The sequence below is a fragment of the Dendrobates tinctorius genome, unplaced genomic scaffold (genome assembly GCF_039654945.1).
Source record: "Dendrobates tinctorius isolate UK_male_01 unplaced genomic scaffold, ASM3965494v1 ptg000138l, whole genome shotgun sequence".
Taxonomy (NCBI): domain Eukaryota; kingdom Metazoa; phylum Chordata; class Amphibia; order Anura; family Dendrobatidae; genus Dendrobates; species Dendrobates tinctorius.
The window spans coordinates 4570493-4642581 of record NW_027361806.1 but is presented as its reverse complement, the minus strand read 5'-3'; the positions used below and the strand labels follow the sequence as shown (position 1 = coordinate 4642581).

Here is a 72089-nt window from a genome sequence, read left to right as displayed (position 1 = left end):
AAGGAAAAGATGTTGCTTCCTGGTGGTAGGTGATCGCTGGGCGCCTCTGGGGCGCTGGACGGCTGTCAGTTGGCTCCTGCAGTATCCTGCAGTACCCGAATAGCCCTGTCCTTGAAATCAGCAAAGTCCAGATCAGGGTTTTGCAGTGTTATGATGCGCAACTGTCCTCTGTGGGTACTGGACAGGAGTCCTTCAATGAACTGCTCCTTTAACAGTTTGTCTTCCTCTTTCACACTGTCAGGATCAATTTGTTTAACTGCTCGCAGCGCCTCCTGCAGGTTAAGAGCATAGTCCCTTATAGTGTCCTGCGCTCTCTGCTTGCATCCAAAGAATTGCATCTTGATTTCAGCTGCAGTACCGGTGTCAAAGGTGCTCCTTAGCTTAGCCAGGATCTTTTTAACAGTCTCTTTATCAGTGTCCTGCCAGGCTTTCACCTCTCTCTGTGCTGCACCCGTTAGCTGTCCAATCAGGATGTTCACTTTCTGGCTTTCAGACAGGGGATACTCCTCAAACAAACTGCACAGTCTCTCTTTAAATTCACTCAGGGTATGGGACTCACCCGAGTACTGCGGTAGCCAGGCCGCTCCCGGTATGTAGGGCATAGACAGCGGCATTATGGGAACCGCTGCGGTGGGTGCTACCGGAGCCGCAGCCATGTTGGGCACCGCCGCTTGCGGCGCTGGGGGGTTGGCGGGGGAGTCCGCCGCTGCATTGGCGCTTGCCTGAGACATTCTTTCCCCCCCTAGTTAACGTTAGCCAGGGCCGGGGGTTGAGTGAGCTTACCGGCGGCTGCTTCGCAGGCCTGATGCTCCGGGCTGTAGGCCTCAGCTCCTCCCACTTCTCGCGCGCTTTTTCCTCTTCCCGCGCGGGACTTCACTTCTTCACGCTCTGCGGCAGGCTCCGCCCACGAAGGCCCGGCTCTTTTTGTTCCCGCGCGCTAAGCAGCGCGGCAAAGGCGGCAATTGGCGCCAACACAGTCTTTTACACAAACACAGTCTATAGCACACAACAATCTCTGGCACACAGGACCCGGGGATACCGGGCTCTGTAATCCTGTTCGTGATGCCAAAATGGGTTGCCCTCCCAGGGCTGTGGGGTACTCGGTACCGGGCCGGTGTCAGTGTAGATGTGGTTGGCACGGGGATGTAGCAGTGTTGGGAGCGTAGGAAATAGACAAAGACACAGCGGGGTGCAATTTCTGTACCTTTACTTGATAAATGCAGTCCAGGGTCCTGATTAGATGGTACCAGAGCAGGCTAGCCTGGAAGCAGCTCAGGGATTCTCTCTCAGCAGATGGGCTGTGCAGTCTCCTTCCTAGCACTTATTTGAGTGAAGTACTCCTAGTACTGAGTTACACTGAAGTTCCTCCTAATTCTCTTCTACTAGCACTCCTCGTATGGTAGACAGCTGTAGCCGCTATTCCTCTCTTTGCTTACTCCGTGCTGTTGTGCCTCCGAGTCCTAGATGGGGGTAGGGCATTTACAGCCTCCTACTCCTCTGGTGTCTGCTGCAGGACCATTAGTATCCATACAACCGTGGAGACCAGGCTCCAGTTCATGCACTCTCCCTGGAGATGAGCCTTTCCTCTCTGCTCGATCTCCGCGCTTCTCCTTCACGTCTGCACACTTCACCCTCCTCACACTAACTGACCACTCCTCTCTCTTGTCCCCCAGAGAGCACTCCTCCCCTCAAATCTGGTTCAGAGTCCCCCCTGCTGGCCTGGAATGGAACTGTGTTGCATGTATAGGTTAAGGCAAAGCAACTGTGGCGGCCATACTCCTGGGGGCGCCACACTTGCATTGTCATAGCTGTGCCAGAGGTGGCAGCAGCAAGCAAACCCACGGAGTTGGCCTGGGCAGAGCGCCGGGACCGACGAATCTGCTGAGCAGGATCCACTGTGGCCGAAGAAGAATGGGAGACCGCTGGGTGCAAGGCTCTGGATTCCTGCTGTGCAGTGGCAGGAACCCAACGCCTAACACTGGTAGATTCATATAATGGATTCTAGGGAATCTCACTCCATTCCTGGACACATGAAAGAAATCTGGTGATGGAAAATAAATTCTCATCCTCAATAAAGTTTCAGTTCCTGCTCGTTCCCCTGAGTCACCGATCTTCAGAAATGTCCTATTTTGGTCATGTGGATTTTGTTTGCATCCCACAATCACAATAAAATTAAAGTTAAAGAGGCATCAGGGGGTGAGCACAGAATGGTGGGTAAACTCTGCTACATTTTAGGATGCATTCATGCAGGGTGTTGCCATTAAAAAAATAAAACTCACACCCCACCCACAGTTTTTTACGGTGCTGTTCTGATGTCTCTTTCCCGTGTGACTTGTGTTGCTTGTTTTCTATTTGTATTGTATAATCCAGGTGTTTGAATATGGGGCAAAAACAACTTTCACTGCAAGCATTATGCAATTTTGATGTTCAACAATCTGCAAAAAGAAATGTAATAAAACAGTGAAGCAATTAAAAAAATGATTGGGATCTGCTAAACTCCAGTTTTCTAGCATTGATATATTTGGCCACAACCATAATAAACTATTGTAGCAGCAGAAATGCCGCCAGATCCGCTTCTATATGACTCCCTATTATGGCGTCCTGCAGGCTACAGGCTCTGCTGTATAGGATCGGTTGGGCTCCATATACATGGAGACAGAACTTATGGGGTTTTACATATACGCAGGGTTATCCTGGATGTATATTTTGACAATCTATCTATAGGCTAGGTGGGGGTTCAACAGCCAGGACCCCGATGATCAGCCGTCAAATGTTCGATTGGGTGCCAGATTTTAGCCATGTCAGGGCAGAATACAGCAATCCCATACGTTATTTAGTGGCAGCTGACGGATTTTGCATGTCATGTCCTATTCAACGGAAAAGGTGATAAAGATCAGATCTGCAGCAATTTACGGTATGTAGGGATTTAATCTCTCAGGTAGGCATTAGGCAGCGTTCACACAGGCAATGCGGTTGGGTCCAAACAGGTGCAGTTTTATTGCTTTCATAAAGCTTCAAGGGATTCAAAACCAAACAAAGGTAGCACAGCAAATAAACAGTTAATTTAGCAGGGTATGTATGTAAGTGCGGGCCCACCTCAACAGATTGCAGTCCTTTCTCCTGGAGCAAACTTTATACACAGAAGAGGTACGGTCCTTACCATGTTTTGGTATGCCCTTCAGCCTGAGCTTCAGCAGCTTCCAGAGTCAACAGAAGCGTTCAATTCCTTGCACATTTCACACTGAACATGCTGCAGATTCCAAGCGGTTCTGTGCTGCTCCAACACACAGACTGCTCAGCTTTCCTAGCTAACCCATGCAGTCTCCATTTAGAGAGAGACCTAAGCTAGAGATTACATTTTAGCTGGACACTCACCACCAGCACACTTGACTCTGCTCCATACATCAAACTGACTCTTAGTGAACACAGGCCTTGCTTCTAGTAAAAAGCTAGGCAGGTGAATCTAATCAAATCCTACCATATAAGTAGATGGGGTTTTCAAAACCCCATTCACATGTTGCATTAAAAAAATTGACATGAAAATGAGAGCATGCTCCAGATTTTCAAATGGTAAGTAGCGAGTGACACATTCCAAATTTTTTTTTTTGCACATTTGCAGCTTAAATTTTCTGTAATGAGTGAACACAGCCCAATGCCCCTGTGTTAATGGGATTTGTAAGTGCACAAAGGCTTTCCTTCCTATTCCTTTGTTTTGCAAAGACTTCATGTGACCCAAAGAGTCTGGCACACGAGCCGGAGTCTGGAGAAGGCGGGATATTTGGTTCAGCCGGTGCTGATGTCAGCTGAGAGCTACACGGGTGGTTTTGATTTTAGTATTAAATTAAAGGCTGCTTTTTCTCCGAGCTAAACTTAGAACTAAGGTTGGCTTTTCAAACGGCAGGAAATGAGTCCGTAAAACTGCCAAATCATGACGCGAGGCTACTGAAAACAAGCGCTCATTCTCTCCTCCTTAACCCCATAAATCCCAGAGAGGGGGATGGCGGCGGATGCCTCACAGGACAACTGGGTGGAGGGTTCTCAGCATTCGGACTCGCACATGATGGAGCCACCGGACTGATGCCAACTAGATTTTACAGTCCATAAATGTTGATTACGGTATTTACGTAATTTTTTTTATTGAAAAAAAAACGTGCTTTTTTTTCTCCTAAATTGGCCTCTGTGCTTAGTGGAGCTGAGACACAGAGACTCTGCAGCCCAGGAGCATAAATTCAGCCCAACACATAAAAATACTGGGCGCCGCTGATTTATGCAGCCGCTGACTGAGGATCTTTGATCATTCAGGTGTGGGACTTATTCACCTTCCGCTAAAATTACTCAGTGCTATATGGAGGGGAATGTCTGTCCCATTCCCACAACATCCTTCCAGGAGATGTTTTCATAACACTTACTCAGAACGAATATCTAACGACTAATGACTGCAGCCCCGGTGTGCAAAAATCCAACTATTGTAAGGTACGAAGCGGAATAAAGAGAGCAGCAAAACGGATGAGTCTCAAATAAAACTCATCCACCCGCTACAGAAAGAAATTTACACATGGTGCAGACTTTTTCATCCAATGTCAATTCATATTGCGGATTATCAATTTGTTTGTTTAGGATTTTTTTTCCATTGTGTTCAGTGTGAAGGTCAAAATGTGCAACAAAACGAAATTGTTGTGGATCACCCATGGATTTTCCAAAAATTCCCCAAATTCAGAATAAGAAAACTTGGCTCAAAGTTGAAAATAAATATATTTCGACCTTGTGTTATTATTATTATTATGCATTTATGTGTTGCATTTGAATTTGCATGGCAATGCTTCCATGGTCCCCCACCAGCCTCTGTATTCCCTGCCTCCAAGCCTGCCTGCAGCCAATCATAATTGAAGACACGACTTTGCCAAAGGCCATATGTCCAGATACCAAAGACAGAACAGGCTAACATTGCCACAAAGTGCCTGAAGAGGCTAGTGTAGTGTTTTCCAGTATTTTTATTTTCAATACTCTTTAGGTCAAGGGTGGGGAATCTCTGACTGTTCACAGCCTGCAACATAACTAGCCATTTAATTCTTTCTTAGGCTGTCCCCTGGCAAACTGGTGGTAGCCATGGGATCTGTGGGATCTCTTCGGTGTCATCCGTGACATATTGGAACCAGCAGTGGGACCTGTAAGACCCCCTGGCTGTCATCCTTGAAAATGTTTCCATATAAGACAAGCCTAATAAATAAATAATAATTAAACAGACTTATAATATGTGATGTTTGGTTAATTTAGCATATAGCATACTTTTCCCAGTGGTGGGCTTATGATAGGACATAGTACCAATTTTGGGTGTAGAAGTGTTACTAGTAAGTTTTAGGTCAAGAAACAATACAGCTATAGACTCAACCGGAAATGAGAATCTAAGACCCAAACTGTTTGAATTGAAATAAGCCCCAAGGTCCAGCATGGCCGGTACAACGCCCCCCAAATAATTAGCACGTCACTAATGGTCATCGATGTAGTGACTGTACCAGACCACATGAGACAAAATAAAATCAGTTGCATCATGGAAATATTGCTTCTCCCAGCAGCTCATATAAATATTAGCAATTGATGGAGAGAACTTTGCACCCATTGATGTGCCCAAAGTTCTCATTTCATTCATTCACTCTCTATATTTGGTCCATGCAAATTGCCTCTTCAGAGAGGAAGAGGACTAGAACTTTAGTGTTACCTGTTGGGGATACCAATCCAAAGAAGTCAATATTGACCCTTATGTTTTCTCCATCACAGGAGGTTTCACACTATTTAGGGCACTTTATGTTACTTCCGTATGCAAAACAGATGCATTTTTTGAACTGTTGATGTATGAAAATTAATGTAATAATTATGTCATATGGATGTAAGAAATTGCAATTTCCTGGATGAAAAACGCAGACAATTTTTTTTATGTTTGTCTAAACCCGACCTTATTAGAATATGTGTGGTGTGCGCAGGGCTCCTCTGCTGGTAGATGTCAGTATTGCAACACCTCCAAAGTCACAGAACGCACTATAGAAGTCCATCAGTTATGTAAATTCTGAATGGAAATAAGACAATGTAGCAGCAGCCGGACTGTGACACTTGTATAAATATTGTGTAATGTTGTGGACTATACAAGGTCACTGAGTTTCAGGATTTGATCTTTTTCATTATGGAAATCAGCTGGCCGCTGTTTTCACAGAGACCAGAAACTTTTTGCTTTGAAATGGTTTATGGTTCTTCTGCCAGAGACGACATGAAAGAAGCAATCCCACAAAGAGAGAGAATTGTCTGCAACAGTGCAATAATGAAAGAGCAGCAATGAGCTTCTATTCTTAGTGGCTTAGTGGACACAGTAACCTAAATATCGAATGTAAATGCGCAGACAGACGCCCCAGGTGCATTACTACATTCTGCCAAACCCTCCGACATCCAGCCGAGCATCACCTCGTATAACTTCTTTATTGTCTTAATATTGATATAAAAATCTGCTGCACTCACATAAGAAAATACACCAATTACAGTCCAAAAATTCATATAGTGGCAGTATTATAACAGTTATATTCTTGTACATAGGGGCAGTATTATAGTAGTTATATTCTTGTGCATAGGGGGGCAGTATTATATAGTTATATTCTTGTACATAGGAGCAGTATTATAGTAGCTATATTCTTGTACATAGGGGACAGTATTATAGTAGTTATATTCTTGTACATAGGAGCAGTATTATAGTAGCTATATTCTTGTACATAGGGGACAGTATTATAGTAGTTATATTGTTGCGCATAGGGGTCAGTATTATAGTAGTTATATTCTTGTACATAGAGGCAGTATTATAGTAGTTATATTGTTGTGCATAGGGGTCAGTATTATAGTAGTTATATTCTTGTACATAGGGGCAGTATTATAGTAGTTATATTCTTGTACATAGGGGCAGAATCATAGTAGTTATATTCTTGTACATATATACCGACATTATAATACACATATTTCTGTACATATTAGGCAGTATGATATTAGGTATATGTGTGTACCTGGAAAAGAAGATTCTCAAAAGATCAGTATTTTAGTAGTTATTTCCTTGTGCATAGGGGTTGTATTACAATAGTTATATTTTTGCATTTATGGACAGTACTGTAGTAGGTATATTATTATACATAAGGGGCAGTAATATAACAAATGTATAGGTGTAAAACCTTTTATTCTCTGCAGAAATTGCTTTGTCTTAACTTTACGTCTCTATTCTGCCAGTAGTCTTCCCCCTTTCTATATTGATTACCACACCCTTTCCTTGGTTATTGGATCTTAGTGCGATGAATGAGAGGCATTTTTGGTGATATTTTTTGTTTCCTCGGGGTATGCACAGTGACTCATTCCATCCGATGCAGAGAAGCCGTTCCTGTAGGGTGGGTTGGCTCAATGCTTGAATTTTATATGGGATTAACATGACATGTGGCAGCAAGGAGATGGAAAATATGATATGTGGGAAAAGAAGTAGAAAGGTTGCCGGGAAGAAAAGTTTCTGTAGAGTAAAGAATAATAAGTAAAGAAAATGAGAAATGAAAACGTGACCATGTCCTGATTCCTGATGGACCAACTAGTTGTCACGCCTCTGTTGTCGGGTGTCCCAGGACCAGGGGCTCCTTCCCTGTCGCTAATGCTAGGGGCACCCTAGCTTGCCCTGTTCCCTGGATTACTTTTGATGGTGAAGACACCCGGGTCACGTACCTTGCCTTAGCTTCTGAATCCCCCTAAGTCTGTACCCTTCCTTCACCCAGGGAAAGGGAGAGTAGTAGTGTATCATAATAAACCAAACAGACTAACAAAGTAATCCGAACAGGGATAAAGGAAAATACCAGCCATACAAATATACACTCACTGGCCACTTTATTAGGTACACCATGCTAGTAACGGGTTGGACCCCTTTTTGCCTTCAGAACTGCCTCAATTCTTCGTGGCAGAGATTCAACAAGGTGCTGGAAGCATTCCTCAGAGATTTTGGACCATATTGACATGATGGCATCGCACAGTTGGCGCAGATTTGTCGGCTGCACATCCCTGATGCGAATCTCCCGTTCCACCACATCCCAAAGATGCTCTATTGGATTGAGATCTGGTGACTGAGGAGGCCATTTGAGTACAGTGAACTCATTGTCATGTTCAAGAAACCAATCTGAGATGATTCGAGCTTTATGACATGGCGCATTATCCTGCTGAAAGTAGCCATCAGATGTTGGGTACATTGTGGTCATAAAGGGATGGACATGGTCAGCAACAATACTCAGGTAGGCTGTGGCGTTGCAACGATGCTCAATTGGTACCAAGGGGCCCAAAGAGTGCCAAGAAAAAATTCCCCACACCATGACACCACCACCACCAGCCTGAACCGTTGATACAAGGCAGGATGGATCCATGCTTTCATGTTGTTTACGCCAAATTCTGACCCTACCATCCGAATGTCGCAGCAGAAATCGAGACTCATCAGACCAGGCAACGTTTTTCCAATCTTCTACTGTCCAATTTCGATGAGCTTGTGCAAATTGTAGCCTCAGTTTCCTGTTCTTAGCTGAGAGGAGTGGTACCCGGTGTGGTCTTCTGCTGCTGTAGCCCATCTGCCTCAAAGTTCGACGCACTGTGCGTTCAGAGATGCTCTTCTGCCTACCTTGGTTGTAACGGGTGGCAATTTGAGTCACTGTTGCCTTTCTATCAGCTCGAACCAGTCTGCCCATTCTCCTCTGACCTCTGGCATCAACAAGGCATTTCCGGCCACAGAACTGCCGCTCACTGGATTTTTTTTCTTTTTCGGACCATTCTCTGTAAACCCTAGAGATGGTTGTGCGTGAAAATCCCAGTAGATCAGCAGTTTCTGAAATACTCAGACCAGCCCTTCTGGCACCAACAATCATGCCACGTTCAAAGGCACTCAAATCACCTTTCTTCCCCATACTGATGCTCGGTTTGAACTGCAGGAGATTGTCTTGACCATGTCTACATGCCTAAATGCACTGAGTTGCCGCCATGTGATTGGCTGATTAGAAATTAAGTCTTAACACACAGTTGGACAGGTGTACCTAATAAAGTGGCCAGTGAGTGTACACACACACAGAAGCAACAAAGGTAAGCACTGGGGAGTGGAGGATGGGGTTAAACAAAAGTAGGAGAAGAAAGAGAATTATCACGCACTCAAAACCAAGCAACAGTCACAGATAAATCCACTAAACGCCTTCTCCAACAACTACCACCAACACTCTCCAGCCATGCAGCATAAGCTAACTCTGACAGTGACTGCTAGCCAGGGCCCAGATTATTTAGGAGATGGGAGCGACTAACAATGCACAGCTGAGATCCTAAACTCTTCAGGTGCACTCAACTGAGCAGAGTAACCCCTGCAATGCTAAAAAAAATTATACCATTTAATATGAAAATAAAGTGCTTCTAATCAGTGCACGAGCAGGAGAAATGAGATGCTGTGGTCTTCTTGGTCCTCTCTATCGCGGTAAAACTGTGACACTAGTCTCCCTCTAGCACTATTTAGATCTTTGTATGGATGGAAAATTTGAGAAGTGGGGCACTATAGATAACACATCACGTCCTAGTTTGCACTCTTTATTGCCCCATTGCCCACTGTTACACAATAGTAACACATGGTGCTATTATCGCAAAATATTATCCCATCAGTAGAGATGGGAAATCTTCTAATATACCTAAATTACAGCAGATCTGGAAAGTAGAAAGGCCAAAATACCCTCACAGCTGCATGATGGACTGCAATTTTTGCAGCTGAAGATGGAACCAAAATTGTTAATTAAGTGGGGCAATTACTTTTGCAAAATGATTAAATGAGGGATGCTGAATTTGCTAATTAAAGGAGACCTGTCACTTGCCATAAATATGTAATTCTTTTAATTGGTGTGAATTACTTCGTTCTTCTGAATCCGGCGCTGTTTTTCTTTTGTTCCTGCTCCTCTCTGTTCCTTAGATATGTCCACTTCTTCTCTGTATGGAAACCTAGTAATGATAGCCAATGGGGTGTCTCCTCACTATATCAGGCCCTGCCCACGAGGAGCTGCATATTTTTCAGTCTTTATGGAGCTCTAAAATCTAAACACGATGCGCTGCCCTATATGAAGACAACACATAATAAAACTCTATAGCAATGTGACATTGACTTTTATAGGTTTATTACATCATTCCCACTTCCTCACTGCACTGCTTTCCGCTTTTTACTTGGGGTGAAGGAAAATATTAGTTCTCCAGAAGTCAGGAGCCAGTAATCTGTGTAGCTCCTATTACCAAATTACTAGGGTGAGAATTTCTGGGGGTCTCCAGACTTCGCAGTGTCCCCTCAATAAATTCTGCACGATATATAGGAGACATATAAACATTTCAGACCAGGCATTGTACAGACACATGTGACCTGAGTGACAGACGGCGCAGACAGCTGCCTCACATGTACTATTAATGGACAGATGCCGGCAGCGAATCCTTGTGTCAGCCCCTCCCCTCCGTCCCTGGTCACGGCACACCCTGCCAGGACATGACAGCATCCACACCCAAAATAGTCCCAACACCATGGAGACTGAAGCAATATTTGAAACAGGTCTGTTTAGCTCGGATATAAGGAATGTGTGGTGAGACAGGATTTACTGGAGGGCGAGCAGAGGAACGATGGGTGGGAGGGGGTGATGGAAAAGGGAAGATTTCTATGGTTTCTTATAAATATGACAATATAACTTGAGTATGTGGACGCTTAAAGTTTTGCACTGGCCTCCTATTTTGTGGTACATTGTTACTCAGTACCGGCTTATTAATTCATGCAGCCAATGGGGAAAATGGAGAAAAAGGAGCACAAAAAGAAAAGGGGGCGCAAACAAAGGGACGAATAGAGAAAAAGGCACAAATAGAGAAAAGGGGACACATATAGAATAGGGAACAAATAGAGAAAAGGGGCGCAAAGAGAAAAGGGGGCGCAAAACAAGGGGACAAATAGTGAAAACGGGGCACAGAGAAAAGGAGGCACAATGAAAGGGGGGAATATAAAGAAAAGAGAGAAAAGGGGCAAATAGAGAAAAGGGCACAAATAGAGAAAGGGGGACAAATAGAGAAAATGGGGAAATAAAGAAAAGGGGCAAATAGAGAAAAGGGCACAAATAGAGAAAAGGGACAAATAGAGATAAGGACACAAATAGAGAAAAGGGTCAAATAGAGAAAAAGGGCAAATAGAGATAAGGACACAAATAGAGAAAAGGGGCAAATAGAGAAAAGAGCACAAATAGAGAAAAGGGGGCAAATAGAGAAAAGAACACAAATAGAGAAAAGTACACAAATAGAGAAAAGTACACAAATAGGGAAAAGGCACAATAAGAGAAAGGGGAACAAACAGAAAAGGGGCAAATAGAGAAAAGGGCACAAATAGAGAAAGGAAGACAAATAGAGAAAAGGGCACAAATAGAGAAAAAGGGGTATAAAGGGAAAAGAGGATACATAGCAAAAGGGGGCAAATGGAGAAAATGGAGCAAATAGAGAAAAAGGAAAACAGAGAAAATGGGACATAGAGAAAAGGGGGTATCGTAAAGAAAAGACATCACAAATAAAATTGGGCACATAAAGAAAATGGAACACACAGATGAAAGTGGGAACATAGAGAATAGAGGGTCACAAATAGAAAAGAAAGATACAGAGGAAAAGGGGTCACATGGCTAAGATCAAACTGGGCCCCCATTCTTGTATTGGACTTTGCTAGTCAGGTAGCCATATCTGATGTTGGTTTGCCCATCACAACTATTTTATGGTTTAATTTTCCTCCATCTTGTTTAATAACAATGCAGTCCTCTTTATGCAGATGGTATCACACCTGATAGGATTAGATACAGCAGCTGAACAAACAGTATAAAAAATTATGGGATTGGATACAACTGCTCAACAGACAGTATCACATATAATAGAATTAGATACAGCAGTTGTGACACATTGACACATGAGTCTTAGATACAATGGCTGAGAACATAGAAGCACACACACACTGAGCTTAGATTCACCGGGTCACCAGAAATTATCACACATTAAGGACTTATCGAAGTTAGATACAGCAGAAAGTATAACAAGTGATAGGTTTAGATAAAGTGGCTTAGCAGACTGTATTACATCTCATAGTCTTAAGGTACTGTCACACTTAGCGATGTACCAGCGATCCCGACCAGCGATATGACGCGGTCAGGATCGCTGGTGCATCGCTAAGTGGTCGCTAGTGAGCTGCCACACAGGCAGATCTCACCAGCGACATCGCTGGAGACGGGGATCGCTACTTACCAGTCACACCAGGCGATCCTGCGTCCTCCCGCCCGGCTCCACGCGTCGCTCGTCTCCACAGCAGGAAGCGCCGCAGGAAGCTGACGACGAGAAACGGTCCAGGACGTTCTCGAGCGATCAGCGATAACCAGCGTGGGAGCCGGTCGGAGGTAAGTATCAGACATAGCGATATCGCTAGCAATATCGCTATAACGTCACAAGTTATAGCGATATTGCTAGCGATATCGCTTAGTGTGACAGGCCCTTTACATGCTTTGTCTCAGAAGACAGCATTATACATGATAGAATTATATACACGGCTCAGCAGTCAGAATCACACAGGAGAGGATTATATACACAGCTCAGCAGACAGTATCACACAGGAGAGGATTAGATACACGGCTCAGCAGTCAGAATCACACAGGATAGGATTATATACACGGCTCAGCAGACTGTATCACACAGGATAGGATTAGATACACGGCTCAGCAGACAGTATCACACAGGACAGGATTAGATACACGGCTCAGCAGTCAGAATCACACAGGATAGGATTATATACACGGCTCAGCAGACTGTATCACACAGGATAGGATTAGATACACGGCTCAGCAGACAGTATCACACAGGATAGGATTAGATACACGGCTCAGCAGACAGTATCACACAGGATAGGATTAGATACACGGCTCAGCAGACAGTATCACACAGGATCGGATTAGATACACAGCTCAGCAGTTAGTGTCACACAGGATAGGATTAGATACACAGCTCAGCAGTCAGTATCACACAGGCTAGGATTAGATACATGGATGGCAAAAATAGTAGAAAAAGAGCGGCACTCACCGGGTAGTGTAGTCAAGGCTTTATTATAAAAGCATATCAGCGGGAGAACGGGTGCAAAAAGGAGATAGCAACGACGATTGTTTTGCGCTGCAAAGGCGCTTCCACAGGTTACATGGTCAGATATATGGATGGGCAGACAGTATCACACATGATAGGATTAGATACATGGATGGGCAGAGAGTATCACACATGATAGGATTAGATACATAGCTCAGCAGTCAGTATCACACTGTATAGGATAATTAGATACACTGCTCAGCAAACAGTATCACACATGATAGGGTTAGATACATGGATGGGCAGACAGTATCACACTATAGGATTAGGTACATGGATGGGCAGACAGTATCACACTATATAGGATTAGATACACAGCTCAGCAGACAGTATCACACAGGATATGATTAGATACATGGATCAGCAGACAGTATCACACATGACAGGATTAGATACATGGATGGGCAGACAGTATCACACTGTGTAGGATTAGATGCATGGCTCAGCAGACTGTATCACACAGTATCACACATGGATCGGCAGACGGTATCACACATGATAATGCTGAGTGATAGCTATCATGCATTACTATGTAGGTGACATTTCTGGGGCCTTCAGCCTTCAAGACGAGTAAAGCCATGACGTGGCCTCACAAGTAAAGAATGTGGGTTAAGTGATTACTGGCAGCTCGCTATGTAATCTCCGACTAGACATTGACTAGATGACATCACTATTAAGGGGGTCTGTATTTACACTCTGCATTAACTCTTTGTGGGTGCACAGATACAGGAAGGTGGGAAGTTTTTCTTATACACTTAGAATAATGTGTTTCATCAGTGCAATTCAGACTCTTTATATGCACAGAAGCCAGTGATGAACGAGGGGTCATGTTGGAGACCTCTGACCGCCAATGGAGCGGTGACAGAGATCGTATAGTTTATTATGTATAGGAAGAGTCAGGTGATCACTCCAGGGAAGGGATAGTGAGTCCTGATACATTGTAATCATCCCTGCTAAGCATTTATACATTGTAACATTGGTCTTCTCTCCTCCTGTACCAGTCCTGACCTGTATTGTTTAAGACTTCTGCACTTGCTTTTTGTTATGCACTCCCCTCCTCACATGTAAAGCTCCATGGAATAAACATCGCTATAATAATAAATAATAATAATAAAGTGCAATAATTCACGTCTTCACTATTGACATCATATTTGGGGGGGGGGTTTGTTTCAGTTTTTTAGCTTTCTATGGACAGGTGGGACCCAGGTCCTACCCCTATCTATGAGGACTCCTGCATAGTGGGGAGAACTACAAGAGTTAGGTACCGTCCCCATCGGGTACACCTTGTCGCCATGGGCCGGCTTTCCTTTTTTAAATCAAAATAGTGTTAACTAATTACACTATTTATTTATTATTAATAATAGTAATTATTATTTATTATTAGTAGTAATTACCCTATTTTCTTTACCTGTACTATTACCTGTCATTTACTATTTACAGGGTATTTGATCATTTTGTTTTTATATTAGGTTCTTCCTAAACACATCTGTTCTCATCTAGGCCTTTAATGATAACAAGGGGTCATTCTCTACATCAGGAGAAAAGAAGGTTTCATCATAATCACAGGTGAGGATTCTTTACAGTAAGGCTGGGTTCACATTGCATTGCGGGCAATGCGCTGACGGCTTCCGTCCCGCAATAACAGTAGCGCATCCTAACGCATGCCAAAATCGGCATGCATTAGCAAGGATGCCTTACTTCATGACGCACCCTCGAATGCGGTCTGCAGTGTCCGAGGGTGCGTCGGGTCTAGCGCACAGCGAACGGATGCATTCGCTGTGCATAGACCTGTATGGGCTAACCAGGGCCGCACCTATAATGAGGCCATATGAGTGAGCTGCTCAAGCGGCAGGCAGCAGGGGGCGGCATTATGCGCTCTGCTACCAGCAGCACCTACAATTTAGCCTGAACGCTGGTGCTGCTGGTAGTGTGCAAAGGCTTGTAAGTGATGAGATCACAGGAGGAAAGGAGTCAGGGCCCCGTTCATGTGACACCTGACTCCTCCCCTCCGGTGACATCATCACAGGTCCTGTGCGCATCAGCCCTCGGTCTATCAATCATCTCCGTCCCTGCTCTCCTCTGCCGCTACGTTCTATTCTCGGCCAAGAACTTGTGATGAGGTCACAGGAGGGGATGAGTCGAAGTCACATGATCAGGGGCCTCAGTGTATGCATCGTCTCTAGCAAGACTCTGCTGTGCCGGTTTGTCATTGTGCTGAATGAGGCAAGTTTCTGTGTGGGATCAGGAGGGGTTTACAGGGTGGATGTAGCAGAGCCGCACGTGTGCAAGGTGTACGGAGCGGAGTCATGTGTGCGCGAGATGTACGAAGCGGAGCTGTGTGTGTGCGAGGTGTGCGGAGCAGAGCCATGTGTGTGTGAGGTGTACGGAGCGGAGCAGCACGTGTGCAAGGTGTACGGAGCAGAGCCATGTGTGTGCGAGGTGTACGGAGCAGAGCTGCGCGTGTCTGGGTTGTATGGAGTGGAGCTGTGTGTGTATGGGGCGTACAAAACGGAGCCGTGTGTGTATGGAGCGGCGCAGTGTGTGTGCGAGGTGTACGGAGTGGAGCCATGTGTGTACTGAGTGGAGCCGTGTGTGCGAGGTGTACAGAGTGGAGCCGCGTCTGTACAGAGCGGAGCAGCGTTTGTATGGGGTATACGGCGTGGAGCCGCGTGTGTATGGAGCGGAGCCGCGTGTGTGCGAGGGGTATGGAGCAAGGCCGCATGTGTTCAAGGTTTATGGAGTGGAGCCGTGCGTAAAAGGTGTACAGAGCAGAGCCGCATGTGTACGAGGTTTATGGAGTGGAGCCATGTGTGTACTGAGTGGAGCCGTGTGTGTGCGAGGTGTACAGAGTGGAGCCGCGTGGGTACGAGGTGTACAGAGTGGAGCCGCGTGTGTACGGAGCAGAGCCACGTGTGTACGGGGTGTACGGAGCGGAGCCATGTGTGTAAGGGTTGTACGCAGTGGATCTGTGTGTGCATGGGGCGTACAGAATGGAGCCCTGTGTGTGCGAAGTGTACGGAGCCGAGCCGTGTGTGTGTGGAGCAGAGCCGTGTGTGTATGGAGCGGAGCAGAGCAATGTGTGTACAGAGTGGAGCCACGTGTGTATGGAGTGGAACCGCATGTGTACGAGGTGTATGGAGCAAAGCCGCATGTGTACAAGGTTTACGGAGTGGAGCCATGTGTGTATTAGGTGTACAGAGCGTGGCCATGTGTGTAAAAGGTGTACGGAGCAGAGTCGCATGTGTATGAGGTTTAGGTGGAGCCGTGTGTACTGAGTGGAGCCGTGTGTGTGAGAGGCATAAAAAGTGGAACCGTGTGTGTATGAGGTGTGCAGAGCCATATGTGTACAAGGTGTATGGTGGGGAGTCCCTATTTTGAGAGAGAGTCTGCCCCGGCCGGGAGCTTACTTTTCCCGCGTACACAGGAGTACATGGCGGAGCCCCGAGGAGCACTTTAAAATTCACACATGACGTTCCACCGGAAGTGACATGGTAGAAGCTGACCGGAAGTGAGGGAATTTCGGGAAGAGATTGTTACGGAACCATGGAGGCACTTCAGGGAATGCTTCAGATCCATCACCGTGTCCTCCGACAGCGCGGACAGCAGGATTGCCTTGGACTCGGGGATGCCGGCCATGTGAGCGGATCATGATATGTCCCGCATTGGGAGGCTCAGGTGGGCACTACAATGGGAGCCGGGCTGCTATAGTATCTTTATAGAATCTTTCTTTCTTTCTTTCTTTCTTTCTTTCTTTCTTTCTTTCTTTCTCTCTCTGTTCTTTCTTTCTCTAATCTTTCTTTTTTTCTTTCTCTCTCTGTCCTTTCTTTCCTCTCTTACTCTCTCTCTTCTTTCTTTCTCTCTGTTCTTTCTTTGCCCTTTTCCTTTATCTCTCTCTCTGTTTCTTTCTTTCCCCTCTTTGTCTCGCTAATCTTTCTTTCTTTTTCTCTTTGCTTTTTCTTTCTCTCTCTGTTCTTTCTTTCTTTCTCTCTCTTTGTGCTTTCTTTCTCTATCTGTTCTCTTTCTTTCCCCTCATTCTTTTTTCTCTTGCTCTGTTTTTTCTTTCTTTCCTCTCTTTCTCTCTCTGTTCTTTTTCTCTCTGTTCTCTCTCTGTTCTCTTTCTTTCCCATCTTTCTTTCTCTGTTCTTTCTTTCCCCTATTTCTTTCTCTCTCTCTGTTCTTTCTTTCCCCTCTTTCTTTCTTTTTCTCTCTCTGTTCTTTTTCTTTGTTATTTCTCTCTGTTCTTTCTTTCTTCCCCTCTTTCTTTCTCTCTCTGTTCTTTCTTTCCCCTCTTTCTTTGTTCTTTCTTTCGCTCTGTTCTTTCTTTCTCTTTATTTCCCCTCTTTCTTTCTCTCTGTAATCTTTCTATCTTTCTCTTCCTAATCTTTCTTACTCTCTCTGTTCTTTCTCTCTCTCTGTTCTTACGTTCTCTCTCTCTGTTCTTTCTTTCTCTGTTCTCTTTCTTTCCCCTCTTTCTTTCTTTCTTTCTCTCTCTGTGTTCTTTCTTTATTTCTCTTTCTTTCTCTCTGTTCTTCCTTCCCCTCTTTCTTTCTCTCTCCCTGTTTGTTCTTTCTTTTCCCTCTTTCTTTTTTTTCTCTCTCTGTTCTTTTTATCTGTCCCCTCTTTCTTTCTCTCTCTGTTCTCTCTTTCTTTCCTCTTTGTTTCTTTCGCTGTTATTTCTTTCTTTCCCCTCCTTTCTTTCTCTCTCTGTTCTTTCTTTCCCCTCTTTTTTTCTTTATCTCTCTGTTCTTTCTTTCTTTCCCCTCTTTCTTTCTCTCCCTCCCTCTCTGTTCTTTCTTTCCCCTCTTTCTTTTATCTCTCTCGCTGTTCTTTTTTTCTGTCCCCTCTTTCTTTCTCTCTCTGTTCTTTTTTTCTGTCCTCTCTTTTTTTCTCTCTCTGTTTCTTTCTTTCTTCTTTCTCTCTCTGTTCTTTCTTTCCCCTCTTTCTTTCTCTCTCTCTTCTTTCTTTCTCTCTCTCTGTTCTTTCTTTTCCTCAGTACAAGTCAGTGTTCCCACAGTACCGGTAGAATAAGAGGGGTTGGAAACTAGGTGGCACTGGTCACAATGAGCCTTTCATACTTTTTACTGGTGTATAATCATATGCCCTGAGCACCCCCATAAAGTGGGCCAGCCCCAGTCAACAGGGTACAAACAAATCACTATTACTATCAGTCCAAGTGGACAATTATATACATAAAGTTAATGATGTCCCTGTGCCAAGCAGTGCAGAGGATCAGAATACACTGAGGAGACCAGAGCAGCGGGGTATGGTGAGAAGAATGATATGGGGCCCATTATGCTGTATGAAGTAATATATGGGGCCCAATATACTGTATAGAGCATTATATGGGGTCCATAATACTGTATGGAGCATTGTGTGGGGATAGGGGATGACTTTCTGTTTGTTGTGGATCTCACTGCTGGGACCCCCATGATCCTGGGAAATGTAGCTTTGAAGAGCACCATGTAAATGGAGCTGTGGTCGATCATACGCACTGTGACGCCATTAACATGTGGCTCTTCAAATAACTCCTTTAAGAGAGTGATGAGGGGATGACAAAGTAAAGCAAAAATTCACTGATTGGGGCTGATGAGTGTTATAGTTTGTGGGCTGGTGGGATTTGTGTGGCAGGGCTGCATTTTTATCCCAGTCCGGCCCTGTGCCAGGCCTATTATTGCCATTAATGATCCTTGTTCTGGATACTTCTGTGTTGTTCTTGTGTGTGCGTGTGATGGCGCTGACATCCTTGTGTTTGGACACCTTTTTTTTCTATTTATCTAAATCAAAATGTCCACTATTGTACTCAGTTTTACAATATAGATATAAAAATTTACTTTGTATGTGTGTGTGTGTGGGGGGGGCGTCATTTTGCTGTTCGCCTCAGGCAGCAGAGAGGCTAGGTTCACCCCTGGGGCTAATGCATGGTAGCGCATGGTAACGAACTGCTACCATGCGTTAGCGCATACGTTAGCGCTACGGTCACAAATGATGTCAAAAGTGACATCTGCGTCAGAGCATCCATTAAACGGATGCCCCTAACGCAATGTGAACCTAGCCTAAGAGCAGAGGAGTTCTGTGCAACACGATGTTGTGATGGTTGATTTATTTCACATACAGCTCTGGCAAAAATTAAAGAGACCACTGCAAAATGGTATATTTTTGAGTGAAATGTAAATTGCTCTTTTATTCTATAAACTACTGACAACATGTCTTCGAATTTCCAAGCAATAAATTTTTCATTTATTTTCAGAAAATGAGAAATGGTCAAAATAACAAAAAAACACAGTGCTTGCAAACCTCAAATAATGCTAAGAAATCAAGCTCAATCATTTAGAAACAACAATACTCATGTTTTAACTCAGGAAGAGTTCAGAAATCAATATTTTGTAGAATAACCATGATTGTTAATCACAGCTTTCATGCGTCTTGGCATGCTTTCCACCAGTCTCTCACACTCCGTTTGGGTGACCTTATGTCACTCCTGGTACAAAAATGTAAGCAGTTCTTCTTTGTTTGATGGCTTGTGACTATCCATCTTCCTCTTGATTACATTCCAGAGGTTTCCAATGGGGTTCAGGTCTGGAGATTGGGTTGGCCGTTACACGGATTTGATGTGGTGGTCCTTCATCCACACATTGATTGACCTAGCTGTGTGGCATGGCGTATTGTCCTCAGAGTTGGGGAACATTGCCTGAGCAGAAGGAATCTACTGTTTTTCCAGGATAACCTTGTATGCGGCTTGATTCATACGTCCTTTGCAAAGATTAACCTGCCCAATTCCAGCCTTGCTGAAGCATCCCCAGATCATCACCGATCCTCCACCCAAATTTCACAGTAGGTGCAAGACACTGTGGCTTGTACGCCTCTCCTGGTCTCCGTCCAACCATTAGACGATCAGGTGTTGGGCAAAACTGAAAATTAGACTCATCAGAGAAGATTACCTTACTCCAGTCCTCTGTGGTCCAATCCTTATGGTCTTTGGCAAACTTTAGACTGGCTCTCCTTTGCTTCTCATTGATGAAAGGCTTTTTTCTAACTTTACATGACTTGTGCCCTGCTTCTAGTAGCCTGTTATGAATTGTTCTTGCTGTGCCCAACTGCCATTTGCCATTCCGTTTGTAGGTCACTTGATGTCATCCTGCAGTTGCTGAGTGACTTTCGAGTAAGATGGCGGTCATCCTGGTCAGTGGAGAGTCGTTTTCACCCTCTGCCGGTCTGTAGCTTTGTTGTCCCCAATGTCTGCTGCTTGACCTTGTTGTAATGGACTGCCGTCTTAGAAATTTTAAGGATGGAGGCAACATGACGCTCACTGTATCCCTCTGCTAGTAAAGCCAGAATTGAGCCCTTCTTTTCCACACTCAATACTTTTCTTTTCAACTCCATTGGCATGGTTAAAAGTTATTTTTTCATTCCTATTATTTTTGGATATTACTAGCACTTGTTTTGCCATCCAGCTTGTCCTATTACAAGAGGATTGTGAACACCACAGCAGGGTTTTTTTATACTTTCCTTTGTTAAATAAGATTTGGTTCAGGTGATCACCTAATCAGAAGCACATTAAGTAGAATGAGTTGTACTCTGGTTGGAATTGAACTGACACTGGAATGGGACGGCTGTCAGACATGTAGAGAAGGGGATTTTTATAGAACTGTGCAGTGGTCTCTTAAATTTTGCCAGAGCTGTATAGGAGGTCTTAGACCTTTTTCTTCAGAAGAATTAACATTTGCATGCAGTAAATTCTGCTGACGGGACATTGATCCAGGAATATAGGCTGATTGCTATATAGAAGCCTGGATGGAATTTTTTCCCCTTATTTGGAAAATATCATACTTCTGCTTTCTTTGTAATATAGATTGGAGATGATGAATTTGTGACTTTTTTTCAGCCTCATCAACTATGTTATATAGTGATAAATTGTAATCTGCGCTGTATTCACTGCAGAAATACACGTTTCTACTATTTCCTAATACGGATGCATTGTTATTATCCTTTTCTGCCCCTGACTATATATCTGGGACATGAAGGTATGTATCCGGGCCATATCGTGCAGTAAAGTCTTTACATGATATGTAGTCTTGCCCCTTTCTCCTGCGGACATCCCGTGCATTACAATGTTATCCCATAGAGATCAGTTTTCTCATCTGATGCCGTGATCCTCGGTTACTGAAATCCCTTAACCTTTGGTGTAAAATTGTTTGCGCTTGATGAACACTTCAGTCTTATCAGACGTGGGAAGCATTAAGACTGAATTTTGCGTGCGCTGGTTTCTAAAAAATAAAAATCAATAGTACTGTGAATTTGAGGGTGACCTTTACCATCCCTGGGCATGAACACGTTGGCCTGGAGGGTGTGCTGGGAAAATCACAAGCGGTTTAACGTACCGAGACACAATAGTAACCTTTATAATTAGGAAAAGGGCAATGTTGGCAACGTGACTCACCCGACTGACTCACTGAAGGTTCCTCCTTTCCTCTATGGCAAATATTAGTAACTACCGTGAAATCATTGCCAGGAGCCATTTACAGCGCAAAATATATGATTTTTTTTTTGTGCTTCACCATTCCAATAAAAATATCCTACCCAGTGTGGAATAAATGTCTCTAAAGGCCAAATGATGACCGAAGTGTAAGTCACAGCCCAGCAAATCTACCGAATCTAACAAGACAGAGGTCTATGAATGGTGGTCAGGAGTGCAGTCGCCGATTTTCTTACTGTATCATTGCTTCCTTATAAGATAATTACGTTTCAGTATTGATCAGTAGTAGAGTCGTGGTTGATTACAATGTATCAGTATTGACTAGTAGTCAGTGGCGTAACTACAAAGTTATGGGCCCCGGTGCAAACTTTCAAATGAGGCCCCCATGCCAAAATACGTGCACATCTCCTCTCCGTACACACGCGGCTCCGCTCCGTACACCCGCAGCTCCGCTCCGTACACCTGACGCTCCGTACACCTCGTACACGCGTGGCTCCGCTCCGTACACCTCGTACACGTGTGGTTCCGTTCCGTTCACCTCATACACACAGCTCTGCTACATCCACCCTGTAAACCCCTCCTGACCCCACACAGAAACTACCTCATCCAGCACCATGACAACTAGCACAGCAGAGTCCTGCAGATACGGAGGATCCTGATCATGTGACCCCTGACTCCTCCCCTCCTGTGACCTCATCACAGGTCCTGTGCCAGAAGAGAACAGCCCAGCGATGACTCATTGCTGGCTGTGGTGGGTCTCTGGGAGGGCGAGGATGAGGTGCATGAGGGGGGCGTGGCGGCTCAGTGCAGTGCAGGAAGAACAGACTCCCGGGCGGGACGTGGGGGGGTCAAAAACAGGACTGTCCCACAAGAATCGGGATGGTTTCCCAACCATGGTCTGACCTGCCGGGCCCCTGACTTCCCCCGAGCCTGGTCGCAGTGGTGACTGCTGCGACCGTGGTAGTTACGCCCCTGCTAGTAGTGCATGCGTGTATTGTTACAATGTATCGGCATTATTCTGACTCCTCCTGATGACTGCGAGTCCCAAGTGTTCTAACTATCAGCTTCTTAGATAATTGTATAACTCGTACTCACAAAACCAGGCGTCCTCAGATAGTTTTAACTCCACTGGCAATGCAACTGTAGAAAGACCAGGAGAAACGATGCTGATTTCTTCCAAAATCTTGTATTAGTTTACAATGGACAGTAGGTAAAAAGGGGTAATTTGTACAGGGGAGTACACATGCATCTTGAGTAATGGCTGCTGTTGGCTAAACTGAAGAAGAAGGGAGGAGGAACCTAATACAGAGCTCAAATACAGGAGGGACATAGGGACAATTTTCACACAGTCTAATTCTACCTTGCAACAACAGGGAATTTTGCTGATTGGAGGAAGAACAAAACAAAGAGAAATATGCATTACAGGTTGTTCCCATTCGTGGGACACAACACTCCCCGTCTGAAATCGTCAGATTTCATAAGTCCTTGTGCGAGATAAGGAGAATCTGTCCCTCAACATTGTGAAACCTGCAATGAGAGGAGAAAAGAAAAACAATGCAACACAATGCAGAAATCAAGTCCATACTTGTAGTAAAAACGTAGAGGTTGAATAAAAAATGAAAAATGAGCCCAATAGAAACCCATCTTCGGATTGGGGAAGCCGCAACATGCCAACTCTTCCACCAACCCAACAGTAGAAGTTCCAGTCCATAAGGGGAAGTTAAAGTTCAGTTGGGTTCTGATAATCCTGTGTCCTAGCACAGCAGTAGCATGCGAAGGTATGCTCCCCACCGTGGCAAAGTCCTGTAACTAAGATACATTCATGTGACTCCTGTTCGAAGGAGCCAGCAAACTGAAGCACTTGGAGAGGTTCCTGCAGCTGTAGTCTTCATAGATGCATTGTAAGAAACGTAGACTTGTCTCTTGATGATGGTTGAAAGAATCTTTAAAGAACTACGGTGCAGGACTTGGGGTTGCTGTAAGGCCTTTAGGGACTTCTTCCCCGTCTCCCACCTTTGCTGTCTCTGAGATGGTGTGATGGTGTGATATGTTATGCGGATGTCATTTTTTGTATATTCCTATTTTTAACAATTCCAGTTATTTTCATAGTGTTTTTCTTATTACATTGTAAGTCTACAGCCTCACTGTATCTGTCTCTTGATGACCCCCTGTAGTGCATTAATCCCTAAGGCCTTTTGTTCTCCTCTGGGAGGCAACTTGTTTGACTACCCCTGGGAAGGAAGGGGGTGGGAGAAGAACGGCAGCTGGACAAGTCAGTTCCGGTAGAGACAAGGTGGTGAAAAGGCTGCATTTCAGAGAGAAGGACCCATTTTTATCCTCTGGTGCTAGAGTGTTTTGGAATCTCGTTTCCCTGGACATTTTATCCTGATACTGGACTGCATTCTTATTCTGGACTATCTTATCCTTTGTGTGGTGGACTGAATATGGACCTTTTCGTATTTTTGCCTGAATAAAGGTCTTGGAATTGTTCACTCTTCGCTTGCTCTGTTGATTGTGTGATACCAGAGAAGGACCCCGTGACAGATGGTAACATAGTGTTCCTGTTGATGCCCCGAGTAGCGAGCTGTCTCAGTAATGCCCTGCCTTGAACTGCAATGGGTATTTTGAACCCCAGAGGACCGTGGATGCTGTTTTGAACAGGCGAGGCTCCTTGTTCGATAGGAAGTTCAACACAGGGTGATGCTTGGGAAGTGAACGTGCCTTGTTCGACATCCGGCAGTATGCTGAAGCTGCATTGCGTGGGGCAAACGCTAGCACCATCGGTAAGAGGAAGGCTGTTGAGAGAGGGGCTCTCACTCTGAGCACTGAAGTCTAGCATGGATTCGGCTTGACCCGGTTTGTGATGGAGATAGGCGTCAAAGGTTGAGAACTCAGCAGATACTTGCTGTGAATCCTTTGGCAACTCAGTCTTTGTGGGAAGGGAAGGTGAGGGAGCTACCCAGCTGTTATAGTTGACATTGGTGGGTTTGATGTTCGTGACCCTGATGATCACCTTGTCTTCCTCTGTTGGTGGTGAGTTGTCCTTTGCTGTAGGACCGAGTGTTGTTCTCTCAAGGTTGTAGTCTCTAAGAAAACGCAGACTTGAATTGTCAGATGGTTGTTGCTGACATTTAGTGTCATTTGATTTCTCCTTCGTCCAGTAATGGCCTGGGTCTGGCAGGGGGGACAAGTCATGGTGATCTGACGTGATAAGCGTTTTGTAAGAGATGTTGTTAGGATCCTGTGTCTGGTCGCTACAGACATTGCCGATGATAACCCAGCCTAGCTCGAGGTGCTGAGCATACGGTTCATTGAGTAGTCCGTGGATTTGTTGACGCATCTTGTGCAGTCGTATAATGTCTCTGCCGAGGAGAATTAGGATGTCTGCCTTGTCGTCCAGGGGTAGCATCTCTTTTGCTATCATTCTGAGGTGAGGATGCTGAAGAGCGACTTCTGGCGTTGGGATTTTCTCCCTGTTGAATGGAATTTGGTTACACTCAACAAGCATGGGTAGTGGTATTTCCATGGCGTCCTTCTCAAGAGAAGTTATTATGAGGCCACCGGCCCTTCTTCCAGAGGTTTTTATAACGCCGCTGCAGGTGCCCAAAGTGTAAGGATAGACGTCTCCTTTTAAGTCGAACAAGTCGAAGAGTTCTGACCTGGCCAGTGATTTGTTGCTCTGGTCGTCCAGACTAACGTACACCTTGACTGCCTTCTCTGGATGACCCTTGGGATACACCCTTGCTAGGCAAATCTTCGCGCAGGACTTGTCTCGAAGACCTTCTCCGCAGACTTCGGTGCATGAGGAAGATACCGCAACTTGGCTTGTCGCTTGGTCTGAACTCTCCCCGCCATGGCTTGTGGTGGGAGAAGGTGTAGACGCAGAGTCGTGCTGTGATGGATGGAGCGCTTGTACATGGTCTTCGCTGTCGCACTCTAGACACTTGATGGCGATGACACAGTCCTTCTCAAGATGTTCAGTAGAGGCGCAGCACCTGAAGCATACTCCAAACTTCTTCAAGAGCTCCTTTCGTTCTTGAAGGGGTTTCTTCCTGAAGCCAATGCACTTCTTTAGGGGATGTGGCAGTTTGTGAATTGGACACTGGCGGTTCGGATTTTCAACCTTCTCACCTTCACTGCCTTTGTCTGGCGCTGATGTCGGTGTAGGCAGAACTTCTGTCTTTTTTGCAGACACCGGACCACTGCGGTTGCTGTCATGAGAGCACGAACTCTTGTACTTAGGGAATGGTGCAAAGCTGCTAGGTTCTTCATAGCAGAAGCTGGGGTCAGTTTTGCACTCTGCAATTTCCTTGACGAAGTCACAGAAGAAGGAAAATGGAGGAAAGAGACTTGATTGGCTTTTTTGTACTTTGACCCAATAGTGGCCCACTTCTCTTGTATATTGTACGGCAGCTTAGAAACTATCGCGTTAACGCCCCGAGCGGTATCCATATAGCTGAGACCAGGTAGGTGCGTGTCTGCCTTGGCTAACTGGAGCTCTAGGAGTAGATCACTGAGCTCTAGGAATTTTGAAATCTCCTTGCCAGATATTTTGGGGAAATCCTGCAGACGCTTAAACAGTGCATTCTCTAAGGTTTCAGGACTGCCGAAGCTACGTTCCAGTCTTTCCCATGCAGCCATGAGTCCAGCTGCTGAATTACTGATGTGGACAGATCTGAGCCTCTTGACCAGCTCTGTGGATTGAGGTCCGAGCCACCTGATTAGCAGATCCAGCTCTTCAGCAGCAGTGATGCCAAGGACACTAATTGCAGCTTTAAAGGTATATTTCCAACTCCTGTAATTCTCAGGCTGGTCGTTGAATCTTGTGAGACCGGTGTTGGTGAGTTCTCGGCGTATCATGAGCCTCGCAAAATCGGCCATGTCTGTTCTTTCTGACTTTGGAGAAACATTTGCTGGCTGAGTGATGCTGTTAGCATGGGTATTAGCTTCTTGGTTCAAGGACATAGGAAGATATGGAGTGGCGTAGGCATTTAGACCAGCAACCTGTTTGTGACATATGGTCTCTGTTGTATGCGGGACTGGAACCACATAGTTATCAGGGGCATAGTGCCTTGTCGGCATGTTAGGTTGCATGCAGATGTTGGCGTATGGCATTTGGTGAGGTGTAGGGTCAGGCAGCGTATTGACACATGAAGGAGGTTCAGGTTTGAATGTTTGTGGTCCATTGGACTGACCTTGAAAGCTGGAAGCTGCAGGCGGATCAATGTCCTGATGCTCTAGAGAGAGGTCTGTGCTGACGGGAAGGTTGTTGATGTTCAGGGTTTCGTTGGTTTGGCTCAGCACGTAATTTCTCGTGTGCTTACAGTAAGTGGGTCTTCTGTGTCGAGTTTGTATGAATTGAGGCTGCCTCCTTGGCTCCCACCTAGAGCCTGCTCGAAGACCTTTAGCTTTGCCACGGCTGCTGCATGTTCGTATTCCTTCTGCAGGACTTCTATTTCCACCTTCTCGCGTGCAGATTCGGCTTCCATCTCTGCTTTCTTGCATGCGGATTCAGCTTCCATCTCTGCTTTTGTTGCGTGCGGATTCAGCTTCCATCTCTGCTTTCTTGCGTGCGGATTCAGCTTCCATCTCTGCTTTCTTTTGGCCGAAAATGGCTTGCACTTTCGTAGATTCTGCTTCGGCACACGCTCTTATGAGTTGTTCACTGAGGGTTGAGTACCTTGATGGGCTTGACTTGATTGAGTGTTTTGAGGTCCTAGCAGACCTGGATCCGTGCGATGTCACTTCTGACATTTGTGGGATTTTTGCTTCTGTTTGTTCACAATGTTGCGCACGGTGCTATCTCGTTCGGCATTGAGCTGTTGGAAGACCTTGCATTCTTTTAGCGATTCTGGCGTATTTAATTTCCGTAGCGTTGAGATGTATTTTCTACAAGTGTCTTTGTAAGCCTGGTATGCAGAGTACAATTGTTCAAGGGCTCCCTCTGGTGGTAACTCATGAGAGGCATACTGGGAGATGCTGTTAATGTGACTCTGCAGTCTTTGCCATAAGATGGATATATTACAAGAAAGTTCATGTCTAATGACTTCAAGGTTCTCTATAGCTTTCAGTGACGGCTTAGCAGAGCGCCTGTGGCTGTTAGTGGCTGAGTCCTCATATAAAGATATTGCAGACTTTCCTTCAGCCATTGTAACTCACAGGCAGATGAGATCTGGGTAATATGAGCTGCTACAGACTCTGCAATGAAGGGTGGGGGCTGTTCTGCTCCTGGTTGTCAAGGAGACCAATACAAAGTTGCAACAAGCCTGAGCTGGCGAGCACAGAATGATACAAGTCTATGTAAACTGCGCCTTCTCAATAGCTTATAGATGGATCCTCTCTCTTGATTACAGGCTGTGAACTGTTCTTAGTAACAGGATAAATCCTTCACTGTGCAGTTTTCTGAAGTGAAGAGCACAGAGAATGTCTGCAGTCCTATGTAAGCTGCTGCTGTTGTGGCTTTACATTAGCCTTATGTTAAACAATCCTCTTCTTGGATTACAGCTGTATACTGTTCCTGGTCACAGCTACCCCTTTTTACTATTCTGACTCCTCCTGATGACTGCGAGTCCCAAGTGTTCTAACTATCAGCTTCTTAGATAATTGTATAACTTGTACTTACACCACCAGGCGTCCTCAGATAGTTTTAACTCCACTGGCAATGCAACTGTAGAAAGACCAGGAGAAACGATGCTGTTGTCTTCCAAAATCTTGTATTAGTTTACAATGGATAGTAGGTAAAAGGGGTAATTTGTACAGGGGAGTACACATGCATCTTGAGTAATGGCTGCTGTAGGCTAAACTGAAGAAGAAGGGAGGAGGAACCTAATACAGAGCTCAACTACAGGAAGGACATAGGGACAATTTTCACACAGTCTAATTCTACCTTGCAACAACAGGGAATTTTGCTGATTGGAGGAAGAACAAAACAAAGAGAAATATGCATTACAGGTTGTTCCCATTCGTGGGACACAACAGGCATTGACCAGAGATGCAGACTCCGATACTTGCAATGTTTCACTGGTGGCCAGTAGTGGAGCTATGAGTGATTACAGTGTACCAATATTTGGATTAAAGGGAATCTGTCACCATATTCTTGCTACCCCATCTGACAGTAGCATGAAGTATAGGCTGAGATCTCAATTCCAGTGATGTGTCACTTACTGGGCTGCTTGCTGCAGTTTTGATAAAATCCCAATTTTATCTGCTGCAGATCTACCATTTCCCTGAATGCTGAGCTCTGTATAACCCCGCCCACACCACTGATTGGCTGCTTTCTGTGTGCAATGTGCATAGGCAGAAAGCTGCCAATCAGTGGTGGAGGGCTGGGATTGCACAGAGCTCTTGACTCTGTAGGGCTACATGGCACTAGGTTTACTAGTTCCCTAATAATTATATCCTGCTGATAAAACAGTGATTTTATCAAAACTACAGCAAGCAGCCCAATAAGTGAAACATCACTGCAATCAGGGACTCTACATTATGCTGCTCTCTGATTAGATGGCAAACATTGGTGACAGTTTCCTTGTAAGGGAAGATTGTTATTAATGGCTAATAGAGTCACTATGGATGATTACTGTGTAACAATGATGGGCAGCAGTAGAGTCCTGGATGATTGTAATGTGTCACGCTTGACCAATAGTGAACATGTGGATGATTACATTGTCGTTGACCAGTGATGTTGACAATGTATCAATGGTGGTCAATAGTGGAGTTATGGATGATTACAATGTTAATATTTGTATTAATGGTCGATTACCATGCTTTGGTGTTGACCAGCGATGTAGGCTTGGATGCTTTCGATGTCACTGGTGGCCAGCAGTGGAGTTATGGATGATTACAATGTATCAATATTTGTATTGAGGGATGATTGTAAACATTCCAAGATTGATGTAGAGAAATATTGTGTCTATGAGGAATGGAGAGCGACTAAACTAATGAGCTGTTCACTCCAAGGGCGTCTCAAGAGGCAAATATAAACGTCCAAATTATTCCCTTAGTGTTCATCTAGTCTGATTGCTAAACTTGGGATCAGGAAGGATTTTTATCTATTTTTATAGCAGATAGGCTTTGACCTTATGTTTTTAACTTATGCACAAATAGGGAAAAATTAGAATAATTTTGTTCCTCTTCTTCTCCTTTTATTTTACTTTTAACCATAGTATGTACCTACAACGAAGCAGGTGTATATATATATATATATATATATATATATATATAGGAGATATATAGGAGGTGCAGTATTCACAGCTGCACCCAAGCCACCTCAGTATTATAAATGACACCCGGTAGGGACCAGAATCATCGCCGTGCATCTCAGTCATGAAGATTGCATATCACCCTGTCATTGATACTGACTCTGCGGAGATTTTTTCGCCTCGGAGGATCACATCAGACACAACAATATGGTGCCAAGAGGGGTTATTACATTTTGTCACCCTTCAGGCCATACAGCAGCTCCAGACACCGGCAATTGACGCCTCCTGGGGTGGAATATTCAGGACGGTCGGTCCTAACGACACATTTAATATTGGAGGATGTCAATGTATATCCTGAGACTTGCACCCAGCAAGCAGAAGTTGTACTGTGAAATAAAGGCACTTACCAAGAAGTGATTGTGTGTCATCTGTAAGGAATAATACTGAGAATAATAAGAGAAGTGACGCAGTACAGATTATAAGGGCGCTGTAATGAATATAGGGAAGTGACACTGTGTCATTTGTCAGGACATATACGGAGACAAGTGACGCTGATCGGCCTATACTGGTTAATACTGATAGTATCGTACAGGGTTCACCTGAAATAAACTCTTCTCGTCACAGGGTGTAGATGATAATTGCGCACTTGCCGGGTGTTATATGTATCAATCAATAATCATTTCATCTCGCCGGTGATCTTTTACTGCCATTATTTCATGCACTTTACATGCAGCCACGGCCTCCAGCCTGTGCCTCGTGAGCAACCAGTGGAAAACGCAACACCGGATCCAGCGTAAACTGAAGACATATGTGTCGGTATTAAGGAAATAATTAAATCAATGATCTATAAGAAGCTAAAAACTAAAAAAAATATACTCTAAATAATCCCCCCAAAAAGAACAGAAGTTATATTTTAATACAATTTAATTATTTTCACCTACCTGTAAACTTTTACATTCCTGTCCATTGTGGTTTAGTATTATAGTAGTTATATTCTTGTACATAGGAGCAGTATTATAGTAGCTATATTCTTGTATATAGGAGCAGTATTATAGTAGTTATATTCTTGTACATAGGGAGCAGTATTATAGTAGTTATATTCTTGTACATAGGGGGCAGTATTATAGTAGTTATATTCTTGTACATAGGGGGCAGTATTATAGTAGTTATAGTCTTGTATATAGGAGCAGTATTATAGTAGTTATATTCTTGTATATAGGGGCAGTATTATAGTAGTTATTTTCTTGTATATAGGGGCAGTATTATAGTAGTTATTTTCTTATACATATTGGCAGTATTATAGTAGTTATATTCTTGTACATAGGGGCAGTATTATAGTAGTTATAGTCTTGTACATGGGGCAGTATTATAGTAGTTATATTCTTGTACATAGGGGCAGTATTATTGTAGTTATATTCTTGTACATAGGAGCAGTATTATAGTAGTTATATTCTTGTACATAGGGGCAGTATTATAGTAGTTATATTCTTGTACATAGGGGCAGTATTATAGTAGTTATATTCTTGTACATAGGGGCAGTATTATAGTAGTTATATTCTTGTACATAGGGGCAGTATTATAGTAGTTATATTCTTGTACATAGGGGCAGTATTATAGTAGTTATATTCCTGTACATAGGAGCAGTATTATAGTAGTTATATTCTTGTACATAGGGGCAGTATTATAGTAGTTATAGTCTTGTATATAGGAGCAGTATTATAGTAGTTATATTCTTGTATATAGGAGCAGTATTATAGTAGTTATATTCTTGTATATAGGAGCAGTATTATTGTAGTTATATTCTTGTACATAGGAGCAGTATTATAGTAGTTATATTCTTGTACATAGGGGCAGTATTATAGTAGTTATATTCTTGTACATAGGGGCAGTATTATAGTAGTTATAGTCTTGTACATAGGGGCAGTATTATAGTAGTTATATTCTTGTACATAGGGGCAGTATTATTGTAATTATATTCTTGTACATAGGAGCAGTATTATTGTAGTTATATTCTTGTACATAGGGGCAGTATTATAGTAGTTATATTCTTGTACATAGGGGAAGTATTATAGTAGTTATATTCTTGTACATAGGGGGCAGTATAATAGTAGTTATATTCTTGTACATAGGGGCAGTATTATAGTAGTTATATTCTTATACATAGGGGCAGTATTATAGCAGTTATATTCTTGTACATAGGGGGCAGTATTATAGTAGTTATAGTCTTGTATATAGAAGTATTATAGTAGTTATATTCTTGTATATAGGGGCAGTATTATAGTAGTTATTTTCTTGTATATAGGGGCAGTATTATAGTAGTTATTTTCTTATACATATTGGCAGTATTATAGTAGTTATATTCTTGTACATAGGGGCAGTATTATAGTAGTTATAGTCTTGTACATGGGGCAGTATTATAGTAGTTATATTCTTGTACATAGGGGCAGTATTATTGTAGTTATATTCTTGTACATAGGGGCAGTATTATAGTAGTTATATTCTTGTACATAGGGGCAGTATTATAGTAGTTATATTCTTGTACATAGGGGCAGTATTATAGTAGTTATATTCTTGTACATAGGGGCAGTATTATAGTAGTTATATTCTTGTACATAGGGGCAGTATTATAGTAGTTATATTCTTGTACATAGGAGCAGTGTTATAGTAGTTATATTCTTGTACATAGGGGCAGTGTTATAGTAGTTATAGTCTTGTATATAGGAGCAGTATTATAGTAGTTATATTCTTGTATATAGGAGCAGTATTATAGTAGTTATATTCTTTTATATAGGAGCAGTATTATAGTAGTTATATTCTTGTACATAGGGGGCAGTATTATAGTAGTTATAGTCTTGTATATAGGAGCAGTATTATAGTAGTTATATTCTTGTATATAGGGGCAGTATTATAGTAGTTATTTTCTTGTATATAGGGGCAGTATTATAGTAGTTATTTTCTTATACATATTGGCAGTATTATAGTAGTTATATTCTTGTACATAGGGGCAGTATTATAGTAGTTATAGTCTTGTACATGGGGCAGTATTATAGTAGTTATATTCTTGTACATAGGGGCAGTATTATTGTAGTTATATTCTTGTACATAGGAGCAGTATTATAGTAGTTATATTCTTGTACATAGGGGCAGTATTATAGTAGTTATATTCTTGTACATAGGGGCAGTATTATAGTAGTTATATTCTTGTACATAGGGGCAGTATTATAGTAGTTATATTCTTGTACATAGGGGCAGTATTATAGTAGTTATATTCTTGTACATAGGGGCAGTATTATAGTAGTTATATTCTTGTACATAGGAGCAGTATTATAGTAGTTATATTCTTGTACATAGGGGCAGTATTATAGTAGTTATAGTCTTGTATATAGGAGCAGTATTATAGTAGTTATATTCTTGTATATAGGAGCAGTATTATAGTAGTTATATTCTTGTATATAGGAGCAGTATTATTGTAGTTATATTCTTGTACATAGGAGCAGTATTATAGTAGTTATATTCTTGTACATAGGGGCAGTATTATAGTAGTTATATTCTTGTACATAGGGGCAGTATTATAGTAGTTATAGTCTTGTACATAGGGGCAGTATTATAGTAGTTATATTCTTGTACATAGGGGCAGTATTATTGTAGTTATATTCTTGTACATAGGAGCAGTATTATTGTAGTTATATTCTTGTACATAGGGGCAGTATTATAGTAGTTATATTCTTGTACATAGGGGAAGTATTATAGTAGTTATATTCTTGTACATAGGGGGCAGTATAATAGTAGTTATATTCTTGTACATAGGGGCAGTATTATAGTAGTTATATTCTTATACATAGGGGCAGTATTATAGCAGTTATATTCTTGTACATAGGGGGCAGTATTATAGTAGTTATAGTCTTGTATATAGGAGCAGTATTATAGTAGTTATATTCTTGTATATAGGGGCAGTATTATAGTAGTTATTTTCTTGTATATAGGGGCAGTATTATAGTAGTTATTTTCTTATACATATTGGCAGTATTATAGTAGTTATATTCTTGTACATAGGGGCAGTATTATAGTAGTTATAGTCTTGTACATGGGGCAGTATTATAGTAGTTATATTCTTGTACATAGGGGCAGTATTATTGTAGTTATATTCTTGTACATAGGGGCAGTATTATAGTAGTTATATTCTTGTACATAGGGGCAGTATTATAGTAGTTATATTCTTGTACATAGGGGCAGTATTATAGTAGTTATATTCTTGTACATAGGGGCAGTATTATAGTAGTTATATTCTTGTACATAGGGGCAGTATTATAGTAGTTATATTCTTGTACATAGGAGCAGTGTTATAGTAGTTATATTCTTGTACATAGGGGCAGTGTTATAGTAGTTATAGTCTTGTATATAGGAGCAGTATTATAGTAGTTATATTCTTGTATATAGGAGCAGTATTATAGTAGTTATATTCTTGTATATAGGAGCAGTATTATTGTAGTTATATTCTTGTACATAGGGGCAGTATTATTGTAGTTATATTCTTGTACATAGGAGCAGTATTATTGTAGTTATATTCTTGTACATAGGGGCAGTATTATAGTAGTTATATTCTTGTACATAGGGGAAGTATTATAGTAGTTATATTCTTGTACATAGGGGGCAGTATAATAGTAGTTATATTCTTGTACATAGGGGCAGTATTATAGTAGTTATATTCTTATACATAGGGGCAGTATTATAGCAGTTATATTCTTGTACATAGGGGGCAGTATTATAGTAGTTATAGTCTTGTATATAGGAGCAGTATTATAGTAGTTATATTCTTGTATATAGGGGCAGTATTATAGTAGTTATTTTCTTGTATATAGGGGCAGTATTATAGTAGTTATTTTCTTATACATATTGGCAGTATTATAGTAGTTATATTCTTGTACATAGGGGCAGTATTATAGTAGTTATAGTCTTGTACATGGGGCAGTATTATAGTAGTTATATTCTTGTACATAGGGGCAGTATTATTGTAGTTATATTCTTGTACATAGGGGCAGTATTATAGTAGTTATATTCTTGTACATAGGGGCAGTATTATAGTAGTTATATTCTTGTACATAGGGGCAGTATTATAGTAGTTATATTCTTGTACATAGGGGCAGTATTATAGTAGTTATATTCTTGTACATAGGGGCAGTATTATAGTAGTTATATTCTTGTACATAGGAGCAGTGTTATAGTAGTTATATTCTTGTACATAGGGGCAGTGTTATAGTAGTTATAGTCTTGTATATAGGAGCAGTATTATAGTAGTTATATTCTTGTATATAGGAGCAGTATTATAGTAGTTATATTCTTGTATATAGGAGCAGTATTATTGTAGTTATATTCTTGTACATAGGGGCAGTATTATAGTAGTTATATTCTTGTACATAGGGGCAGTATTATAGTAGTTATATTCTTGTACATAGGGGCAGTATTATAGTAGTTATAGTCTTGTACATAGGGGCAGTATTATAGTAGTTATATTCTTGTACATAGGGGCAGTATTATTGTAGTTATATTCTTGTACATAGGAGCAGTATTATAGTAATATTCTTGTACATAGGGGCAGTATTATAGTAGTTATATTCTTGTATATAGGAGCAGTATTATAGTAGTTATATTCTTGTACATAGGGGGCAGTATAATAGTAGTTATATTCTTGTACATAGGGGCAGTATTATAGTAGTTATATTCTTATACATAGGGGCAGTATTATAGTAGATATACTTTAGAACATAGGAGACATCATTTCTGGGGATATTCTAAGTGCCTGGGGGGTAAAGCTGTATTATCATTCAGTTACACAGAGATCACCACTTCAATAGTTGTAGAATGTAGATTATTAGGACATTTTGTTTCAGTTCATATTTTTATTTAATGAATGGACATAATAGGAATACAAAATAAAGATTTGTTACAGACAGGACACACAATATCTTCAAGTAGAAAATCACACATTTTATGGCAAAATCCTGAATAAATTTTCGGGCAGTGACATAGATTGTCTCTCCTCTGTAGGTATCCATTCCCAATCATTACCGACCACACTGAGATGTTGTCACATTTTATTTTCTGCCTTGTATCTTCTGACGTCTCTGAGATCTCCTGAGCTTGTGCCATAGTTGCTTATTTCCATAAACTCCACATGAAGAAGACTTCTCCTCTTCACTTCAGATCTTGGTTCGTCGACTCCATAGCGACAAATTTCATTTCGTTCTGGACAGTCCCGGAGGTGATGCTTCCATCCCTCAATTTATTCCGGAACATGAAAGGGAAAGCTTTCTTGAAGGACTTCCTGAAGCTGGCGCCCATGAACCCGTAGACTATGGGATTGATGGAGGAGTTGGCATAAGACATGCAATTGGCCCAGGTTTTTATTTTATAGGTAGCATAGTTGGCTTGAAATCCTGGGTAGAATCCTTGGAAGAGGCTGAAAAGCTGAATGGGGCCCCAGCAGACGGTGAAGAGCAGAACAATCACTATCACCATTTTGGATATTTTGCTCCTCATGGCGATGGTTCTCTCAGAGAGCAGCTGCACCTGGAAGGACAGAGAATGGTTTCAGAATAACTATGTGGGAGCTCATATTGTATATAGGGAATTGTGTGTGGGATAATACTGTATATGGGGGATTCATACTGTATATAGGGGCTTTGTGTGGGATGATAGTGTGTATGTTGGGGCTGTGTGTGAGCTTATACTGTATATAAGTGGTTGTGTGGGGACTCTTACCATATACAGGGCTGGCTGTGTGCTGGCTCGCACTGTATATAGGGGGCTGTGTGAATGCTCATACTGTATAAGGGGCTGTATGTGGGCTCATACTGTATATAGGGGGCCAGTGTGAGGGCTCATACTGTATATAGGGGGCTGTGTGCAGGCTCATACCATATATAGGGGCCTGGGTATGGGCTCATACTGTATATGGGAGGCTGTGTGCAGGCTCATACCATATATAGGGGGCTGTGTGAATGCTCATACTGTATAAGGGGCTGTATGTGGGCTCATACTGTATATAGGGGGCCAGTGTGAGGGCTCATACTGTATATAGGGGGCTGTGTGCAGGCTCATACCATATATAGGGGCCTGGGTATGGGCTCATACTGTATATGGGAGGCTGTGTGCAGGCTCATACCATATATAGGGGGCTGTGTGATTGCTAATTCTGTGTATAGGGGCTGTATGAGTGTTCATACTGTACATAGGGGGCTGTGTGATATTCATACTGTATATAGGGGCTTGTGTTGGCTTATACTGTGTATATGGGGCTGTGCGATGGCTCATACTATATATAGGGGCTGAGTGAGTGCTCATACTGTATATAGGGGCTGTGAGCGGGTGCATACTGTATATAGACGGTACTGAGGGGGTGTCATACTTAATTCTGCTAAATGTTAAGTGATGCAATTATTATTAATATAAAATAATTGTAATTTTATTTGTTAATATTAATATTGTGCAGAATTACTTTCAGCCTCTGGGTTTGATTCTCCACATCAGTCACAGTCTCTCATGTGGCTAAAATGAATTGCCCACCTCTCGTGTACAGCATTGAAATCTGTGAGATTGAATAGTTTAAACATTCCATCTCCAGTCACTTGCAGGGGGACAGCAGAGTGATGTGAGGTCAGAGCTACGGAGAATTTGTAAATGCAGCTCTGGATGTGACTAGAGAATACGCAGCTTTGAGGTCATTTATGCAGCACTGGTCACACTGTACTCCTCTGTACACAGTCACCTGATAGTTGTTGTCTATGGGCTCCACCACCGGTCGTCCGACCCTCTTCAGCATTAATGAGTAGCACAGACAGATGGTCAACAATGGCAGAAGGTAGACAGCGAGGAACTGGTAGAGGATACAAGCCTTCTTCATAGTGTCTGATGGAAACTGCTCGATGCAGTAGGTTCTTGGCCCGTACCAGTATCCGTTCTGGATCTTTTGGTAAGGAATGATGGGAGTGGACAGCAGCAAGGACCCTGTGGAGGGAGACACATCATATTGTGATATACTCCATATACAGTACCAGTCAGAAGTTTGGACACAGCTGTTCATGAAACAGTTTTCCTTGTTGGTATTGGAATGTGGACATTGTTGATTCAGACCGAAGGCAGCAAAACCTCACAGGAGTAACAAAGGAGAAAAAAACCTGTGAAAGAGCAAGTGTTAAACCTTAGATTTATCAGTGTTATCCTAATGACGGAGCTACACCCCCTTGGCATTTTCTTAAGCAGTTTCATCAGATCGTAACCTGGAATGGCTTCCAATGAACAGGTCATTTCGCCAACAGCTCATTTGTGGAATCACCGACTTTCAGATAGTGTTTGTAACCATCAGGTGTGTTTTGCATAGGCTGTGTTAGTGCACAACCCCATACAGTGCTGAGGTCTATGCCACAACTGTTCTAAGCCAGAACATGGCAAGAATCACTCAACTAAAAAAAAAAGAAACAGCAGTTCATCACTTAAGATATGAAGGTAAGTCAATCCCAAAAATTGTTAGAACCTAGAAGGTATCCTTAAGTGTAGTCATAAAAACAATCAGCTACTATGATGACGCTAGCTCTCCTTAGGACCTTCCCAAGAAAGGAATATAATAATCTCTGCTGCAGAGGATAAGTTCATCAGAGTTAGCAGCTTCAAAAACCACAAATGACCTCAGATATCAGCCCTTATAAATGATACACAAACATCAAGTAGCAGACACATGTCAGCATAATCTGTCAAGAAAAGAATGTGAGGAGCTGAACTGAAGGAGAAGGATGGAGTGCTGTGCCAGTGCATGGCCTCCACTATCACCGACAACCAAGGCAAATACACCAACAAGTGCTCAGCACCCCTGGGACCTCCTTGAACACTGTTGGAGACATTTCTGGTGAGTACCTGATAAAGTTTCTTAAGAGAATGCCAAGGGGGTGTAAATCTTTTATTGGAGTTAGGCCGTGTGCCCACATTGCATTTTTGTAAGCGTTTCCGCAGCGTTTGAGCCGGATCTGACGCTGCAAAAACGCTTAAAAGAAGCTTCCCATTAATTTTAATGCATTTTTGGCTTCTTGTGCCAATGCATGCGTTTTTAAACGCTCAGAAAATGCTTAGTGGCTAAAAACGCAGCATGCTCATTATTTTCCGCATAGCTGCACGTTTTTAGCCATTTCCAATGTTCCCAGAAACTGCGCGGAAAAAAACGCATCAAAAACGTGCAGTTTTTCTGCAAAAATCGCGCAAAAAATGCGTGGAAATAAAACGTGCGGTTTCTGGGAAGGAGTCCGGTTTTCTGAGCGTTTAAAAATGCTAATGTGGGCACATAGCCTAAAAGGGAGGTAACTGAGGAATCTAAGATGTAACACACATTCTGGTTTGTTTCACACGTGTCTCTTTACTCCTTATTTCCATGTTTTCCTCTGTGGTTTTTGCTGCTTTCAGTCTGAATCTACAATGTGCACATTCCAGTAGGAACAAAGAAAATCATTGTGTGAACAGAACAGCTGTGTCCAAACTTTTCACAAGTACTGTAATATAGACTGAAGGCAAAACTGTCCAGAGTCTCCAGACACTACATTGAGAGACTGCACAGGAGGAATAGACTTTGCACAATGGCTATATGAGTTCAAGAGACTGCACAGGAGGAAGAAATAGCACACAGTGACTGCACAGGAGGAAAAGACTGCACACAGTGACTGCATGGAGATAGAGAGAGCACACAGTGACTGCACAGGAGATAGAGATGGAGTGACTGCACAGGAGGAAGAGACTGCAGTCACTACATCAGATAGACTGCTCTCAGAGACTTAACAGGAGAGGGAAACTTCCCAGAGTGACTGCACAAGAGGAAGAGACTCCACACAGTGACTGTATGAGATCAAAAGACTGCACACACATGTTGCAAATCAAAATTTATGCTGATTATTTGCAAATTCATTGGACCCAGGGGCGTCACTCACTGTAGGTATCTTTTTGCGGATCGTGAAGGCCACTATCACGTCTTACCTATCCAGATGCAGATGCTGACAATCATGGCCACTTTGGGAGTGCGGTGCCTCAGTGACCTCAGTGGATACAATGTAGCATAGCAGCGGTCAGCACTCATCGCTGTCAGAGTGATACACGTGGCCTGGACCGTGACCTGCGACCACAGAGAAGAGACAGCACGTTATATCCATGCGCTTTGCTGTTAGGGAATAGAAACATTCTTGGTTACTTCAAGAGGCTGAAAACCTTTATAATCTAAAATTCTAATTGTACTTTCAGCATATTGTGCACAACTCAGTAGTATAATAGAATATGAGAAACCTATCAGCCATTACATTACCGCATACGATCATTTCTCTTGCGGAAACACGTGGTTTGGAGAGACGTGCCGCATGTCCGTTTACGCAGGTGAGCCGCGGGCGTCTGTGGATGCATAGTGGGCATGAGATTTCTTGAGATCCCATCCACTATGTGTAACATCTGGACGCTGCACAAGTACACAGAGTCCAACCGGCAGCGATCACTGACCGTCTGCACAAAGCCTTAGACAATAACTTCATTGTTTCTTGAAACCAAATCTCTGACGTGGACACATCGCCCCTCTGCCATCTTACCTGCTGCAGGTACGCCACAAACTTGCACATGAAGTCTCCAAACACCCAGCTGGGCAGAGGGTAGAGCGTTGCAGTGAAAGGCACGCAGCACACCAGGAACATGATGTCGGTAGAAGCCAGGTTAGCTGGGGATGAGAGGAACCATAAAAGGGTCATAGAATCCCAAATTTCCCCATGTACCCTGATCGGGCTGTGGACAGAAGTGAGCAATGGTCAAGTACTGCTGATAACCCGAGCGCTTGGAAAAAATCCAACTTTAAATCCCAAAGCTGGAAACTAACCCTGACCTTGCACTTCTCACAGCTGAGGGTTTGTTACAGCAGTATAGACCATCCTCTGTGAGTTCCACTACATTATATCTGGACTGATATATTTACCTGTTACATAATGTCTAGGTTGGATACAATTGTTGTATCAGTTGTGAAAAACACTGGTTCAGGATTTTTTTGAGCAGTGAAGCCATTTTCCTCTTGATCCTAACTTTCCCCCAGTCCCATCAAAGGCTTACACTACGTCGTCCCCCATGCTTTACACTATAGCTGGGCTTTATTCAGGGTGTTTGGTGACTCTAACTTAGGCTACTTTCACATTAGCGTTTTTTATCGCAGCGCTTCGTGTGCAATAGAAACGCATGCAAAAACCGCATTATGCGTTTTGCATGTGTTTGCTTTTTTTAGACGCATGCGTTTTAACCAGTTTCTAGCCATGTTAACTCTTAAAACGCATGCGATTTTAAATGCAGGCGTGCGCATGTGTATGCGCACGCCTGCGTTCCCATAGACTGTAATGTGATTTTTTGGCGCATTCTGTGCGCATGCGTTTTTTTGACACAGGTTGGATGGACCAAAAATGCAACAGGTTGCGTCCGGCGCGCCTAGGTGCACACTACAAAAAAACGCATGTGCACGTACACTCATCAGGAGAGCTTTAAACTAGAACAATGTGGGAAGGGACGCAAAAGGCCAGAAAAAGCCATACACCTGACAAATGCTATTGAAGATTCTGCTATTAGAAGTGGAAAGGAAAAACAAAGACAAAAGAATCCAATCACAAACTAAAATGTTTCTATACTAATGCACAAAGCATGGGCAACAAACAAGGAGAACTGGAACTACTAACACAGGAAAAGAAATATGATGTCATTGGAATCACTGAGACTTGGTGGGACAATACACATGGTTGGAATACAAGACTAGAAGGATACAACCTATTTGCAAGAAACAGACTTAATAAACGAGGAGGAGGTGTCGCATTGTATGTTAGAAACGCGTATATCTGCACAGAGATCCAAGCTTCAGAGACCGGGAGTTCTGTGGAAACTGTTTGGGTAAGAATACAAGGACAGAACAATGGAAAGGACACCATTGTCGGCATTTACTACAGGCCGCCTGTGCAAGCTGAAGATATGGATGAACTCTTTATGCATCAAATGGCTGAGTTCTTCAAAAAATATGACATAGTTGTCATGGGAGATTTCAACTATCCAGACATTTGTTGGGAATCTCTCTCAGGCAAAACTAACAGGTCAAGGAAATTCTTATCCTCTCTTGCTGACAACTTTATCTTCCAAAAGGTAGGGGAGAAAACAAGGGGAACTGCTACCTTGGATCTAATCCTTATAAACATGGAGGAAATGGTTGAGGAGGTAAAAGTGGCTGGGACCCTAGGAGGTAGCGACCATGCTATTTTAGAATTTTGGATAACTAGAGGAGGAAGACCTGTGAAGACTCAGACGTCAAGGTTAGATTTCAGAAAGGCAAATTTTAAGGGATTCAGAAAGAGAATTGGAGGGATCCATTGGCTGGATATCCTTAAGGACAAAAGTGTCCAGGAAGGATGGGAAATCTTGAAAAATGAAATTCTCAAAGCACAATTGTTGAGAATTCTGAAATGAGGGAAGAATAGGAAACATTTAAGGAAACCAGGATGGATGAACACAGAACTTAAGCACATGCTAAAAAGGAAGAAAGAAATGTTTATAAAATGGAAAGAGGGAGGCATATCTAAAGAAGAATATAATGCTGTCTGCAGAACCTGCAGGGCACAAATCAGATTATCTAAAGCTGACAATGAATTGAGGCTTGCAAAAGACATCAAAAGCAATAATAAAGGATTTTGGGGATATGTCAAAAGTAAAAGAAAAGTCAAAGATACTATAGGATTTTTGTAGGATGAAAATGATGAAATGGTAAGACAGGATGTTGAGAAGGCCGAACTTTTAAATTCCTATTTTGCATCTTTCAGAAAGGAAATGTAACATCAACTGTTCTTCACTGTCCTATTAAAGGAATAGAAGAATCCAGGATATTTATAAACAGAAAGATAGTGAGGAAACACTTAGCTAACCTAAATGAATTCAAGTCTCCAGGTCCAGATGAATTACACCCCAGAGTACTGAAGGAGATAGCAGAAGAAATTTTTGAACCCCTCTCCATAATCTTTGAAAATTCTTGGAGAACAGGAGAAGTCCCAGAAGACTGGAGAAGAGCAAATGTTGTTCCTATCTTCAAAAAGGGGAAGAAGGTGGACCCAGGCAACTATAGGCCGGTGAGTCTGACTTCCATACCAGGAAAGATCTTTGAACAAATTATTAAACAACATGTATGTCAGTACCTGGATAAGAATGAAGTGATTAAACAGAGTCAGCATGGGTTTGTAACTAATAAGTCATATCAGACTAACTTAATTTCCTTCTATGACAGAATCACTGATTGGGTGGATCAGGGAAATGCTGTAGATATATTATATATTGACTTCAGCAAAGCATTTGACAAAGTATCTCACACAATCCTTATTGAAAAAATGACTAAGTATGGAATGGACAAGGCAACTGTTAGGTGGATTCATAACTGGCTTAGTGATCGGACCCAAAGAGTGGTTGTAAATGTCTGCACATCCAGTTGGAAGAATGTCTCAAGTGGGGTACCACAGGGCTCTGTCCTGGGCCCTGTATTGTTCAACATCTTTATCAATGATTTAGATGAAGTAATTGAGGGTAAACTGATTAAATTTGCTGATGACACAAAGCTAGGAGGGATAGCTAATACTAGAGAAGAGAGAGAGAGGATTCAAAAAGATATAAATAAACTGGAGAAGTGGGCAGCAACTAACAGAATGGTTTTTAACTGGGAAAAATGCAAAGTACTACATCTGGGCAATAAAAATGAAAAAAGCATATACAGAATGGGAAGAATAGGGCTAAGCAACAGCACATGTGAAAAAGACTTGGGTATACTAATAGATCACAGACTGAATATGAGTCAACAGTGTGATGCAGCAGCAAAAAAGGCAAATGCAATTCTAGGATGTATTAACAGAAGCATACAGTCTAGATCACGTGAAGTCATTATTTCCCTATACTCCTCTTTGGTCAGACCTTGTCTGGAATATTGTGTCCAGTTTTGGGCACCACATTTTAAAAAAGACATCAACAAACTGGAGCAAGTTCAGAAAAGAGCGACCAGAATGGTGACTGGTCTGCAATCCCTGTCTTATGAGGAAAGGTTGCAGGATTTGGGAATGTTTAGCTTGCAAAAGAGAAGACTGAGAGGAGACTTAATAGCTGTCTACAAATATCTAAAGGGCTGTCACATTGTGGAAGGATCATCTTTATTCTCATTTGCACAAGGAAAGACTAGAAGCAATGGGATGAAACTGAATGGGAGGAGACACAGATTAGATATTAGAAAAAACTTTTTGACAGTTAGAGTGATCAATGAGTGGAACAGGCTGCCACGAGAAGTGGTGAGTTCTCCTCCAATAGAAGTCTTCAAACAGAGGCTGGACAGACATCTGTCTGGGATGATTTAGCGAATCCTGGTTTGAGCAGGGGGTTGGATCAGATGGCCCAGGAGGTCCCTTCCAACTCTAACATTCTATGATTCCATGAAAACGCATACAAATGCGTGCAAACGCTAGACCATGCGCCCCCATGTTAAACATAGGGGAGCATGGTGCATGCGCATGGACGCGCACGATGCGTTGCGCTAAAAACCGCTAGTGTGAAACCAGCCTTAGCTGCATTATGACTTTAAGGGAAGCGTCAGACAGTCATATAACTTGGACGAGGATCATAGCGCAATGCTTGGACTGGCCATCGGCTCTCCCGATCAGAGTATGACAGCGTGTATTTCTATGTAGCTGTCATGCTACGGTCAGGAGAGCCGACAGCCAGTCTGAGAATTGCGTTCAGTTCCTCGTCCCAGTTATACGGCCATCCAACTCGTCTCTTGGTCTGATATACACTCAGTCCCTTCTGTATAATCCAAGTATAATGGACAGTGCTGCATCTTCCGCACTGTCCATTATACTTTACACTGCAGCTGTGCTTCTGCAAAGTCATCACATTGATGGATGATTACAGGAGGAATGGAGAGATTCTTGCTGTAATCATTATATGAAGTGCAGTATACTCCAATACCTGTCAAGCAAGGTAATATTTCAGGCACAGGTTACATAGTTTTGTGACCCCCCCTCATGTCGCATAGTGTGAGTTATACCATAATGCACAGTAACAGCGGATCCACCCACAGATTTCACATTACAACCTGAAGACAAGTAAAGTTCTCTTATATCAGACACTTATATAAGAATCAAAAATGGTAAATTCAGAAGTTATAAAACTTTCAAGGTATGTATGTATAGGTAGTCACATAAATGATAGCTGGGTGCAGCACAGTGCCGAAAGTACCAAGAAAGAAAAAAGAAAAAGCACAGAATGGAGCACACTCACAGCTGAATGTCACTGCAAAAAGACGTTTAGGGTGTGTGCACACGCTGCGGATTCTGCTGCAGATCCGCAGCGGATTTGGCCACTACGGATCCGCAGCAGTTTTTGCTGCGGTGTACAGTACCATAATATCCTATGGACATCAAAAACCGCAGTGGAGACGGTGCGGATTTTTCCGCGCGGATTCCGCTGCGGTTTACCATCTCCTCCATTGTAGAGATGATAAACCGCAGGGCAAAACAGCAGGCTAATCCGCAGGTTAAACCGCAGGTCTTTTGACCTGCAGATTTACCTGCGGATTTTACAAAATCCGCGCGGCCAAATCCGCACCCCAATCCGCAGCGTGTGCACATACCCTAATTGTTCATACAATGCCAAGAAAGCCAAGTGCATGATAAAAAACAGTTAAAAAACACCAATGAAAACAATGTGGGCAAGTGGATGTGAGAATACATATACATGCAAAGTGTACATGATATAGCAATCACATAAATTCAAATAGCATACATTTGCAGCAATGCTCTTTTTCTCCCAATGGATAATAAATAACAATAAATATATATTAAATGTCTATATGTGATTTATTAGGTATCTCTTATCTCTTAAAAATATGAAACAAAAAGAGACTAAGACCTGACTAATGAATGGCTTGCACTTTAAATAATAAATTTGTATCAATTGTGCATACATCCTCAAAAAAGGCTTGTGCCCCATGCAGATGAACAGGTAAAAAGAGCAATGCTAGTTCACATAATGGCAAAATACCCAGGGAAAGCCATGCAGATCTCAGATACCATCCCATGCATATGGGGGAAAAAAGCAGGGAGAAAACAGGTTAAATCACATAATAATTACCAAGGGAGACCACTTAGCCCACAGATGCCCAACGCGTGTCGCTGCTGCCTGCAGTATTTTGCCATTATGTGAACTAGCATTGCTCTTTTTACCTGTTCATCTGCATGGGGCACAAGCCTTTTTTGAGGATGTATGCACAATTGATACAAATTTATTATTTCTAGTGCAAGCCATTCATTAGTCAGGTCTTAATCTCTTTTTTTTCATATTCTTAAGAGATAAGAGATACCTAATAAATCACATATAGACATTTAATATATATTTATTGTTATTTATTATCCATTGGGAGAAAAAGGGCATTGCTGCAAATTTATGCTATTTGAATTTATGTGATTGCTATATCATGTACACTTTGCATGTATATGTATGCTCACATCCACTTGCCCACATTGTTTTCATTGGTGTTTTTTAGCTGTTTTTATCATGCACTTGGTTTTCTTGGCATTGTATGAACCAATAAAAGTCTTTTTGCACAGTGATATTCAGCTGTGAGTGCGCTCCATTCTGTGCTTCTTTTTCTTGTTACTTTCCAAGTTATAAAACTTTGTCAAATGAAGATGAAATTAGTTCTCACAGTGACTCTTGCTGCTTAGTGACACCTAGTGGCAATATTAGAAACTGCACCTAATACTCTAACCCTTCTAACAGTCTAGACATCTTTCCTTTAAAGGGAATCTGTCATCAGGTCTTTGACACTAATCTGAAAGCAGCATAATATAGGGACAGAGACCCTGATACCAGCGATGTGTCACTCACTGGGTTGGTTGCTGTAGCTTTGATAAAATCACTAGTAAACTTGCTGCCATGTAGTCCTCCATTCTCATGAGCTCTGTATAACCCCACCCCCTTTACTGAATGTCAGCTTTCTGCCTATGCAAGGTGTACTCAGGAAGCTGCCAATCAGTGGTGTGGGCAGAGTTATACAAGGCTTAGCATTCTGAACACTGCTACATTGACAGCAGAGAAAATAAGGATTTTAGCAAAACTGCAGCAAGCAACCCAGTAAGTGACACATCGCTGGAATCAGGGGCTATACCCCTACATTATACTGCTCTCATATTAATGTAAAAAAAACCCATAATGACAGATTCCCTTTAAATATGAGTGGTCAGGTACAGATCTGTAAGTATCACATAGGTGAATGATAAAGGATGACATATCCTAGGATTCATCTGGGGCGACATTTATCTCTAGTATCAGCCATTTCAGGCATGTGAGGTCCATGTACACTGACGATTGTCAGCAACATGCTGACGTTTACCCGACAAACCAGCAAAATGCTCATTAATCGAGTGAAATAATCTGTTGTGCTTCAGAAAAGATCAACTTTCTCGGCAGCACATCGTTCTGTGTGTACTGTACAGGACTTACGCTGCCAAGAACAATGGCCGCCTATGTGCACTAAAGGATCTATTATTACAGTTCTATAAGAAATTGTCTAGAGCCTTTGTAAGTCGTCTATTAAACGAGTGCAGAACCGCAGAAAAGTTGCCGATCACCGGTCGATGAATGCTGCCGAACCTTAAATGTCGGACAGATTAATGCAATCTATCGCTCTCTGTTATCATTTCAACCACCTGATCGGTCAAAGAAACAAGTCCTGTTCATTTACAGCAAGCTGACGTCTTAAAGATGGTGACTCACGTGTTTATTAGAAAGTTGCAGAAGAATAACAATGAGAGGTTTATTTACAGACTTTTCATTATATGTATTATGGCACATGTGACACGGGGGTCCATCTATAGCGCTCCCTCTGAAAGAGCCGGGGACATTGGACTTTCTGTAATTTTTTTGTAATGCTTTGCCTGCTGAGAAAACTAATCAATGAAGGACATTTAAGCAATGGGGGGATTGTTTTTTGTGGAGGTTGGCATGAGTCAATGTCACAAATAATGTAACATACTTTCAGACGTCCAAACTTCGGAAGTTAGGAAATAGGGACCCGTACTGGGCAGTGCGCGGCGGCAGCTTTTACTTTGTGCTACACCATTTCCCTTATGTAACCAGTCTTGTATATGTGCCCACGTTGGAATATGACTCCAACTAAAGCCCAGCAGTGTTCCCACACAATATGATGCCCCCACATAGTACAATGCCCCCAAACAAACAAAGATGCCTTCATAGTTTCACCGCACAGCATAATCACCCCACAGCTGCCCACACACAGCGTGATGCCACTAAAGCCCCCACAAACAGTATGATGCTCCCATAGCCCCCACACACAGTATGATGGTTCCATAGTCCCCACACACATAGTGTGATGCTCCCATAGCCCCCCACACACAGTATGATGCTCCCATAGCCCACACACACAGTGTGATACTCCCATAGCCCCCCACACACAGTATGATGCTCCCATAGCCCCCACACACAGTATGATGCTCCCATAGCCCCCCACACACAGTGTGATGCTCCCATAGCCCCTACACACAGAGTGATACTCCCATAGCCTCCACACACAGTGTGATGCTCCCATAGCCCCCACACACAGTGTGATACTCCCATAGCCCACACACACAGTGTGATGCTCCCATAGCCTCCACACACAGTGTGATGCTCCTATAATCCCCCACACACAATGTGATAGCCCCCACACACAGTATGATGCTCCCATAGCCCCCACACACAGTGTGATACTCCCATAGCCTCCACACACAGTGTGATGCTCCCATAGCCCCCACACACAGTGTGATACTCCCATAGCCCCCACACACAGTGTGATGCTCCCATAGCCCCCACACACAGTGTGATACTCCCATAGCCTCCACACACAGTGTGATACTCCCATAGCCCCCACACACAGTGTGATGCTCCCATAGCTCCCCACACACAGTATGATGCTCCTATAATCCCTCACACACAATGTGATAGCCCCCACACACAGTATGATGCTCTCATAGCACACCACACACAGTATGATGCTCCATAGTCCCCCACATACAGTTTGATGCTCCATAGTCCCTCACACACAGTATGATGCTCCCGTAGTCCCCCACACACAGTGTGATGCTCCCAATGCCCCCACACACAGTGTGATGCTCCCAATGCCCCCACACACAGTGTGATGCTCCCATAGCCCACCACACAGTATAATGCTCCCATAGCCCCCCACACACATTATGATGCTCCCATAGTCCCCCACACACAGTGTGATGCTCCCAATGCCCCCACACACAGTATGATGCTCCTATACTCCCCCACACACAGTGAGATACTCCCATAGCCTTCACACACAGTATGATGCTCCCATAGTCCCCCACACACAGTGTGATGCTCCCAATGCCCCCACACACACAGTATGATGCTCCCATAGTCCCCCACACACAGTGTGATGCTCCCATAGCCCCCCCACACACAGTGTGATGTTCCCATAGTCCCCCACACACAGTATGATGCCTCTAGTCCGGCCACACAGTATTAGGCCCCCCACTGTCTCTCTCACAGAGCATGAGGGTGGAGGACATGGATACAGTTGAATTTCAGACCTACCACAAACTCTCGGACAGCTCCCAAAATTCATGGCTGTCCCACCTGATCCAGGAGGGCTGGGAAGTATGTGCTTCATATCTATCAGTATAGATGTAGAGTATACTGGTGTAAAGTTTTGAGAGTGGAAGTGTTACAGAGTGCACGGTGTATGCGGTATATAGGGTACAGTATAGGGTATAGTATAATTAAGGTACAGTATATAGAGAGTATTTTATATAGATTGTATTATACTGTATAGAGAGTATAATACTGTATGTAGAGGGTATATACTGTATATAGAGGTTATAATACTGAATAGAGGGTATAATACAGTATAGAGGATATAATACTGTATATAGAGGGTATAATACTACATAAAGGGTATAATACTGTATATAGAGGGTATAATACTGTATAAAGGGTATAATACTGTATATAGAGGGATAATACTGTATAGAGGGTATATTACTGTATATAGAGGGTATAATACTGTATAGAAGATATAATACTGTATATAGAGGGTATAATATTGTATAGAGGGTATAATACTATATATACAGGGTATAATACTGTATAGAGGATATAATACTGTATACAGAGTGAATAATACTCTCTGTATATCTATATGAGTGGAGCAGTAACGTCACATCAGTTTGTCACATCTCTAGCCAGTCACTGAGCGCAGTGCTCGTGCAGAGGTTGTTGGCATGCGATGCAGCGCTCAGTTAGTGGCTAGAGCAGTGACACGCGCTGTCGATGTGACCTCACCCTTGTAGTTACAATACCCAGGACAGCAGCAGTAGCAGGTGCCGGCACTGGACCCTGGCGGGGCGATTACCTGATGTCTTTGTTATGTACTTTACATACTTTGGGGACCACTTTACTGAAAGTAGACAACCCCTTTAAGAATAACAGAACTAAGAATTAGTGATGTGACGGGGGATATTAATATCTATATGTCACTTAGTGAGACATTCTATAATCGTGTGTATCAGACGCCGGGGTGTAATTGATATAGGGCAGTATTAGCGAGTCAGAATTCAGACGTCCATGTACTGTGAAGCATAGATCAGCAACAGGTCTCCTGAGCCAACATTAAAGGGATTTTCCCACGGTCGGACACGACCATTACACAGCAGGGGCACATTAGTAAGATTATCTCAGCACAGGAACATTTTATTTAAACACATCCAATTGTGGAGCTTATTATTATTATAAGATCTATTGATTAAAATGAACTTTTGTTCGTGGAACAAACCCTTCAACCATACCACAGAACCATCCCTGATCCAGAGGGGCTCTGTTGAATTCTGGGAGCTGTCTCGCTGTAAACAGGGGCTACGTCATTTTTATCTGTCATCTCAGCACACAGATACTGCTGAATATAACGGTGGAGCAGGGAACCATCACATCCCTCCTCCACCGTTCAGTGACCGGAAATCCTGCCAGGACCCTTTAGCGCTTTGAGCCCAATATTAGAAAAGTGTGATATGAATGTTTTGTTGTTTTCATGTGACATTTTCACATGACCTATAGGTCCTAGCGGGACATTCAGTCTCTGCATAGACTGAACAATGGCGGAGATTCAATAACTAGGCAGCAGAAATGAGGAGCAGCATACATCACGGTGTCAATGTGGCAGATCTGTGTGTACGCTATGGGGACATCATACTGTGTTTGGAGGGGTATTGTATTGTGTAGGGGGCATCATACTGTATCAGGGACACTAAGGAAAAAAATTTTTTTGTCAGCTCACCAAACCGTAGCAAATGCGAAGTCTGGAGGAATGCAATCAATCCTGGGCGGTGCAGGGAACTTGGATTCTGGAAAATCTTGTAGGCACAATACTTAGGAGATGTTCCAGCAACTTTGACCAAAGGATGGATAAAATCAAAAGACTTTATTCCAAAAAAATGATTAAAAACAGAATAGATGCATAAAAAACATATGGTTCACCAATGTGACAGACGCTTACGCGTTTCGGACTAGAGGGTCCTTACTCATAGCTATGAGTAAGGACCCTCTAGTCCGAAACGCGTAAGCGTCTGTCACATTGGTGAACCATATGTTTTTTATGCATCTATTCTGTTTTTAATCATTTTTTGGAATAAAGTCTTTTGATTTTAACCATCCTTTGGTCGAAGTTGCTGGAACATCTCCTAAGTATTGTATCAGGGACACTGTGGAGGGACCAAGAAAAGGATACCATACTGTGTGGGGGCCAATATGGTGGATGCTCGGTTTGCCAGACTCATGGTCTCGCTTGTGACATTCTGGTGAAACCCATTCCCATATTTGCTATCGACTCTGCACCTCTTGGTCAGGGGTGCTTCACGCAGATGGTGCATAATCTAAATCTGTGGATAGGGGCCCTTCACGCGGAACTCATTTTGTGCTATGTTCTTGTAGGTCTCCCTACTCCTATTGTTCTAGGCCTCCCTTAGTTGGTTCTTCATAATCCCGTGGTAGATTGGCAGAGATAGTTAGGTGGGGTGATTTCTGTAATAACATCTGCATGAATACTCGTCTCTGACCCTGAAAGGCAGGCTATGAAAGATTAGATTTCCGAAAGTCTTACTAAGAGACCTACTAGACCTTTCTCTTGTCTCGTTGCAGCAGGGATCTTTTTTGTCAAGATAAAAGATGGGGGTCTGTGGCCTTTTTTAGACTTTCGGGATTACCATCCAAGACCATTATCCCCTTCCTCTCATTTGTGATTTGTTTAATCATTTAATCAAATGGTTCTCCAAGTTGGACCTCAGTGGGCCCTATATATTAGAATCAGAGCTGGGGATGAGTGGAAAACAGCCTTTAATACTGAGGGGCATTATGAAAATCTTGCATTGCCCTTTGGTCTGACTAATGATCCAGCCCTTTTCCAACATTTTGTTAATGATATCTTTCGTCATCTGGAGGGTAAATTTGTGGTGCTATATCTCAATGATATTGTTATTTACTCACCTGATTTTGGGTCTCATCAGGTACATGTCAGCAGGTATTACAGATTTAATAAACTATATGATAAGCTGGTAAAATGCATGGTCGCTGTATAGGAAGTGCCGGTTCTAGGATACCTGTTGTCGTCCTCAGGATTCCGGATGGACCCTGAGAAAGTCCATGCAGTGTTGGAATGGGACCCTTCAGAAAATCTGGAAGCCCTACAACGCTTTCTGGAATTTGCTTATTATTATCGTAAGCTTATCTAGAACTTTTCATCAGTTGTCAAACCACTCACGGACATGACCAGTAAGGGCATAGATTTTTCCAGTTGGTCTGACCTTGCCCACCGGGCATTTGTTTCTCTAAAGAAATGTTTTGTTTTGGCTCCTGTACTCAGCTTGATGCTTCACAACCATTTATTAATGAGGTTGACATGTCTGAGGTGAGGGTTGGAATCTGCTAAACGTCTCTCTCCGAGACAAGCTAGGTGGTCTTTATTCTTCACCAGGTTTAATTTCTTTGTCACCTACCATCCCGAGGATAAAATGTCAAGGCTGATGCATTATCCCAGAGTTTCTCTGGGGGAGGTAGTATTGAGGACTCCGTTCCTATCCTTCAAGAGGGAGTGGTTATTTCTACTGTTCAGATCAGAGGGTGAGGTATTGAAAGCTCAAGGGGATGCTGTACTGCTACATTTGAGTCTTAAAATCTTAGGAGAACATTATCACTCGATTCTTGCAGGTCACCCTGGTACCAAAGCAACTTTAGACCTCCTCTCTCATCATTTTTGGTGGCCTAAGTTACATCAGGACTGTGATGGTGTGATAGGCTATGTGGATGTCATTTTTTGTATATTCCTATTTTTCTATTTCAGTTATTTTCACAGTGTTTATCTTATTACATTGTAAGTCTACAGCCTCACTGGAGCTGTCTCTTGATGACCCCCCTGTAGTGCATTAATCCCTAAGGCCCTTTGTTCTCCTCTGGGGGGCCTGGAAACCACCCCAACTTGTTTGACTTTCCCTGGACAAGGAAGGGGGTGGAGAGAGAACAGGAGCTGGGCAAGTCAGTTCCAGTGTGGACAGGATCGTGTAAAGACTGCATTTCAGAGAGAGAAGGACCCATTTTATCCTCTGGTGCTAGAGTTTTGGAATCTCGTTTCCCTGGACATTTTATCCTGATACTGGACTGCATTCTTATTCTGGACTATCTTATCCTTTGTGTGGTGGACTGAATATGGACCTTTTCGTATTTTTGCCTGAATAAAGGTCTTGGAATTGTTCACTCTTCGCTTGCTATGTTGATTGTGTGATACCAGAGAAGGACCCCATGACAACTGGTGGCAGCGGTGGGATCAACAGAGCATAACCCAATGGAGAACCACCCACAGAGTGAGTACAGAAATTGGACTGTATGCAGTTTACAGGAGAGAGCCAGAGACCTGGGCCTGAACTACCAGGGATTGACTAAAGAGGCCTTAAGCGATCTACTGGTGGGCACTAGCCCGGCCACCTTCTCCCAGATGTCTGAAGGACGAGCACTGGAGACAGGGATCCCCTTCCAGAAAAGCCAGTGGTTGGTGTGGTACGAAGAAGAGATGGCGGTTCTGGGCCCCGGCGTCTCTCAGGAGTACAAGGAGGAGGCTGCCCACCAGGCACAGCAGAGACAGGAAGCAATGGAGCTTGAAAAAGGGAGTAACGCAATGTGGAGTGTAACCCCAACAATCCGGGAGCCTGTACGGGTCACCCGGACAGAGTTTAAGCCATTTGATGAGGCTTCCAGAGATGTGGAGGGGTTCTTCAAGGACTTTGAGCAGCAGTGTGCTGTGATGGAGGTGCCCCACTCTAGCTGGATGCGTTTGTTAGTGGGGCTCCTGAACGGAAGCATGGCGGAGGCTTACCGAACCATTGATGCACTGCGGAATCGGGATTATAACATTTAGCGGACTATCCTGGATTACCATGCTATCACCCCTGACTCATATAGGGCCAAGTTCCAAGACCTCCCATGCACCACGGGGGGATCGTTTAGGATGTATGCACATAAGATGTCCGAGGCATGTCGGAGATGGCTGGAAGCAGAAAACGCCTTTACTGTGGAAGATGTTATACAGGCGTTCCTTATAGAACAATTTGTTGCCAAGTGCCCTGCAGAGGTACGGGAATGGGTCTGGGAGCGCACGCCATGTACCGTGGATAGAGCTGCAGCCCTGGCCGATGAAGCCCTTACTATCCGGCCGCAATGGAGGAGGCTTCTGGACAATGAACCACGGCCTGCTCCCGCGCCCCGTCCCCCTCCAATTATATCTGCCCTTCCACCTAGTCGCAAGCCAATGACAATCACGCCTCACAATCCTAGGCCCCAACAGTTCCGACCACGACCTGGGGGTATCACAGAGAGGAGGTGTTATGGGTGTGGGCAACCTGGACATTTGCAGTCTGGCTGTCCCTCCAGGATTCGGAGGGAGCCCCACGCAGCCCCACCTCGTCCAGTGCATCTTGTACACTCCACCACACCTGAGGAAGAGCTACCACCACCCCCACCAGAGTGGACCACCGACCACGGCACCATAGATACCCCTCCTGGAGTGTACGGACTCCGGCCTCTGTCCTTTAGCTACTCAGAGCAACGGCAACGCCACCTGCAGGATGTCTTTATTGATGAATATAAAGTGTCGGGACTTTGCCTGTGCTTACTTAGACGACATTGCCATTTTTAGCACAACCTGGGAGGAACATCTTAAACACTTGGGCATAGTGCTGGACTGTATCCTTACTGCAGGACTGACCATTCGCCCTGATAAGTGCCAAATAGGGATGGCTGAGGTGCAGTACCTCGGGCATAGAGTAGGGGGTGGGACACTAAGGCCTGAGCCTGCCAAGGTGGAAGCCATTAGCAACTGGTGTAGACCCCAGACTAAAAAGCAGGTACTTACATTTTTAGGAACTGCTGGTTACTATCGCAAATTTGTTTCTAACTTCAGCACCTTGGCCAAGCCCCTAACCGACCTGACCCGCAAGAACATGCCTAGGAATGTGACGTGGACGACGGCATGCGAGGATGCCTTTTCAGCATTAAAGGCGGCCCTCGTCACTGCTCCTGTCTTGGCTGCCCCGGATTACAAACGCAGGTTCCTCATGCAGACAGATGCATCCACCTTTGGGATTGGGGCAGTACTTAGCCAAGTGAACGCCACCAGAGAAGAACATCCTGTTGCTTTTGCCAGTCGGAAACTACTGGATCGGGAAGTTGCCTATGCCACTATTGAAAAGGAGTGCCTTGCCATCATATGGGCGCTAAAAAAATTGCAGCCATACTTGTATGGCAGAGACTTTACAATCGTTACAGACTACAACCCCCTCACATGGCTGAATCGCGTATCAGGGGACAATGGAAGATTGCTGCGGTGGAGCTTGTCCTTACAACCCTACAGCTTCTCCATCCAATACAAGCGGGGAAGCCAACACCAGAACGCCGATGGACTGTCTCGACATGAAGAACCATAGGCACCCCAGGCCGACCTACCCCTGCCACTGTACAAGGAATTATAAATAACTGAGAAATGTGGACTAAAGTGAGCAGGCCAGAGGTCTGTGTAGACTTCATGGTGTGCTCACTTATTATGGGGGGAGAGGTTGTGATGGTGTGATATGCTATGTGGATGTCATTTTTTGTATATTCCTATTTTTCTATTTCAATTATTTTCACAGTGTTTTTCTTATTACATTGTAAGTCTACAGTCTCACTGTATCTGTCTCTTGATGACCCCCCTGTTAAGCATTAATCCCTAAGGCCCTTTGTTCTCCTCTGGGGGGCCTGGAAACCACCCCAACTTGTTTGACTTTCCCTGGACAAGGAAGGGGGTGGAGAGAGAACAGGAGCTGGGCAAGTCAGTTCGAGTGTGGACAGGATCGTGTAAAGACTGCATTTCAGAGAGAGAAGGACCCATTTTATCCTCTGGTGCTAGAGTTGTGGAATCTCGTTTCCCTGGACATTTTATCCTGTTACTGGACTGCTTTCTCATTCTGGACTATCTTATCCTTTGTGTGGTGGACTGAATATGGACCTTTTCGTATTTTTGCCTGAATAAAGGTCTTGGAATTGTTCACTCTTCGCTTGCAAAGTTGATTGTGTGATACCAGAGAAGGACCCCATGACAAGGACATTGTTGATTATCTGTCTAACTGCAATATTTGTGCGCGTTCTAAGACCCCGCACACTCGTCCGTCTGGGTCTCTCCTACCATTGGTTATTCCTGACAGACCATTGATGCAGTTATCTATGGATTTTATTGCCGACCTTCCTTCATCCGCTGGAAAAACAGTGATTTTGCTAGTGGTCGATAGATAGGTTTAACAAGATAGCACACATGTCATTGCGTTACCGGCTCTCCCAAATGCCAAATACTTGGCTCAGGTGTTTATCAGTGAGATCGTGAAGCTTCACGGGGTTCACTCCGATGTCTCAGACCGGGGGACCCAGTTTGTGTCTAAATTTTGGAGGACTTTTTTCTCGCCTAGGGTGCGTCTATTGTTTTCCTCGGCATTCCATCCGCAGTCTAAAAGTCAAACCCAAAGTATAAATCAAAGTCTAGAGACATACCTTAGGTGTTTTGTTTCTGAAATCCAGGAAGATTGGTCGTGTTACCTACCTTTGGCAGAATTTGTGGTAAATAATCATCACTATGAGTCCATAAGGTAAGTCACCATTTTTTGGTGTATATGGTTTTCACATCCATTTCTGTGCTTTCAATAGGGATGAGTTTTCGAGGTTTCCTGGGGAAGAACAATTTTCTTCATCATTCTCTTCTGTATGGCAGGGGGGTACAAAACAACTTGAAGGTGATGGCAGACAAATATTAACGTGTGGTGGCTGATAAAAAGCGTATGCCAGGTCCGGACCTTTGTGTGAATGACTATGTGTGGTTCTCCACCAAAAACATCAAGTCGAAAATTCCTTCCTGGAAACTGGGTCCCATTTTCATTGGTCTGTATAAGGTGGTTGCCATCATTCCCTCCAGTACCTGGTACATTGGAAAGATTATGGTCCGGAGGAAAGACTGTGGGTACTGGCATCTGAAGTTAATGCCAGTAGATTTATTTGCTGTTATAACTTTTCCCACAACCCTCCCGCTGACGTAATTGAGGTGAAAGGAGTTCATTGGCTCTGAACTCCGATTACCTTTCTGACATTACCACAAGCGTGAACTTTCTCACACTCTCAGTCTCATTAGTGAGGCTCAGCTTTATTACGTCACTGTGAATTACTGAGCTGAGCAAGCATGCGCAGCGCAGTGTCTCTGCTGGATGGCAGGCTGAATTGTCGCATCATGCAACCATGGAACCTGCCATCTAGATGTAGCAGACCTAGACGCTTCATGGTACAACTGGATTATTATCTTCACGTTGGGAACAGGTGTACCTCTAGGGGTGAGAGCAAAGACAAAATGCAAAAGTGACCAAAACAACAGCCAAAAAAGGATGAGAACAGAGAAATGGTCTGTGGTCACCCCCTGCAGAACCACTCCTTTATAGGGGTTGTCTTGCAAATTGTCTATCATTTTTACCTGTTTTCTGTGCCATTTGCACAACAGAAGGAGAAATTGATTCACAATTAGTGTTGATCATAACTGGACAGGTTGATGTCACAGAAGTGTGATTGACTTGGATATACATTGTGTTGTTTAAGTGTTCCCTTTATTTTTTTGAGCAGTGTGTATATATATATGTATATATATACGGTATATATATATTTCCTTGGAAAACTACGTTTAAATGACATGACTAATTATTTTATGTAAAAGCTCAATTTAATATTGCATTGCAATTGGTTGTTATTTGGATGCTAGGTGATAAAAATTGCATTGTACTCTCATGAAAATCGCATGGCACTTGTCCCACTTTTTTGGACCGATATGTTTTTTTTTTTCTTATGGTGATGGGTATGAACCCATATGTAATGTAAAATGTCTATAAAGTATGATGTTTTCTGTAATCTTCTAGAATCCTCCATTCTATGAGAAAGTAGCCTGTCAGCTTTTGCAGCCCTGCTCTCCTTTTGGTTTCTCCCCACTTAGCAGCTGTCTGTGTGTGTGCTCTCTGCCTGCATCTGAAACATGATACCGTCCATTTCCTCTCGTAGCCTTCCCCCTCCCTGCCAGCCTGGAAGAAGATTCCCCCTATTGTTCTCAACCATGTGGCTGAAAAAAACTATGAGAAATATTAAAAGAAGCTCCGGTCGTGACAGAAAAGCGAAACGGACTTTTCTGTGATCTGCGCGGACCCGGCTTCCCTACCGTAGCTCTTGCGAAGTTCTCGGACCTTCAGAAATTGAGATATGGATTGCTCCCAAATGGAATGCCTTAATTATGGCATATTTGGTGTTGGCTTATTCTATTCGATATATCACAAACAATGATGCCCTATGTGTGTTGGTACGGGCTTTTTTTGTTTAGATATAGTTATTCTAAGTTTTGTAGCCAGATCATAACTTAGAGAAAGGGGGTTGGACCTCACCAGACTGCCCATTTCGTGAGGTCACAGACCCTAGCCTATAAGGTATTCCCTACCAAATTCCAGTCAGTTGGAGCTACAAAGTCCATGCTGACAAGAACCCCAGATGAGTGGAGACGTGTGGCTCCGCCTTCTTTCCCCCCACATGGTCTGCCTAATACCACCTAGGATATTGCAAAATAGAAAAAACACGGCACTCAATGAGGAGGGAGGTGCACAAGTCGGGTATCCAGCCAACTAACAATTTTTCACAGTTGGTTTTAACTGAGAGTATCATACCAGCAGCACATGCATCCAGCCACAGACCAAGCGCTATTCCTCTGCACCCTCAGTGCTTCTCCTGAACATTGCGTTCACTCTCCCTGTGACACACTTGCCTCCCTGGGCAGGACAGACCATTTGGATTATCACAGCACCCAGTTGTGGACATTCATGCCTGTCACAAACAATACAGGATAGTTTCCTGAATATATTACAGTACAAATTTCTGGACACCCACACCAATTATTGGATCTACCGGTCCCTGTATAACCTAAGGTGTCAAACCCGTGGGTCTGGTGATTTCCTACATGAATGGTGTCCTTTCATCCTCAGTAGCTGCTGCTTCCCAGACGTCTGTTTCTCCACATTATTAATGAATATACCCAGTACTGAACAGTGCCTACTTATGACAGCGGTTCTTTAATAATAATATATGGAATTTTCCATTACAGTTCCTCTCAGTTAAAACCAACTGTGAAAAAATTCTGTTTCTGATGAAGGTCAATTGCATGACCGAAAACGTTTAAAGAAGTAAAAGAAGTATATTTAACTGGATGCCTTTTACAATAAAGGAACTGTCAAATTAATTTTTCTTTTGAGTGCCAAGTTTTTGTACTACATAATACCACCTAGGCACATGTAAGTGTTACTCTTTGTTAATCCTTTTGTTTTATACTGCATTGTACATACTTAATGTCTCAATTTTGTAACAATTCTTTATCTATGTAATCATTGCCCTTTTGGGAGTAAATGATAAAATCTATTAGCTCTGTCTCCATGCTCTAAGAAACGAACTATGCGCCTTTTTTAGATAATTACGCTTCTGTTCGGGTTGGCTTCGAACCCCTCCATTAAGTCTGTAACTTAAGTGGAGAAATCAGAAGCTGGTGGCAGCGTAGTGTGTGCGGTTGGTTAGGCTGGTTGGCAGTCCAGACGGGTCTTACATGCTGAATGAGGGGCTGTGGCCACAGCACTGATAATTCCCTTACTGCAATAGTCTAATTGCCTGTGCACAACAAGCAGCCCATCCGGCGACTAATTATCCTAGGTGCAGTTCCCTGACTGACCTGAGGGTAAGGGGGTGCCGGAGAGCTGCGAGTTCCAAAGTGGAACTGAGAAAGTGGGACATACATAAATCCCCGCAGTTCTTGGAAGGTTGTTAGCAGTGGTGGGGGCATCCAAAATAACCCCCCTGCGGTAAATTGTTAGAGCGAGATTAGCTTGCTGTATATTTTTGTCACATGGTACCAGTGGCGGGATAACTAAGATAAGCCCCCACTGTGCCTGTGATAGCCGTGTGCCGGCAGTGCATCACGTCCCTCCGTCCGCTGACAAACCCGTGTCAGTGGTGGGATCGTCACATATTGGTGGCACCGGCCGCGCCGTCTGTCGCAATTTGGCGACAGCTGTGTGCTGTTCGTCACACCATACTCCCATTTTCTGTACAGGACACTGATGTGAAGTCCTGTAATCACCTATAGAAGAAAACTTGGGAGTCCTTAAAGGGCCATACCCGTAGTGCGGCGAATAATAGCATTCTTATAGTGCACGCATATTCCTTTATACTTTACAATACAAAACCCATCAAGATGACTCACGGACCTGTCGCAAACTAACACACCTACAGCATAGAGTTACATCCTCGCCACATGAGCTTACAGTCTACTAGCAGTCCAACATAATGTGCATCTATTTTTAGAGGTTTATAGTGATGACGGGGGAAGGAATTATTCAGGATTCGTTCCGGAACTTTGCAATCAACTTCTCCTTAGACTGAAATGGTGGATAATAGTCTGTTAAATTGTATTTTCCTGTCCTACAATTATCTTCTTTTCAGATTGCGGTTTTCTGGTCCATGCACATTTCCACCATCCAGCCAATTATGTAAAAGGCTCTGACTATAGCGCAGTCCCCTGTAATCTGCTCCCCTAAGCATCTGCCTCCATGGGTTTAATGGCAAATACAGCCCTTCCCCAACTGAGAACAGGGAGCAATAGATTGGATTCATCTTTACTACAATCATCTTCTCTCCAGCCTAAATTACTGATAACAGAGAGCAATAGATTGTTTTTTATTCTGAAAGTGCCGATAACAGATTGCCATTTGATTACATGGACCTGTCAACCTCTCCTCAGCTTGAAATGGTTGATAACAGAGAACAATACATTGTTTGCACCATAAATCAGCCTCAGCCTCTCCTAAACTTAAAATGAGTGATAACAGAGAGGAATAGCTTACACGTGAAATCGCAGCCCTGGGGAGAAGATTCTGAATCGGTCAGAAGGGGTAACATTAGGGGATGGTACCCCGACCCATGAGACAGGACCTGGACCAAGCTGGGTGGAGGCACTTACCTATGTAGAAGTTGGTGGCCGTTCTCATTTGTCTGTGCTTGGAAATGACATAAATGACAAGAGAATTCCCAATCAATCCCACCAACATAAGGAGGGCAAAAAATAGGGGCACTAGCCAAGCGTCCGTCAGAAACGGTGGCTGTCCGGTCTCTGTCTGGTTCACCAGGGACTCGTTGGTACTGCTCTCATTCCACAGGACACTATCATTCATGTACTCCCATGATAGGTTCAACATCTCATTTACCATATCGTCCCCCAGCGCCATTAACAGACCGGCACAGAACCAATCCAGAAATTACCCTGCAAATCCAAGAACAAGACAAGAGGTCATTGAAATCTCCACCAGTCCTCAGAAATGAAAAGCTATGTGACTCCAGGGATTTTTCAGTGACTGGACCTTATCTCCAGTAGATGTCTTATTGACTGGATTTTATCTGTAGATATCTCAATAACTGGAAAAAAATCACTTGTAGATATTTCAATGACAGAACCCCATCTTCTGTTAATGTCTCAGTGACAGGACCTCATCTTCTATGGTTGTCTCAGTGACAGGACCTCATCTTCTGTGGTTGTCTCAGAGACTGGACCTCATCTTATGGGGATGTTTTCAGAGACTGGTTCTCATCTGTAGATGTCTCACTGAATGGAGATCAACATCAGTAGAAGTCTGAGTGACAAAAGGTCCTCTTTTGTTGATGTCTCAATGACTGAACATCATCTTCTGTGTAAGTCTTAATGACTGGACCTCATCTTCTGTGGATGTCTAAGAGACTGGACCTCATCAGTAAATGTCTCTTTGAATGGAACTCAAGATCTGTAGATGGCTCAGTGACCAAAGGTTATCTTCTGCAGATTTATCAATGACTGGATCTCATCTTCTGTAGACATTTCAGTGACAATACTTCATCCACTGTAGATGTTTCAGAGACAAGACATCATCTGTAGACTGAACCTCACCTCCTGTAGAAGTCTTATAGACTGGACTTTGTCTCCTGTGGATTTCTCAGAGGCTGGACCTTATCTATGTCTCGGAGACTGGAAATCATCACCTAATGATGTCTGAATGTTGAGACCTTATCTTCTGTTGCTGTCTCAAACACTTGGATCTCATCTGTAGATGTTTCATAGACTTGAAGTCATCTGTAGATGTCTCAATGACTGAACCTTTTCTGTAGGTGTCTCAAAGACTTGAACTCATCCGTAGATGTCTCAATGACTGGAACTTATCTGTAGGTGTCTCAGAGACTTGACCTCATCTGTACATGTCTCAATGCCTGGACCTTATTTGTACCGTGTGAACTCTCCTCCTGGGCACATCTCCATGACTTCCTCTAGGTTTCGGAGTCTTGGGTCCTTCTGCTCCGATGTGATAACTCTGCAATGTTTTATAGTGTAAGTCACACGTGTATTGTGAGCAGAGCGATGCTGCCTCGTATACAGTTTCCAGGCAACAAACCCGTCCTGATGGCTGCTCTGCGCCCAGATAGGACATCGCTTCGCTCTGTGAGAGCGTCACCAGTGAAGATGAGACATCCAATCATTGGTAGGAGGGCGCTCACAATACAACATTGTTTTGTAGGAACACAATTAAGCTGTCTGCATCCCCCCCCCCCCCCCGGCCCTTCACAAATCCCAGCGTCGGAGTCTCATATAAACCTTAAAAGGGATTATACGCTTAGTTGCATTAACAAGTTTCATTGTCTTATAATGAAAAGTTCTGCAACTTTCTAAAATGCTCTATGTTCCAATGTCCCCATTACACCATCTGCAATAGGGATATTCATGGACTTTACACAGCTGAGGGTTTGCTACAGTTGCATCCAGTCTAGACAATGTTCTGCGAGATTTAATATAACCGATACAACAGGTGATAGAAAAATTCCATATTCCCCTAAGGGGACGGGCAACTCCCAACATAGTCAAAATTCACACATGTAAGGAGCATCCCGCCCTACATAAGCCATAGCACAAAGATATATAGTGTTAAAAATAATTTTTATTCAACATCGCATAAAAACACAACAAACATAGTAATAGATGCAATGGTTGGTTATAGGAGACAAACAGAATTCCCCGGAACCACTCAGAGCTTAGATACAGACCTCCAAAGGGAGAAAAATGTATATAATACCACAAACCTAAGTGTACTATTGCTCATAATCAAAACCTCACCCTGCAGATATATTTAAGTTAAAATTATTTTTAACACTATATATCTTTGTGCTATGGCTTATGTAGGGCTGGATGCTCCTTACATGTGTGAATTTTGAATGTTCTGCGAGATGACTGCTGATCCTATTGTTCTCCCGGAGATAAGCTGCTGGCCAACATGTCAGTCTGCGGCTTTCTCATAGAGAACACAGGAGCATGCGGCTGAGCGAGCGTTACTGAGTATGAGGGAGCAGGTTGAGATGGCAGCCGACTGAACGATACTTTGAAGATTGGTTCGGCCGACAGCCATTTCATGTATTTGAGCAGCTTTTTACTTGCTTGTGACAGAGTGTGAGCAGATCAAGAGCTCCTGGAATCATAAACTAATGAACTAAACTTTTTTTTTTCTTAATCATTTTGCCCAACATAGAAAGTTATGAAACTTTGTAAATCACTTTATTAGGGACCTCGTCTTAATCCCTTGCATAGCAGTGGATTCCAAACCCCGGCTATTCCCCAGTCTATTTGCTTGCCTTGAGCTGCATTGCTATGAGAAAAAACTCATGTGGAGTACAGATGATGGCAGTGATGGGTCAGCACTTGTCTTCTCCTCTGGGTGTTCTGCTTCTCAGGACATTCCATGCAGCAGATTACCCCCAGAGTTAGTGAGACACAACGGAAGCTGAGCTCACCTATCACTGCCATCAGCTGTACTCCAAGGGAGTAATGTTCCAATATCAATGCAGCTGAGGGTGCATTCAGACAGCAGTGTAAATTAGACTGAGATTGGACGGCAATGCACGAATTGGCCAGCGGCCTTCCCAACCCGAGCGTGACAGTTGCATTGAAATTAAAGCTGTCACGCTTGGGACTGGAGAGTCGCAGCCAATCCGTGCGTTGGGGTCCGATTCATACGGCCGTCTGACTGCGCCCTAAAGGCAAATAAATAAACTGGGGAAAAGCTGTGGTTCACAAATCACTTATTTGCATTATTTTTTTCTTGTCAGGAATGAAGACAAATCCCATAATAAAGTGTTTTGCAAAGTTTCATAATTTTCCAAACTGGGCAAAATAATAAAAAACAAGAAAAAAAAATATTACTAATAGTGATGAACGAACATCAGAAACAGCACTATCAGAACATACTCGGGTGCTAACCGAGTGTCTTTGGCATGCTCAAATAATATGTTCGACAGACACAACACATGCAGGGAATTAATTATTATATTATTATTTACTATTATTAATAATATTATTGTTTTTGCATTTTGAATAACCTTCTTCCCAGTGCTGATGCCAGGCAGCTTCTGCATTATGAGCAGACTCGATTGCAATTTGCTCTTTTACCTTTAGAGGTCAGTATTGCACACCGTGTGTCTGCACTGATGTTAGTCAGTGACCAGACTTATCCAAAGGGTTATTCCAATCATCCATATTGCTTGACTATGATGTGTGAATGCTCATAAATCTTTTTTCCATGCGATGATGACGGTTGTCAATCATGGCGCTATTTTCAGATAAGCTGGAAGAGAACATAGAGCTCTCCGGGTTCTGTGATGTGTAATGAGTTCATTCTCTATGAGGCTGTAAGAGGATTTTTTCATTCTGTTCGGTGCTAATGAATCAGATATTTCATGACACAAAGAGAAATGATGTGGTGTGAAGCCGCTAATATGATCCTCATGAATGACAGAACAGGAGTATGGCCATCAGTCACACATCGCCGACACGTGGCTAAAGTCTGCCGACAGCACCGCACTGAGGAGATGAATATATAGAATATAACTGAGCAAAACCAGGAAATAAACCAAGAAATTACAGCTATCCCTGATATCTCTGCATGCTAGTATAAATTTTATATCATTACGTGTAAAATTGCGCCTATGTATATGAATATAACTGCTATAATACTGCCCCTATGGATAAGAATATAACTAGTATAATACTGTCCCCTATGTACAAGAATATAACTACTATAATACTGCTCCTATGTACATGAAAATAACTACTATACTACTGCCCCTATGTACAAGAATATAACTACTATAATACTGCTCCTATGTACAAGAATATAACTACTATAATACTGTTCCTATGTACATGAAAATAACTGCTATACTACTGCCCCTATGTACAAGAATATAACTACTATAATACTGCTCCTATGTACAAGAATATAACTACTATAATACTGCCCCTATATACAAGAATATAACTACTATAGTACTGCTCCTATGTACAAGAATATAACTACTATAATACTGCTCCTATGTACAAGAATATAACTACTATATTACTGCCCCTATGTACAAGAATATAACTACTATAATACTGCCCAATATGTACAAGAATATAACGACTATAATACTGCTCCTATGTACAAGAATATAACTACTACAATATTGCCCCCTATGTACAAGAATATAACTACTATAATACTGCCCCTATGTACAAGAATATAACTACTATAATACTGCCCCTATATACAAGAATATAACTGCTATAATACTGCTCCTATGTACAAGAATATATCTACTATAATGCTGCTCCTATGTACAAGAATATAACTACTATAATACTGCCCCTATGTACAAGAATATAACTACTATAATACCGTCCCTATGTACAAGAATATAACTACTATAATACTGTCCCTATGTACAAGAATATAACTACTATAATACTGCCCCTATGTACAAGAATATAACTACTATAATACTGTCTCCTGTGTACAAGAATATAACTACTATAATACTGCTCCTATGTACAAGAATATAACTGCTATAATACTCATATGTACAATAATATAACTGCTACAATACTGCCCCTATGTACAATAATATAACTGCTATAATACTGCCCCTATGTACAACAATATAACTGCTATAATACTGCCCCTATGTACAAGAATATAACTACTATAATACTGTCTCCTATGTACAAGAATATAACTACTATAATACTGCCCCTATGTACAAGAATATAACTAATATAATACTGCCCCTATGTACAAGAATTTAGCTACTATAATACTGCCCCTATGTACAAGAATATAACTACTATAATACTGCTCCTATGTACAAGAATATAACTTATATAATACTGCCCCTATGTACAAGAATATAACTACTGTAATACTGCTCCCTATATGCAAGAATTTAGCTACTTTAATACTGCCCCTATGTACAAGAATATAACTACTATAATACTGCCCCTATGTACAAGTTATAATACTACCCCTATGTACAAGAGTATAACTACTATAATACTGCCCATATGTGCAAGAATTTAACTACTATAATACTGCACCTATGTACAAGAACATAACTACTATAATACTGCTCCTATATACAAGAATATAACTACTATAATACTGCCCCTATGTGCAAGAATATAACTACTATTGAAAAAATGACTAAGTATGGAATGGACAAGGCAACTGTTAGGTGGATTCATAACTGGCTTAGTGATCGGACCCAAAGAGTGGTCGTAAATGGCTGCACATCCAGTTGGAAGAATGTCTCAAAGTGGGGTACCACAGGGCTCTGTCCTGGGCCCTGTATTGTTCAACATCTTTATCAACGATTTAGATGAAGGAATTGATGGTAAACTGATTAAATTTGCTGATGACACAAAGCTAGGAGGGATAGCTAATACTAGAGAAGAGAGAGAGAGGATTCAAAAAGATTTAAATAAACTGGAGAAGTGGGCAGCAACTAACAGAATGGTTTTTAACAAGGAGAAATGCAAAGTACTACATCTGGGCAATAAAAATGAAAAAAGCATATACAGAATGGGAGGAATAGGGCTAAGTGACAGCACATGTGAAAAAGACTTGGGTATACTAATAGATCACAGACTGAATATGAGTCAACAGTGTGATGCAGCAGCAAAAAAGGCAAATGCAATTCTAGGATGTATTAACAGAAGCATACAGTCTAGATCACGTGAAGTCATTATTTCCCTCTACTCCTCTTTGGTCAGACCTCATCTAGAATATTGTGTCCAGTTTTGGGCACCACATTTTAAAAAAGACATCAACAAACTGGAGCAAGTTCAGAAAAGAGCGACCAGAATGGTGACCGGTCTGCAAACCCTGTCTTATGAGGAAAGGTTGCAGGATTTGGGAATGTTTAGTTTGCAAAAGAGAAGACTGAGAGGAGACTTAATAGCTGTCTACAAATATCTAAAGGGCTGTCACATTGTAGAAGGATCAACTTTATTCTCATTTGCACAAGGAAAGACTAGAAGCAATGGGATGAAACTGAATGGGAGGAGACACAGATTAGATATTAGAAAAAACTTTTTGACAGTTAGAGTGATCAATGAGTGGAACAGGCTGCCATGAGAAGTGGTGAGTTCTCCTTCAATGGAAGTCTTCAAACAGAGGCTGGACAGACATCTAACTGGGATGATTTAGCGAATCCTGCTTTGAGCAGGGGGTTGGACCAGATGGCCCAGGAGGTCCCTTCCAACTCTACGATTCTATGATTCTACTATAATACTGCTCCCTATGTACAAGAATATAACTACTATAATACTGCTCCCTATGTAAAAGAATATAACTACTATAATACTGCCCCTATGTACAAGAGTATAACTACTATAATACTGCTCCTATGTACAAGAATTTAACTACTATAATACTGCCCCTATGTACAATAATATAACTACTATAATACTGCCCCATGCACAAGAATTTAACTACTATAATACTGCTCCTATGTACAAGAATATAACTACTATAATACTGCCCCATGCACAAGAATATAACTACTATAATACTGCCCCTATGTACAAGAATATAACTACTATAATACTGCCCCTATGTACAAGAGTATAACTACTATAATACTGATCCTATGTACAAGAATATAACTAATATAATACTGCCCCTATGTACAAGAATACAACTACTATAATACTGCCCCTATGTACAAGTATATAACTACTATAATACTGCCCCTATGTACAAGAGTATAACTACTATAATACTGATCCTATGTACAAGAATATAACTAATATAATACTGCCCCTATGTACAAGAATATAACTACTATAATACTGCCTCTATGTACAAGAATATAACTACTATAATACTGCCCCTATGTACAAGAGTATAACCACTATAATACTGCTGCTGTGTACAAGAATTTAACTACTGCAGTTTTCACCAGGCGATGTGCTGCTGAGAACAATGATTTTTGTTCCGGCTTAAACAATTAAATCACTCGATGAATAGGCAGCATTTTGCTTGTTTATTATAATACACCCAATTGTCCTCCACATAGTATAATGCACCCCGTAGTCCTCCATATTGTACATTGCACACCCCATAGTCCTCCATGTAATATAATGTGTACCATAGTCATCCATATAGTATAATGTGCCCCTTAGCCCTCCCTATAGTATAATATACTCCCTACAGACCTCCGTATATTATAATACACTCCTCATAGTAAAATATACTCCCCATAGTCCTACATATAGTATAATACACTCCCAATAGTACTCCATACTGTATAATGCACTACCCAATGAGAAAAGAGGTGCTGGATCTGTGAGAAGAAGAATACAAAGTGGGACTTCAAATATAGTTCTGAAGATAAAACACATTTATTAATAAGTGTGTAGATAATAAAACCGTACACACAATATGACCACATCAAAGTACAATAACAAATATAGTAATAAATACAAAATGTTAAAATTGACCCAAAGTAACAAAAAAATATGTGTATCTCTTGTATATACCCTATCAATATACAATGCACAACTCAGTATCACCTAATATACAACACTAGGATCAGCAGGGTTCCAAATTCCACAGTATAGCAATATATAAGTGAAAAAATCATAGAGTATCATAAAAATCAGTGACAATAAGTAAATAGACAAGAGTGTATATAATATATACACAAGAAAAATGTGACCTCAGTGTATAAAGTGCTAAGTGCCAAACTGATAACTAGAATAGTGCAAATTATGCACTGCTCAACAAAATAAAGGGAACACTTAAACAACAGAATATAACTCCAAGTAAATCAAACTTCTGTGAAATCAAACTGTCCACTCAGGAAGCAACACTGATTGACAATCAATTTCACATGCTGTTGTGCAAATGGAATAGACAACAGATGGAAATTATTGGCAATTAGCAAGACACACTCAATAAAGGAGTTGTTCTGCAGGTGGGGACCACAGACCACATCTCAGTACCAATGCTTTCTGGCTGATGTTTTGGTCACTTTTGAATGTTGGTTGTGCTTTCACACTCGTGGTAGCATGAGATGAACTCCACAACCCACACAAGTGGCTCAGGTAGTACAACTCATCCAGGATGGCACATCAATGCGAGCTGTGGCAAGAAGGTTTGCTGTGTCTGTCAGCATAGTGTCCAGAGGCTGGAGGCGCTACCAGGAGACAGGCCAGTACACCAGGAGACGTGGAGGGGGCCGTAGGAGGGCAACAACCCAGCTGCAGGACAGCTACCTCCGCCTTTGTGCAAGGAGGAACAGAAGGAGCACTGCCAGAGCCCTGCAAAATGACCTCCAGCAGGCCGCAAATGTGCATGTGTCTGCACAAACGGTTAGAAAACGTCTCCATGAGGATGATCTGAGTCCCTGACATCAACAGATGGGGGTTGTGCTCACAGCCCAACACTGTGCCGGACGCTTGGCATTTGCCACAGAACACCAGGATTGGCAAATTCACCACTGGTGCCCTGTGCTCTTCACAGATGAAAGCAGGTTCACACTGAGCACATGTGACGGACGTGACAGAGTCTGGAGACGCCGTGGAGAGCGATCTGCTGCTTGCAACATTCTTTAGCATGACCGGTTTGGCAGTGGGTTAGTAATGGTCTGGGGTAGCATTTCTTTGGAGGGCCGCACAGCCCTCCTTGTGCTCGCCAGAGGTAACCTGAGTGCCATTAGGTACCGAGATGAGATCCTCAGACCCCTTGTGAGACCATATGTTGGTGCGGTTGGCCCTGGGGGGTTCCTCCTAATGCAGGACAATGCCAGACCTCATGTGGCTGAAGTGTGTCAGCAGTTAATGCATGATGAGGGCATTAATGCTATGGACTAGCCTGCCAGTTCTATCCACCAATGCCACATTGCACCACAGACTGTCCAGGAGTTGACTGAAGCTTTAATCCAGGTCTGGGAGGAGATCCCTCAGGAGAACATCCACCGCCTCATCAGTAGCATGGCCAGGCGTTGTAGGGAGGTCATACAGGCACGGTGGAGGCCACACACACTACTGAGCATCATTTCCTTGTCTTCAAGCATTTCTACTGAAATTGGATCAGCCTGTAATTTGATTTTCCACTTTGATTTTCAGTATCCTTCCAAATCCAGACCTCCATGGGATATTAATTTTGATTTACATTGATCATTTCTATGTTTTATTGTTCTCAATGCATGCCACTATGTAATGAATAAAGATTTGCAACTGGAATATTTCATTCAGTGATATCTACGATGTGGTATTTTAGTGTCCCTTTAATTTTTTGATCAGTGTATATATTGCACTAATGCAGAATAAGGTAACCAAAGTGCAAATTATAAAATGCTATGTGCAAACGACTCCTAGCTGACATGAGAAAAAGTATACCACACGTTCTATATAATTATTGTCAGATTGCAATGCTTTAATGCTGCTGTAAAAAAGACCTTGATATGGAACATAAGGTTTTATGTATAAGATACATACATTTATTGTCAAAGTCAGACACTATAAGAGACACTGTGTATTGTGTACACTTGCATGCTAGCCAAAGGCCATCTATAGCGCTGTCATGCTTGTAAAAAAGAGGGGCACCAAGATGAAGAAAAACAGATGTTACCTTATTATTAGGGCCAAAAAGACAATGGTGCGGCACATACCCATAGTCCTCCATATGGTATAATGCACAGCCCATATCCTTCATATAGTATAATAAGCTCCCCATAGTTCTCAATATAGTATAATTCATCCCATAGTGCTCCATATGGTATAATGCACCCCATAGTCCTTCATATAGAATAATTCATTCCCCATAGTCCTCGATACAGTATAATGCAGGTCCCATATCATATAATGCACTCCCCATAGTCCATGATAGAGTATAATGCAGCCACCCCATAGAATATAATGCAGCCACCCTATAGAGAATAATGAAGCCACCCCATAGAGAATATTGCACCAAACCCATACAGAATAATGAAGCTACCACATAGAGAATAATGAAGCCACCCCATAGAGTATAACGCAACAACCCCATAGGGTATGATTCAGCCACACCAAAGAGAATAATGCAGCCCCTTCATAAAGTATAATGCACCGCCCCAATAGAAGTACACAG

The 72089-nt window shown here is 42.7% G+C and overlaps 1 protein-coding gene across 1 annotated transcript; it reads right to left on the bottom strand.

Moving 5' to 3' along the window:
• Positions 1–35748: 35748 nt before the first annotated feature.
• On the bottom strand, positions 35749–63059 carry LOC141048667 (G-protein coupled receptor 54-like). The gene is made up of 5 exons (XM_073544468.1): positions 61592–63059; positions 40473–40597; positions 39877–40012; positions 37631–37869; positions 35749–36432 (listed from the first exon to the last, which is right to left on the bottom strand). Exons 1-5 carry the CDS (start codon positions 61854–61856, stop codon positions 36058–36060), a joined length of 1140 nt encoding a protein of 379 aa, XP_073400569.1. The 5' UTR covers positions 61857–63059; the 3' UTR covers positions 35749–36057.
• Between the last annotated feature and the right edge of the window lie 9030 nt (positions 63060–72089).

Excerpts from the sequence above, each read along its gene's own strand:
- LOC141048667 (XM_073544468.1), bottom strand. The coding sequence starts at position 61,856 with ATGGCGCTGGGGGACGATATGGTAAATGAGATGTTGAACCTATCATGG. Across the intron at positions 40,598-61,591 it reads GGCCACCAACTTCTACATAG|CTAACCTGGCTTCTACCGAC; the intron begins GTAAGTGCCTCC and ends TCTCATCCCCAG. Across the intron at positions 37,870-39,876 it reads CAGCATCTGCATCTGGATAG|GGTCCTTGCTGCTGTCCACT; the intron begins GTAAGACGTGAT and ends CTCCCTCCACAG.